The sequence below is a fragment of the Benincasa hispida genome, chromosome 4 (genome assembly GCF_027475165.1).
Source record: "Benincasa hispida cultivar pf3 chromosome 4, pf3_genome.v1.1, whole genome shotgun sequence".
NCBI classification, from domain to species: domain Eukaryota; kingdom Viridiplantae; phylum Streptophyta; class Magnoliopsida; order Cucurbitales; family Cucurbitaceae; genus Benincasa; species Benincasa hispida.
In genome coordinates this window covers 60,024,634-60,096,722 of record NC_143481.1, presented here as the reverse complement: position 1 = coordinate 60,096,722, position 72,089 = coordinate 60,024,634, and the positions used below count along the sequence as shown (strand labels likewise).

General features: G+C 32.7%; 2 protein-coding genes across 4 annotated transcripts; both read left to right on the top strand.

Annotated features, from left to right (window-relative positions):
- Positions 1-35,129: 35,129 nt before the first annotated feature.
- On the top strand, positions 35,130-41,324 carry RDM4 (RNA-directed DNA methylation 4). Of its 3 annotated transcripts, XM_039029633.2 has the most exons (12): positions 35,130-35,445; positions 35,518-35,563; positions 37,790-38,189; positions 38,544-38,624; positions 39,093-39,181; positions 39,255-39,329; positions 39,418-39,462; positions 39,633-39,787; positions 39,877-39,998; positions 40,476-40,563; positions 40,648-40,718; positions 40,797-41,324. In XM_039029633.2, the coding sequence occupies exons 3-12, from the start codon at positions 38,081-38,083 to the stop codon at positions 41,069-41,071; spliced, it is 1,110 nt and encodes a 369-aa protein (XP_038885561.1). In that variant the 5' UTR covers positions 35,130-35,445; positions 35,518-35,563; positions 37,790-38,080; the 3' UTR covers positions 41,072-41,324. The 3 variants fall into 3 exon arrangements, with proteins under 3 accessions (XP_038885561.1, XP_090169508.1, XP_038885562.1); XM_090313382.1 differs by having other exon boundaries at positions 35,178-35,563; XM_039029634.2 differs by lacking the exons at positions 35,130-35,445; positions 35,518-35,563 and adding an exon at positions 35,662-35,726.
- Positions 41,325-42,664: 1,340 nt separating this feature from the next.
- Positions 42,665-45,188, top strand: LOC120075285 (LURP-one-like protein (DUF567)). The gene is made up of 3 exons (XM_039028510.2): positions 42,665-43,216; positions 43,976-44,185; positions 44,943-45,188. The coding sequence occupies exons 1-3, from the start codon at positions 43,001-43,003 to the stop codon at positions 45,072-45,074; spliced, it is 558 nt and encodes a 185-aa protein (XP_038884438.1). The 5' UTR covers positions 42,665-43,000; the 3' UTR covers positions 45,075-45,188.
- Positions 45,189-72,089: the final 26,901 nt, after the last annotated feature.

Below are 72,089 nucleotides of genomic sequence, written 5' to 3'. Positions count from 1 at the left end.
ATATATTATTTAAACTTAATAATTTTCAACTAATATATTTATCATTTATATTTTATATTATCTTAACTATTTAACATAAAATTTTATTATTAATTATTAATATTTTAATTAATCAATATTTATTTAATTATTTTTATTAGTTAAATAGAATAATTTAAATGATGTTTATTTAAAAAATTCAATTAATGATTTTTTAAGTGATTAAATAATTAATCAATATAACAATACATTAGATAATTAAATTTAATTATGACTACATTAGTTATTATCTTACATTTGATTAAATAATTATTTAGTTTTAGTTTCTTTATACAAAATTCGTAAATCAAATACATTCATTTAACTTTCAAACATTAATTATGTAAAAATAAAAAGAAAAGTAGAGATGAGAAGTCAATTAGTGAGTTTATCATTGGCGAAGAAAGTCCTATTACAAGCCCACTCGAAAAAACAGGTTAAGATTGGTGGTAGATTTCAACCGAAATCGCCTCCGACTTGGTGGTTGACAGCGACGACAACGAGAACATGTTGGAGAATCCCAAAGAAGAAGATGGAAGTTAATTTTACTCATTTTTTTAATGATTTGATTTTAGAATTGAGAAGATCAAAGGATAAAAGGTGGTGATTTTAGAGAGGAAATTAAGGGGAGAAATGGTAAAGGAGAAAGAGTTGCCAATTTTGAATAATGAATTGGGTTATTTTGAAACCATAAAACAAAGCAAAGAATAGATTCCACACTGCCAAGTTGTAAACAAAACATGTGGCTGCTTCTGAATGCATGTAAAGAAATGGAATTTAATATAGAGTGGTTATATATACATATATTTCTTTAGCCACCTTAGTTTAACCCATAGTCAATTGTTTAAGGAAAATTATTTTAAATGAGAAAACTATTGAAAATATTTTTAAATGTAGCAAAACATTATAGTCTATTAGTGATAAACATAGATAAACATTTATCAATATTTATCAGTGATAGATGATAGTAGTCTATCAGTGTCTATCATGATATACAGTAACATTTTGCTATATATATATAAATATTTTGGTTTAGTTTATATATTTGAAAATAACTCTTATTTCAATGCATTATTGGAAATAGCAATATATGAAGCTAGTTTTTTTTTTTTTTTTTTCCATTGACATCTTATGCACCCACTTATGAGGTTGACTATTTTATTGTTATTCTTTGTAATTTCTCCGAGATTTTATACGCTTCATTATTATCTATACTGGATAAAAGTAGAAATGGTAATCCATAATCACATAGAAAAATGGGAGAAAAAGTATGAAGAGATCTCTTCTCCTTGACTAAACGAAGACAGGGATGGAGATTATATTTCCGACCTTAGTCCTATCTTGATTCCCAACCTTAATCTCGCATCTTATTTCGATCTCCAATTCTTGTGAAATTCCTCCATTTTCTCTCCACCTGTGAATATCTCTCGACAAAAAATTTTGCATTTGAACAATATAGAGCAATATCCTTGTGTTTGGGCACTCTTGCAATAACTTATATTGAACCACTTTCCAATCTCGTAGAGATCCTTTCTCTACTTGTGAAATGATGTGATTTCACCTCGAACTTAGCAAAATCTTCATGGAAAAAATATTTTGTAAAAAATTTCTCCACCAACATTTTTTGAAAATTTCTTTAAGTACAACAAATCTAGAAGATTTAAGCTACAGAACTTGTAATCACTAACATATTTATTATGTCAGTTGAGTTACGCTTACTTTGGTATATCCTTTCAATGCATTCAACCATTCAAGTACTCAAATTCACAAAAACTTGTAAACCAATTTCTCTCCATCAATGGCGATAAAAACTTTGTGCAAAATTTCATTTCACAATCGTAGGTATTAATTGCCATGAAATTAGTTAATGCATAAAATTCGTTGAAATCGAGTCCAACAATAATTAATTTTAAGGCGATTTAATTTAATGGCCTAGATCTTAATAAATTAACGAAATCACACTAGACAATGAAAAGAAAATTGAAAAGAAAAAATGCTTAAAATATTTTTAATTATAGCACAATGTCACAGTGTATCAATGATAAATATTGGTAAATTACTATCATCAATCATTGGTTAACACTAATAGACTATCACTATCATCTATCACTACTAGATACTGATAGATGTTTATCAATGTCTACCACTGATGATGTTATTATATTTGTAAATATTTTAATTCATTTTTTTTATTTAAAAACCGCCCAAAATTAAATCTTAACCGTCTATAAATTAGGGACTAAAATTTGGCAACAATGAAGACAAGAAATAAATGGATTAATTGAAGTGTTGAAATACAAAAAATTTCACAACTAATTTAGGTCTTTAATTATAGCATTCTGCACAATAACTTATGTGATGTTGTAGCATTTCACAACAATATAATATCCGGCAGTACGGTAAGAAAAAACATCCAACAAAAATGTCCAACTACTCCTCCTAATTCTCGAATTTTAGTTCTTTAACTCAAGATTAAACTGTTTGGATTGATTTGAAAAAATATATATATATTTTTTTTTAAAAAAACTTTTTTTTATTTAAATATTTTTTATAAAAATTAATTAAAATACGCTTGAAAAACGATTATCAAAAATTCTAATTTTTTTTTTAAAATGACTTATTTTTTAAATTAAACATTTGAAAATGTATTTCAAATACATCCTAATTCACTCAACATTGATTTCATGCTTTAGTTGGAGGGTGTTCGGTCCATCTATCAAGTCAAGTAATTCACTATCGAAAATTTGTGTGTCCTCATGTCGTGCTTCTTCTTTTTCCAAATCGTTCCTAATGTTATTCAATCAAAATTTTATTGGATATTTATAATGAATATTGAAACATACGAATTGTATTTAATTATGTAGATTAAATTTATGGTTAGAAACTTTAAATTGGATTGAAACATCAAATTAGATGATTTTTCATGTACAAATTTAACATATATGAAAGTTAAGGCCCGTTTGGTAACCATTTCATTTTTTGTTTTTGGTTTTTGAAAATTATACCTATTTTCTTTCATTTTCTTACTATGATTTATATCAGTCTTAAGTTGAAGAGTTGCATTCTTAGCCAAATTTCAAAAATAAAAACATGTTTTTAAAAACTATTTTTTTAATTTTTAATTGGACTTATTTTTTAAAACATAGATAAAAAGTAGATATCAAAGCAAGAGAGTTAGTGGTAGACGAAGTATTTATAGGCTTAATTTTTAAAAACCAAAAACAAAAAAACGAAATGGTTACCAAACAAGGTCTAAATTTGTAGTTTCTTTTATTTGAATGACTTAGGTTAGATTTTGGTTAAGTAACAAATGAATTGAGTTAAATTTGACAAATATTTTGATTTTGTATTTATTTGTTTTTTTTTCCAACAAATATTTGGTATTTATTTGATTTTATTTTGTATTTTGGAGAGACACTAAGTTGCTAGTCTATAGATCACAACTTGTTTCTTCATTTGTAGTATCTCATTCCAAATTGAAGACCTCTCATGTCTTTTTTTATTTTGACCTTGAGTTGAGTTAAGATCAAGTATCCAAGAGTTCTGCAAAGTTCAAGTAATTCAAGGTTATAAATCTACCAAAATTAGTCATTGTATCATGCTAAGACGATCGATATAGTCTGCTTGCAATTTGTGCAAAGCAAATAGTTATCTTCAGAATAACACTTATCATCAGCGTGTCTCGACTACCTTTTGAATCTCCAAACGCTTTTGAGGTTTTTATAAGTTTTTGGTTATTTCAATCTCGAGGCCTTGTAATAATATTTGACTTATTTTTTGGTTTGAACATTATTATTATATACAGATGCAATTTCCCGCCCAATCATCATGCAAGTACACATCCAATTAGCACATAATGAACTGAAAAAAAAAAATATTTCTCACATAAAAAAAAAAAAAAAAAAACATGCAACTAACTCAAGTTTCTCAAGTTTACAAGCAAAAAGCATATGTTTATACTTTGAATTTACCCCTCCTTGCCTTATGTTATTTCATCTAATTTTAACCTTTCCATAATTATAGAATAAGCTTGTATTGCTTATGTTATTGCCTACAAATTATTAGTTACTTCATAGCTTTGTAACTCCTTGAAGGAGATTTTAGTAAAAGCACTTGGACGTTTTCTTCCTAATCCATCATATTTTTTTTTTATAGTTTTTCACCGTTACAAACTATGATTTTTAAGACGTCTAGAGAAATAAATACTCTATGAAAACAACATAGGGGACGTTTGGGGTAAGCAATTGATTATTATAGTCCTAGATTATTATAGTTGGGTTATATAATAGTTTGTGTTTGACGTGTAGATTATTTTAGTTTGAGTTATAATAGTTTGTGTTTGAGTTGTAAACTATTTTAGTTTGAGAAGAAAATAGTAAACATAGTAGCAAAGAATAAAAAAAAAAATGATAAATGTAAAATAGTAAAAACTATAGTAAATAGTAAATACTGTAGCAAATGAAGTTTTTTAAATAGTGTTGACGGTAGTTAATTGGGGATTAGAAAATAGCTTTTACTATAGCCAGCGGTGATTATTATAGTCTTAGGATAGTCTTTAAATGAATTTTTATTTAAAGGTGTGTTTAGTTTAATTTTTCAAATGTTTAATTTTGAAAAAGAGACATTTTAGAGCAAATTGGAGTGTTCGGCAACTACTCAAAATAGTTTTTGTGAAAATGAGTAAATAGGTTGGTTTTAGAGGAACACTGGAAATCAACTTTTAGACAATGTTATTTGGCTGTTTAATGGTCAATCTCTCCCTAATTTGTATATACATCAAAATACTAAAATACTCTCACTACTCATCTACCTCACTTCTACCATGGTTGCCATCCGCTACCATCGTTCTCTATCGGCGACCACAACCACCAACTTCGATAACCACCTCTAATGACCAGCTGCGGCAACCACCACCACCAACTCTAGCAGCCAACTCCAACAACCATCTTTGGCGATAGCGACCACCTGTTGGAAATATCCTAAAACTCGCAGTTCGTAATCATGGAAACATATTCTATTTATTAATAAAAGTATTATTGAAGGATTTATTCAATAAAAGTGTTATTGAGTTTGAAATTGCATTATGGTATAAAATCCAATAAACGAATCTTTGGCTATAGTATGAATATTGTAACTTTATGTAGAGACATAAAAGAGGATCAAGTTATAGTATATAGCCAAAAAGGTTTTAGAAGTATATGGATGAGATTGGATACCTCGTCCTGGGGACACTATGAATGCGGCTTACTTTGCACATTGATACAAACGATGTGATCCCGAAATCGTTCATGTGGAGACATGCGAGTGGGGGAAACCTATGCAAAAGAGTTTTGTATAAGACCCAACCATGAAATAGTCATTTTTTCTTTATAACGATTGTTTACTATTAAAACTGACCATTTCAATTCGATGACCTAAGATAACTCGATCTTGATCCTGAGCTAACTATGAACTCCTGTTTATTCAGGATTATCCTTTGATATGCATAAGACTAGATAGATAGCTGGGAACATAGTCTTGCAAAATGGAATTCGCTCTACTCGTTTTAGAGTGAACAGATAGGTTGTTCCCTTAAGTACTAATTTTTGGTCTTGAATAAAGAGGCTCCCCCTCTCATGACCAAGAGGGACATGTTTTATTAGTTGGGCTATAAACCAATTGTTCAATAGAGAATCAATGGGAGCTTAAAGAGCACGATATATTTACAAGGGTAAAACGATAATTTTGACCTAGCTGTAAATACGAACGACTTGTGAAAAATTGTCTTATTGATCATGGTTAAATCAAGTGAACAGAAATATATCTACAATGAGGAAAGTGCAACTATCGAGCTATAATGGTGTGTCTTGGTGGTTAACGAATATTGATTAATTCGGTTTAAAGATTTTAGTCAATTAATCTCAAATCGTTGGAGCTCATGATCTGTAGGTTCATAAAGTCCCTCTACTAGCTCGTAAAACATTACACCTTGATATTAAATTAGGGGTTGAATTTGAAAGGTTCAAAATTCAATTTAGGTTTTGGATAATTATATTCGATACAATTAAACGTTTAAATTTATCAAAATTAAACGTAATTGGAGAGTTTAAAATATTTAAGTATTGATTTAAATATTGGCCACATGAATAGGATTCATGTTTAAATGAGATGTTTTATTAAATTAATATTTGATATTAAATTATTAATTAATTATTTAAATTAAATCAAAATTCAAATTTAGAAAATTCATTTTTTAGAAAAATAAATTTTAGTTTAATTTAATTAAGTTAAATTAAATTAAATTTGAAATGGTTGGTGGGAAAATCCAAGTTTTAAAATGGCTTAAGTGGATTGATCCAAGATGGTACACATATCCACTCAGTGTCAATCAGTTGAAGTAAGTTGTGCTTGCATGTATTTACATGATAAAAGATTAAATTTTAAGATATTGAACACGAAAATTCTAAAACTCCCTTAAACCCTCTTCTTCTCTATTTCAATTAAGCTCAATTTAGAGTTTCCGCTACTCAATCCAAGGTTGAGAATAGTAGAGAAGTTCCTCTTGTCAAAATTTGTTTGGAGTTCAACAAGGATCAAAGGGGAATCCACAAAGGTATACATTTTAGAAACCCTCTTTTGTGAAAATTTGTTTTTAGCATGCTTTGAACTCAAATTAAGTGTAATTAGAGTACTTAATGATTTTGTTAGCTTCCACATTTTGCTTCTTTACTCTATCACTATCAACTTCGGCTACCACCCCTGACTATAGTGACCACTATCGATGACCAACTTTGGTGGCCACCTTTGACGACCACCTCCAGCAATCACCCCATCAACTTTGGTGTCGACTGTTGGTTTTTTGGCCATTAACCTCAAATTAATTAATTTTGATTAATTAATTAATTAATATTTTGATAATAACAAACCAACTTTTATTTATTAAAAATTTGAGTGTTTTGAAGTATCTATTGTGTAGAGCTCGAAACAACGATTCCAGCGCAATTTGAATCGCTCAAATCGGAGTTCGAACGAAGAAGATACCACCGAAATAAGTCTAATGAAAAAATCTCGAGCTGATGACGTGGCAGAAGTTTTCTCATCAAAGTGGACCAATTGAAAGGTGCCACTTGGAGCAATGGAGAAGTGACACATAGTGGGCGGTTGATTTTTGGATTGATTTTAAAAAGAAGATGAATTTTAAAAAGAAAATGAATTTAAAAGGAAAATGAATTTAATATTATTTTATGTTTGTATCTAACGACCAGCTTTTGACATATGATATGTCTTTTATTTTTGGATTGATTTTAAAAAGAAAATGGATTTAAAAGGAAAATGAATTTAATATTATTTTATGTTTGTGTCTAACAACTAGTTTTTGATACATGGTATGTTTTTTATTTTTGATTGATTTTAAAAAGAAAAAGAATTTCAAAAGAAAAAGAATTTATATTATATTTTGTTTGTGTCTAACGGCTAGTTTCTCCACCATTGATTTTTTTCCCCAAAATCTAATGGTCCAAATTAAATGTGATTTCTAAAAATTTTTTCTCTCTACTTAACCACCTTCTTCTCCAAATTTCTACAACAACTTTTCACATTTTACAATCCTCAAAATTAGCAAAAAAAAAAAAAAAAAAAAAAAAAGCCACAATCGTTACTCTCTGTTTGAGCTTTCAATTTCTTTTTTTTCATCTTATTCTTGAGAGAAATTGCTATTGTATTGTGAGGATCAAAGTATGTGGGCTCAATCTTGTATACCCACTATTTTTAGAGAGTTTCATTAGGTGATTTAAGGTTTCAAAACATTGTAACGATTGGATTCTAACCCGTGGAAATGATCGGGTTTGCTCTTAAACCCATAAAAGGAGCAAGGTGCAGTTCGACTCTCATCCGTGAAAAGAGTCAAAAGAAGATTTTTTTAATCAAAGTCCCAAGAGGCGCATAGGAAAGTGGATGTAGGTCGTATTTGATCGAACCACGGTGTCTTCTTCTCTATCTCTTTCCTAGTTATTCTTGCATTTAAGTTTAATTGCTTAATTTTTGTTGGTTGTGATTGATTGAGTATATTGTTACATAATTTTTATCAATCTTGTTATTTAGCATAAATTAGAGTTTTTATCAATTTAATTTTAAAATATCTAATTAGATCAAATTGAGCATACTTTAAGAAAAAAAATTAATTAAACTCTATTCACCCCTCTAAGGTTGTCATGCTGGTCCAACACCGACCACTGTTAATGACCACCACTAGCAGCCAACTCTAGTGAGCGACCACCTTTGGCAAACAACCTAGGCAACCAAGTCTAATGTCCCCTCCGATAACTAACTTCAACAATGACCATATCTAACGACTAGCTTCGGGACCAACTCCATCGACCAATTTCATCCATTATCTCCTACGACCAACTCTTAACGAATAAGTCTAATGACCAATTAGATTTATCATATGCTGGAAAACAAAATGAAAGAAAAATACTTGGGCATTGAAAGTGTTTATAAAATATTAGTTCATAGAGTTTAATAATCATCATTTATATATAATGATTTGACATTAATAAAAAATTATTTTTAGTATATAACAAACCAAACAAACTTGTATATAAAAATATATTGGGAGTGTAACTAAACACATGAGTGTTTTTATTTTACACATTTTTTTAAAATTAAAAGTGTTTAAATGAAACGACTTTTTGAAAAATTGTTTTTTTTTTTCTAGTCAATTCAAACAATCCCTAAATATTGGTTAAAAAATACTTTTGGTATGTACACTTTTATACTAGTAAATTTAATCCTTGAACTTTAGTTAGAAACAATTTAATCTAGATACTTTCAAATTTGTAACAATTTAGTCCATATATTTTCAAATTTGTAACAATTTGATCTATATATATACTTTTAAATTTGTAACAGTTTAGTCTCTATTATAAAAAAATTCCATCAAAATTAAGTTTCAAATTTTATCATGTAACAACTTAGTCTTAATAATTTATAGATAAATTTGATTTCTAATCAATTTATCGATCTACATGTATAAAAAATTTCATTAGATCTTAATAATATTTTCATAAGAAGAACTAAATTGTTACCGATTGTAAAGTACAAGAATTTATAAATTGTTGCTTATTAAAGTTAAGTAACTAAATTATTACAAATTTAAAAGTATATGGTCTAGCTAAATTGTTATCAACTAAAGTTCAGGAATTACATATAGCTACTTTCATGAAAATTGAGAGACGACTAGAAATGTTTATTAACTAACTAGTTTTTGTTATTTTAAGAATACTATAAATACCCTTTTTTCCTTATTCATATATATTTAGGTTTCGTTTGATAACCATTTAGGCCCTATTTAGTAACCATTTAGTTATTTGATTTTTTGCTTTTGTTTTTGAAAATTAAGCATGTTTCATCCACATTTTTTACGACAGTATGCATTTTTCTTAAGTACAATAGTTGAATTCTTAGTCAAATTCCAAAAACAAAAATAACTTTTTGCAAGCTAATTTTTTTAGTTCTCAATTTTGGCTTGATTTTTTAAACTATTGGTGAAAAATAGATAATAAAGGAAGAAATTTGGAGGTGAAAATAGTGTCCATATGATTAATTTAAAAAAAAAATAAAATGATTACCAAACAAAACTTTAGTTTTTGAAAACTAAGTTTACAAACACCAATTCTAATATTGGTTTATATGTTTTGTTGTTTATATTTTATAAGTGTTCTCAAAATCAAAGCCAAAATTTGAAAATTGACAAAAAAAAAAGTATATTTCAAAAAACTTATTTTTAATTTTTAAAAATTGGTCAAATATTCAAATATTTAATTAGGACACATGAAAACCAAGAATAAGAAAATCAAACACAATTTTCAAAACAATAAAAATAAAAATCTAAATAATTACGGAAGGATATATAATATTTCAAGATATGACAATTTTCACCCGCAACTTTAATATATGCATTTTTTGCTAAGCATGACGTTCACCAAGTCTTTAAAATTAGCTTTTCTATTTGTTGTTTTTTTTCTTTTTTTAAAGACTTTTGTATTATTTAATGCTGAAGTTTTCATTTTTTTTTAAAGAAAAATATTTGTAGATTAGAAAAAATATTACAATTATTTTAAATGGCAAAATTTTTTAAAATATTTTTACATATAATAAAATACCATCGTCTATCAATATCTGGACACTGTTTATCAATGTCACTGATAGACATCTATCAATATTTTAATACTATTTATCAGTAAAATATCGCATTTTTTTTAATATTTATTAATAAATTGGTTCTTTCCTATATTTGATTATATTTATAAATAAAGAAAAAACTATATGCATCTCTCCCTATTATTTTAATTAGACCTTATCTGCATCAGAAGTTCTTTTTCAGAAAATAGTTATTAAATTAATTAGTTGTTGGTCGAGGTTAAAAAAGGTTGGTGAATAATAATATATAAATGAATTAATTAATCACATGTTAAAAGTTGTACAACCCAATTTAATTGGCAATTTCAAATTGGAGTTTGCAGCTGTTGTTTTTGATGGCATTCTAAATAATTTATATTCAAATTTGTATGTCTATCCATTTTTCATCCAAATGAACTTCTTTAAAACCATTATTTTTATGTTCTTCTTATCTTATAATTCCAAAACACAAAAATGAGTAGAACAATGGCTTCCCTTACATGTCTCTTCCTTTTCGGAACTTTCTTCCACGTTGTTGTTGCTATCGACCACGAGGTTGGAGGTGATTTTGGTTGGAACTTACCTCCAACTCTTACCTTCTTCTCTAAATGGGCTCGTAATAACACTTTCTTCGTTGGTGATAGGCTAAGTAATCAAACTCTTAATACCTACTTTTATTTTGTAATAATAATTATTATTAACTATTTTTAAGGGTTTGTTTGGTAATGTTCCTTTCTCGTTTCTCGTGTGGCAATGCAATTAGTTTTTTTTTTTAATTAAAAAAAAAAAGACATATGGATTATCATTTCTTGTATCATGTTCATCTGAAATTTTAAATAAAAAATGTTATGAACCTATTTTAGAATGTAGTTTTTAGAATTATATATACAAATTTTTTATCATCTTTATTTGATCGAAATACTATTTTGGTTCTTACACTTGGGAGCTTTTCTAGTTTAGTCACCCTCAAATATCTAATTTTAGTTTATGTAATTTCAATAAATCTTAATTTTAGTCTATCAAAATTAATTTTGATCAAAGTTGGTTAAATAGTAATTTATAAATTTTATGCAATAAAATACAATATGTGATTATGTTTCTAAACTTATATTGAAAATGTAAATATATAATAAAAAAATTTTGAAAAAATTAACAATAAACAAACATTAGGGACTAAATTTAAGATTTATAGTAAATACATGGATTAAAATTGAACCATTCTTAAACTACAAGGGCCAAAATTTTATTCTAACCTATTTATTTTTTTTGTTATTCATTAGTGCATATTTTCTAAACATTATTAGAAACATTTCTTAAAACTTAGGTCTCATTTGGTAATCATTTGGGTTTTTATTTTTTTATTTTATTTTTAAATTAAGCCTATACACACTATTTCCGCTTCTAAAATTCTTCTTTTTACTAATGATTTAAAAAACAGGTCAAATTTTTAAAAACTAAAAAAGTAGTTTTTAAAAATCTGTTTTTGCTTTTAGAATTTGGTTAAGAATTCAATAATTGTACTTAATAAAGATGAAAATCAGGCTTAATTTTTTAAAAACAAAATAATTACTAAACGGGATCTTAATTTACTAGATATATCTGTATTTCAAAAGCTGAATCAAGAACACAATAACGAGAAACAAAAACGTTATGAAACAACCGATAAATGGTTCGATGGAACATAATTGTTGTTTATTGTTTTTTTTTTTCTTTTTTGAATGTAGGATTCACACCCAGAGCCAACGAGACTCACACTTATGCTGAAGCAAAATCCGAGAAGGAATTTGATGAATGTGTAGAACAGGGAATAGTTTTCGATCCTTCAATAATTTTAACCCTACAAAATAATCGTCTTGGCCGTCGTTATTTTATCTGCACCGATGGGAACCATTGCAACATGGGCATGAAATTTACCATTGATGTTTTACCTATATCAGTAACAACGCCAAATACCGCAGTCAAAATTGATGCCTTGCTGCCTATACTTCTCTTCATCATTTTTATGGCTAATCTCTTCTTCTTTGTTTGAGATAGAAAGCAACATTGTTCCACTTCAATTTATATTCCTATTTGTAATTAATAAGCTATATTATTCAATTGTTTCATTAAATTTTAAATTTAAACTATATAAAGTATGTTCGGATAGTTTACTATTATAATCCAACGCTTTGAAATATTTCATTTCTACCTTTGGATTCTGATTGTAGGGTATTTTATAATTCTTAAACGAGAGTACGTTGGGGTAATTTACAAATTACACTAACTAATTTCTAAACTAAATTACAAATGTCTAAGGCTATTTTGGAGGCCGTGATGAAATGAGTTTGGATTGTAGTACAATTCAAAATTCATGTTTGGATTGAACATTTTAGGCTCGATTTGTAATATTGAAGAAAATTGTGATATATAGCTGCATTTGAAGATTCATTTAGGATTTTGACAAAATCGATCGAGATTTTGAAATATAGCAAAGGGCCATTTTTTTCACATTTTCAAACTTTTTCAAAATCCTAAAATACCCTCAATTATGCTTACGATACAATCTAATTAGATTAGATTATTTAACTATAAAATCTGATTCTCCCCCAAAAAAATCGACTATTTAATTAGAATTTCAAATTTTGATGGGTAACTAAATTTGATTATCAATAAATCATATTAGATCCACCAAAATTAACCTTTTTTAAAAAAAAAAAAAATTAAATAGGGTCAAAACTAAAATTGCCTTTGAGAATATCTTCACTTACGGTATAATTAAATCTCCCCTTCCTATATTTCACTATATATCAATAAATCATATTAGATCCACCAAAAAAAATCACCCCTATTTTTTGAATTTTGAATTACGGTAAATTCTTTGATTACTTTACTTCATTTTTTAGTTTTTTTTTTCAAGCTAATAAATGTATAAAACCTCAATTCAAATGGGATACATATCAATCGACTATTGGTGTGCGAAGGTTCAATCATTTTTCTATTTTATTTGTTTTTTGATTTTTAATGTTTTCTTATTTTCAACTTTTTAGTTTGGTTTGTTTAATTAATGTTTTCTACATTAAAGATTTAGTCGGTTAAGCTAATTTAGAAACGAAAGAATCTTTACATTTCTAATGGAACCTATTTGGATTATAAAAAAAAATATTTAAAAATATTTACACTTATATTAAAAAGTTTCAAAAGTACATAACACCTCTGAAATTTTTTGCTATATAGTGTGAATATTTTTTTAGATTTTTCTACTTATAAGATTTTTCCTTTGCTATATTTCAAAATTTGATTTCAGTTTGTCATATTTATAAACGAGACCTTATAATTTGTCATTTATCTTGTTATCCCTAATATTAAACTCATTCCGATGTATTTGTATGAATTTGTTATTTTGGCTATATTTTAGGACTAGAAATAAATTATGATGTTTGCTTTAGGCTCAATTCAAGGTTCTTGTAGGCAAGGACTTAGCCATGAAGAATCTGTAGCATCTTCTTTAATGATTTGCTTGTTTGAATGTTTGATGATGAGATTGATTTTGAAGTCTTGGAAGGAGTTGAGTTGTTGCCCAATAGGTTTGAGACCGATCTTGGGAAGGTTTTAGTAAGTTTAGAGGTTAGTATTAATAGTTCTTTGTTACCCATTGAAGTATTGGTCTAATAATTTAGTTATTTTCAATTTTTTATGTTCAATACAAAGATTTCAAGGGATTGGAGCCACAGTCCAGCAAAGTTAATGATGTTTGGACATTTTGATAAGTATTAAGACCTTGAAACTCTTTTGGAATTGTTACATAGTTACTGGAATTTGGGTTTGTAACCATTATTATTGAACTTTTCGTAGGTTGGATTACTTAGTTGTAGTTTTGAAGTGGCATTCGAATCAAACTTTGGGTAATCTATTTGAAGTTAATTGGTTATTTTGGTGAATAAAATTTTGAAGAAATTTTTTTATTGCTTGTAGATAAGATTGGGCTTCCAATATTCTCTTCTACTCATTAATTCCTGTATTAGTTTTCTATAAAGATGCACTTTGATTGCTTTTATAGAGGGATTACAACTGTGTCAAGTCGTTTTCGCTTGAAAGTTGTGAAAGTTGAAGGAAAGCATTCTTCTATTTAAAATTTTAGCATATGCTTGATTTGTTGATAATCTTCTTTTTCTTTATTATATTTTCTCAAATCTCTCCCATCTTCCTTCTTTTTGCAGCGAAAGGTAATTGTTCATCCTGAGGCTAGATATGGTCAAAAGAGAATGAATGAAATCCTGGTAAGTCCCTAACTTTAAGTTGTAGATATTTTTTAAGTTTCGAGTATGATATTTTTCCATTACATAAAGTAAGCCAATCATGTACATTTTTCTTTGTGCGTGACTTTTTATCATTGTTATATCCTAACACTTATTTCTATATTTTGAAATTTGAGGTTATCCCCATTTATTCCATTTTGTAGGTTGACTTGCTTAAAACATGGCTTGCCTGACCCTTAGTTCTCGATCTTTAGACCTTTCAATATATAGATCAAATAATGTACTTTGTTGAAAGGTTACTTATTAAACAATTTGTCACTTTTGTGTTTGTTGAAATTTGAGTTTTGTATACAGAAGCAATAGTTGAGATTTTATTTTGTGCTTGTACATGTGAAAGAGAAATATTGTTGTAATTTGTGAGGAGTGTTCATATGCAAGGTCATAGTTTAATATATGGAATTTTTAGTGAATATATTGAGTTGATAGATCTTAAATGTATAATGTTTATTTAGTTGATGTAATTGTATTGTTGAAATACATGGCAAAAAATGAGAATAACAATTGGGGTATTTAATTTGGAAAAAAAAAACATATACTTGACAAATAAAAAATGTCAAGAGTTATCATATATGATACGTAATCAATGTTAGAATCAATAAACTTGACATACCACCAATGTCAAGTGTATTATCTTTTTTGACACGAAAATTGTATCAAGAAACATATGTCTTGATATTTTTTCGGAGTCAAGTTATCATTATACTTGACAGTCGAATACTCGATGCTTTTATGAGCGTCAGGTATACCCTTTACTTGACATTGGAAAAACGTCACGTAATCCAATTTCTGTATTAGTGGAGGGACTACATACTCGTGTATGGTTCTAAGGATCTGATTCTTATAGGATAATGGACTTTGATTTTCAGACTGATAAGGATTCTAGAAAATTTACATCAGGATCAGTGTTCACTCTTAATGGAGGGGAGGGGCAGTAGTCTGGAGGAGCACTAAACAGGGGTGTATTGTTGACTCTACTATGGAGATTGAGTATGTAGCAGCTTGTGAAGCTGCTAAGGAAGCTGTGTGGCCTAGGAAATTTCTGACTGATCTGGAAGTGGTTTCAAAATGTCTAAGTCCATCACCTTTTATTGTGATAATAGTAGTGTTGTGGCTAATTCTCGAGAGCCTAGGAATCACAAGTGCGGAAAGCATATAAAACGGAAGTATCATCTCATTCGAGAGATTATGCATTGAAAGAGACGTGATCGTCATGTAGATAGCTTCGGAACACAATGTTGCTGATCTATTTATAAAGGCCCTCACAGCTAAGGTGTTTGAGGGTCACCTACAGAGTATGAGTCTATGGGACAAGCCACATCTAGTTTAAGGCAAGTGGGAGATTTTGTACTGGGTGCATATTATGCCCTAGTTTATTATTTTCTGTGTATTTTGATATTAGTGTGACTTTTATATTGTACATCCCACTAGCTTTAGGACAAGTGGAGATTGTTGAGGTTAATGCCCTAAGTCTCGTGGGTCCTGTAGTTTGTAATTGTAATATACAAATATTTTATTTATTTAATAAAATATGAGATGTTTTATTCGACACTTAGTAGCATTAACCCACAAACCAATAAACTAAAATCCAAGGTTATCTTATGTAGCTTAAACATGTACGTAGAGACATACAGGTGGATCATGTTTAAGTGATAACCTAAATGGTCTATAGTAAATGGATAAGGCTGGGTACCTTATCCTGGTGACACTACGAATACGACCCGCTTTATAGATGTTACAATTGTTGTAAAGTGCTACAAATGATATGATCTTGATTATTCATGTAGAGACATGTGAGCGGGGGTATTCTATACAAAGGAATTTGTATAAGACTGGACCATGAAATGATTAGTCTCATTATATAACACCGTTAATAATAGAAACTTACATTTTATCAGGATGACCATAGGTGACATGACTTAAATCTTGAATGAGTTGTGAACTCCTGCCTATGAAGGTGGTCCTCTGATTTCTACGAGTGAGAGTGGCCAGATCGCCGACTCAATAAGCCTACTATTTTAGGGATTTGTCTGATTGGAGAGCTGAAAACACAGCTACACTAGACAGAACTCACTCATTCCTTAACGTTTGGATAAGTAGATAAAATGTTCTCTTAAGAATTGATTCCAAGGCATGAACAATGTGACGTTACACCCTCTCTTAGCTTGAGAGAGGTTTGGTCATAGTTGGACTATGACTTATTACTCATTAGAAGGATCAGTGGTACTTAAGAAGTTAGATGTAACTGAAGGAACTCTTAACAAAGAGACTCGTGAGCGGAAGCGAGATCGTTCTAAACCCCATTGTGACAGAACATACATATTTACAATCTAACAGTAATAGTTATGCAAAACTCTAAATTACAACATGCTTTCAAAAGGGAAATACTAAGGTTCAAGCGAACTTACCTTTGAAGAACTATTCTTCTCGTTCCCTCGAACTCACTGCACAATCGTTCACCAACACGAACGAATCTACACTCGAATAGTAATCTCCTCGAACAAGAACAAATCTCCACCCGTCCCTGGAACAGCAAGAAGACACCACTAGAAGGCTACCTCGGTATTCTTGGTGTGAGAATCCAGGAGTTGTGGGCTCTGTAGGATTTGGTAGAGGAAAGGAAGAATTTGGCAGATCGTATAAATGATCGAGTAAGTGAGAGATGGTTTTAGTTTATCGTATAGACAGTGTACTCGATGGTTTAGTAGATAAGTTACTATCATATAGAAAACTCTTACACGATCGTGTATGCTCTCAAACTATCGTATATTTTATGCTTTTGATCGTTCGATTCTCAAAATCTTAATATCGCATAGTGTAAAAATGAAAACGATTTTCATTTTAACCATCAGTTACCATAACTGATCACAACTTCCCACTAAGTTGGTTATGGGAGAAAAAAACCACCAATTATCCTATAATTGATTTATTATAAATATAATTAATATATTCATAACCAATAGTTTTAATATCACGTCTTGTGCAATATATAAACCATAGTTCTTTTTCACCTTTATAGCATTTAATAATAATTCCTCTAATTAATGTATCTAATACATTAAGTCAATTATATATCATATAGTTGATACAATTTAATTATATCATATATAATCAAATTTCCTCTCGTTAATTTGAACATTTCAAACTAACCCAAAAACTGATTCTCAACATGAATCCATTGAGCTACCAGGGGACCTTATGTGTTGGGATGATGTCCTAATTTTCTCAAAGTTTTGTAGTTTGTAAACTGTACACATTGTTATGAATAAATAAGAGTTATTTTATTTGGCATTTACTCAAATCCAATAAACAAAGCTCCATGGTTATTGTATGTAAACTTAAGCATGTCTATGAGATATATAAGTGGATCATGCCTTAAGTGATAACCTAAAAATTTCTGTAGTATAAGGATTAAGGAGGGATACTTGATCCTGGTGACTATGGATACGACCCGCTTTATAGAGGTTTGCAAGTGTTGTGAACTACTATAGATGGTAGATCTTGACCATTCATGTGGAGACATGTGAGCGGGAGTATCATATACAAAGAGTTTGTATAAGACCGGACCACGAGATGACTAGTCTTTTTATATAATGTCATTGATACTTAAGATTTACATCTCACCTAAACGACTGTAGGTGACATAACCTCAATTTTGAGTGTTTTGGGAACTTCTGCCTTTGAGGGCGGTCCTTTGATTAATATGGGTGAGAGTGGCCAGATTGCCAACTCAACATGCCTACCTTTTTGGGGATTTTTCTGGTTTGGGAGTTGGGAACTCAGTTACACGAGATGGAATTCACTCCTTCCTCGAAGCAGGGGTAAGTAGATAGGTTGCTCTCTTAAGGGCTGATTCTAGGTCTTGAACATAGTGACCACAATTTCTCTTTGGAAGAGATGACTCGGTCATAGTAGGACTATGACTTATGTTCATTAGAAGAATCAGTGGTACTTAAGAAGTTAGATGTAACTACAGGGGCATAATGGTTATTGAATCAGTTGTACTTAGAGTGGTCTGTGAAGGGTTATCGCACAGTTATTGGTTGATATGGACACATAATATATCTATAGTAAAGAGAGTGCAGTTATCGGTCTTTAGTGGAGTGTCTAGCAGTTAACGGATGGTGGATCCCGTGACTAAAGAGTTTAATCAGTTATTCACGTAATGTCAGAGCTTCAAGCTACAGGTCTATAAGGTCCCCTTGGTAGCTTAATGAATTCAAATTGAGAATTAGTACTTGGTGTTGATTTGAAATGTTCAAATTGACAAGAGGAAATTCGATTATATATGATATGATCGGTGTGATGTATGAGATACATCAAGTGAAGGATTGATGTAAATGAGATTTACATTAAGTACCATGAAATAAAAAAAAAAACTATGGTTTATATGTTTCATGAGATGAAATATTAAAACTATGAGTTATAAATATAATATAGTAAGTTGGTTATCATATATATTTATAATAATATTAATTATTGGATAATTATATCTTTTTCTCTAATAACCAATTGAGTAGGAGGTTATTGGTGGTTTCATGGTAACCGTGAGATAAAAGAAAAAATATTTTCCTAATTTTAGAAGATTAGAGATTTACAATAGTTGCTATTCACGGCAAGTACTCACGGAAAGACTATCAAGTGAATAGGATTCACTAAACAGTTGAAGAGAGACTAAACGATCGAGTGACACTACACGATAGTTCACTCAACTAGCCATTGGCGAAACGATAGTGGAGCATTTGCTATACGATCACGGAGCTTTTTCTAAACGATTAGGCATTGTTTATATGATAGACTTCTGTCATATCACACTTGTTCAATCGTTTACATGATTATTATTCCTCTGGTCTCTTCCTTTAACCAAGTCCACACAGAGCCCACACTTCTAGATTCTTACACCAAGAATACGAAGGTAGCCATTATGGTGGTGTCTTACTCAACTCGACCGAGTCGAGGTTTTAGAGGTTGTTCGTTGAGTTCGTGGTGTTCGTGTGGTGGTTGCTGATTGATCGTGTTGTGTTGCCGTCGTTGTGTTTGAACGTTCATGTGTTGCAATCTTGGAGATTGAACGAGCGTTCGTGGTCGAGGGAGTTTGAAGATGAGTCTTCAAAGGTATGATAATCTTTCCCTTGATCTTATTAAAAGTATGCTGTAATTTCGTATTGTGCATGACTGGTTAGTTTTCGTTTCTTGATTGTAATTGTGTATGTTCAAATATGAATGGAATTTGGAACGATCATTCCGCTACTCATGGAAATCCTCATGTATGATTTTCTTCATTATGGACCTGTAGCTTGAAGCTCCAATGGTACGTGAATAACTGACTAAACTATTTAATCACGATATCCACCATCCGTTAACTACCGGACATTCCACTAAAGACCGACAACTGCACTCTTCGCGCTATAGATATATTTTTGTGTCCATTGGATATAACCAATCAACAGTATGATGATCCTTTACAAATCGCTCGTAAGTACAGTCGGACCAATTTACCGTTTTACCCCTGTAATTACATCTAACTCCTTAAGTACCATTGATTCCTTTAATAAACAATACATCATAGTTCTACTATGAGTAAATCCTTCTTGGGCCAAGAGAAGGTGTGGTACCACATTGTTCAAGTCCCAGAATTAACCCTTAAGGGAGAAATTTATCTACTTACCCCTAAATCGGGGAAGGAGTGAATTCCGTCTGATGTAGCTGAGTTCCCAGCTCCCCAATCAGACGAACCCCCAAAGTGGTAGGTTTGAGTCGACGATTTGGCCATTCGCACCCATACAAATGAAATGACCACCCTCATAGGCAGGAGTTCCCAACTCACTAAGGATTAAGGTCATGTTACCTATGGTTATCCTAGTGAAAGGAAAGTCTCTGTCATGAACGACGTTATATAACCAGACTAAATATTTCGCGGTCCAGTGTTATACAAACACTTTTGTATAGAGCATCCCCGCTCGCATGTCTAATACATGAATGGTCAGGATCAGACCAATTGTAGTACTTTACAACACTTGTAACATCTACAAAGCGAGCCACACTCGTAGTGTCAACAGGATAAGGTTTCCCTCTTTTATCCATATACTACAGACCATTTAGGTTATCATTTAAAGCATGATCCAATTGCATGTCATTGCATACATGCTTAAGTTACAACGATAACCAAGGATCTTAGTTTATTGGTTTGTGGTTAATGCAACAAAATATCTCGACTGTAGTGAAGAAAAAGTCTCATATTATTACTGAAGGAACTCTTATAAAAAAGGACCTATGAGCGGAAGCAAGATCGTTCCAAATTCATTGTGACAGAAATATCGCATTCACAATCATACAACAAGTTATGCATCTATTAACAAATTACAACATGCTTTTAATCATAAATAACAAAGGAACGAGAGACATACCTCTTGAAGAACTCTTCTTCTCTTTATCTCTCGCTCTTGTCAATATCAACAACTTTCGTTGTCGCTGTGCACGCCAAGCCAATCGTCCACCAAAACTCGTTGTCGCTCACCACCGAACGATCTTCTACACAAACACGCAGCAAGCAGGGCACCACCACTCGATAACCTCGGTATTCTCGGAATGAGAATCCAGGAGGTGTAGGCTTTGTTGGATTTGGTGGGGGGGGGGGGGGGGGAGGAAACTACGATCGTTTGCAATGACCAAGCAAGTGGGAGAGATTTGGAGTCTATCATATAGATGGGTGCTTGATCGTTTAGAAACAGGTGCACGATCATTCAGTAAATCGGTTCTGATCGTTTAGACGATCGTTTAGGTAAAATCACTCTAGCTCGCGATCGCTTAGTAAAAGCTACACAATCATTTAGGTCGACTGCGCGTGTACACGATCGTTTAGGAAGACTTAAGCTATTGTGTAGGCTCTTGTTAACTATACGATGGGTAGTGTACTAATATGTGAAGCGATTAACCGATTTTCTTGCAAAATGAAAACTATTTTCATTTTATCCTTCAATTATGAAAACTGAATGCAACCTCTCACTTTCACGCACGAATATGGAGAAAAACCACCAACAATGATCTTATAATTGTTTAATTATAAATAAACATAATAACTAACTTATCATATTATATTTATAACCTATAGTTTTAATATCACATCATATGCAACATATAAACCATAGTTCTTTTCTCTTCCACTAGATATAAACTATATTTATATCATTTTCCTCTAATTAATGTATCTCATACATCATGTCAACTATATCATATACAATTGACCAGTTTAATCATATCATATATAATCAAACTCTCTCTTGTCAATTTGAACACTTCAAACTGACCAAAAAATCGATTCCCAATTTGAATCCATTGAACTACTAAGGGGACCTTATGGACCTGTGCTTGAAGCTTCAATGGTATGTGAATACCTGACTAAACTCTTTAGCCACGAGATCCACCATCTGTTAACTACCAGGCACTCCACTAAAGACCGACAGCTGCACTATTCTCACCACAGATATATTTCTATGTCCATCAGATATAACAAATCAATAGTACGATAGCCCTTCACAGATGCTCGTAAGTACAGCTGGACCAATTTACTATTTTGCCCCTGTAGTTACATTTAACTCTTTAAGTACCACTGATCCCTCTAATGAACAATACTACATAGTTCTACTATGTGTGGACACCTCTCGGGCCATGAGAAGGTGTATGGCGCCACATCGTTCAAGCCCCAGAATCAGCCCTTAAGGGAACAATCTATCTACTTACCCCTGCTTCGGGGAAGGAGTGAATTCCATCTTGTGTAGCTGAGTTCCCAGCTCCCAAATTAGACGAATCCCCAAAATAGTAGGTTTGAGTCGACTATCTGGCCACTCGCACCCATGCAAATCAAAGGACCGCCCTCAAAGGTAGGAGTGCTGGGATTGATGTCCTAATTCTCCCGAAGTCTCGTTGTTTTGTAAAGATACACATTGTTCAATGAATAAAATAAGTGTTATTTAATTATGACATTTACTCATATTCAATAAACAAAGCTCCTTGATTATCTTATGTGAACTTAAGCATGTATATATGATATACAAGTGGATCATTCCTTAAGTGATAACCTAAATCGGTCTGTAGTATAAGGATTAAGGTGGGATACCTGATCCTGGTGACACTATGGATACGGCCTGCTTTGTAGAGGTTTACAAGTGTTGTAAACTACTATAGATGGTTGATTCGGACCATTCATGTGGAGACGTGGAGCGGGGGTGTCCTATACAAAGAGTTTGTATAAGACCTGGACCACAAGATGACTAGACTCTGTATATAACGCCGTTGATATTAGAGACTTGCATCTCACCTAAACGACCATAGGTGACACGATCTCAATCCTGAGTGTTTGTGAACTTCTGCCTTTGAAGGCGGTCCTTTGATTAGTATGGGTGAGAGTGGCCAGATTGTCAACTCAACATGCCTACCTTTTTGGGGACTTGTCTGATCTAGGAGCTGGGAACTCAATCCACAAGATGGAATTCACTCCTTTCCCGAAGCAGGGATAAGTAGAGAGATTGCTCCCTTAAGGGCTGATTCCGGGGCTTGAACATAATGGCCACAACTTCTCTTTGGAAGAGAAGACTCAATCATAGTAGGACTATGATTTATGTTCATTAGAGGGATCAGTGGTACTTAAGGAGATAGATGTAATTACAGGGGCATAACGATTATTGGCCCAGCTGTACTTACGAACGATTTGTGAAGGGTTGTCGCACTGCTGATTGGTTAAGATGGACACATAATATATCTGTAGTGAGGAGAGTTCAGCTGTCGGTCTTTAGTGGAGTGTCTGACAGTTAACGGATGGTGGATCTCATGACTAAAGAGTTTAGTCAGTTATTCACGTACCGTTGGAGCTTCGGATTTATAGGTCCATGAGGTCCCCTTGATAGCTTGGATTCTGTTGAGGATTAGTTCTTGGTATTGATTTGAAATGCTCAAATTGACAAGAGGTATTTTGATTATATATATGATATAATCGGTTTAATGTATAAGATACATCTAGTGGAGGATTGATGTAAATGAGATTTACATTAAGTACCATGGAATAGAAAAAGAACTATGGTTTATATGTTTTATGAGATGAAATATTAAAACTATAGGTTATAAATATAATATGATAAGTTGGTTATCATTTATATTTATAATTAATTATTAGATAATTAATACTTTTTCTTTTAAATAACCAAAGTAGTGGGTGGTTATTGGACCATGGTAACCGTGAGTTTAAAAGGAAAGTGGTTTCCTATTTTGAAAAGAAGTTTTACAAAAGTTTGAAAAAGTTTTTTGAGTTTTCTCTCCGGCGAAAAGAAACTCAAGGAAGTAGTCAAGTAAATATAGATTTACTAAACGACGGCTGCGCGAGCTAAATGATCGTGCAGGTGGGAGCTAAACAATCGTGCAGTGTTTACTAAACAATCGCATAGCTTTGCTAGACGATCGCTGGCCCAAGGTAAATGATCATGTAAAGTCTATAAGCGATAGACCGAGCTAAACGATAGAGCTAAATGATCGCATAGCTTTTGTAGACGATCGCATAGCTTTATCTAAACGATTGGGCATCGACCTATACGATAGGTCTCAGCCATCTCCCACCTGCCTAGTCGTGTACGCGATCGTTGTTTCCTCCATTCATCTGCCTCACACCAAGTCTGAACAGAGCCCACCCTCTGGATTCTCACACCGAGAATATCAAGGTCGCCTTGTTGGTGGTGTCAGACTCAACTCGACACCGTCGAGTTTTTCTGGAGGCCGTTCGTGGTGCTGCAAAGGAGTTTGTGTTGCGGAGGTATTCGTGACCGAGGAGATCGTTGAGGACGAGCGTGAAGTGTTTGTGCTGTGTTCGTGCGGTGTTGCGGTTGTGTAGATCGAGCGCTCGTTGTTGCAGTTGTTCGATCAGAGTTGCGCATCGGAACGTAGAGACGTTTCTGCATATGTGCGTAGAGTTCTCTTTATGCATTTGTTGTTCATGCTGTAATTTCTGGAATTATTCGCATAACTATTTGTTTTGAAGACGACTGTAAATGTATTGTTGATTCATGATTGTAATTTGGAATAGTCTTGTTCCGCTGCTCATGGAAATCTCGCTTCCGATTTCCTTCAAAGAGTTCCCAACTCACTCAGGATTGAGGTCATGTTACCAATAGTCATCCTAATGAACTCCTTTGTATAGGACGCCCCCGCTCGCATGTCTCCACATGAATAATCAGGATCAGACCATCTATAGCAAGTCACTATACTTATAACTTTTCTACAAAATAGGCCACATCCGTAGTGTCACCAAGATAAGGTTTCCCTCCTATATCCATATACTATAGACCATTTTGGTTATAACTTAAGACATGATCCACTTGTATGTCTCCACATACATGCTTAAGTTACAACGATAACCAGAGATCTTAGCTTATTAGTTTGTGGTAAAGAAAATAAAACATCCCATGTTTCATAAACAACAGTGAAGAAAATATCATATATTATTACATCACAAACGTTTGTTCAATACAATATTTACAAACTACAGGACCCAACGAGAGTTTAAGGCATTAACCCTAACAATTATCACATAATGTTTGTTCATATACATGTTTACAAACTACTGGACCCTGCGAGATTTAGAGCATCAACCCCAACAGTAACTATAGGGAAAAAACGATAATTTTGGCCCAACTCTACTTACGAGTAATTTGTGAAGGGTCATCGAACTGTTAACTGGTTATATCCAATGGACACGAAAATATATCTATAGTGCTAAGAGTACAGTTGTTGGTCTTTAATGGAGTGATCGGTAGTTAATGGATGTTGGATAATTGAATTAATTATTTAAATACCATTGGAGCTTGAATCTACAAGTCCATAAGGTCCTCTCTGTAGCTCAAGAGATAGAATCAATTTTGGATTAATTTGAATTGTTCAAATTAATTGAGGAAATTAATTATATGTGATATAATTAATTTAACTAGTTATATATGATATAATTAATATAATGTATTTGATACATTATGATATAAAGGTTTTTTTTAGAGGAAATAAATATTTGAATATGATTCAAATATTAATTATGTGAATTCGATTCATATAATTAAATTTAATATAAATATGATTTATATTAAATACCATGCATTAATGAGAAAATTAAAACTATAGGTTATATTGTATTTGAATATTAAACTATAGGTTATGTGTTATATATGATATTATATATATATATATATAATATTTATTAAAATTAAAATTAATTAATTTTAATTTTAATTTTAAAATTAAAGGGAGAGAAATAACTTCTCTTTCCTTAATTCTCTCTTAATCTCACATAGTGAGTGAGACAATTGGATTGGTGATAATCTTCTTCACAAAAGACTTGTGATAGAAGATTCTTTGGTTTTGAGATCTCAATAAAATCCTAGACACTCTCTCTTATCCTCTCAATCTATCTCCCTATTCTAAAATCATAGAGCCCACACCTCTTGTGATTCTTAGATCCTATGGAGAATACATAGGTAATTCTCATGGTGGTGCCCCTTGGTTTTGGTACGCGATCGTCTAGACGTTCGTCGGCTACGACAGCACGATCGTTTACACGAACGGCAGTAACATGAACAAGCACGAACAAGTAAGAAGCGGGGATGACACCACCAGTTGGAGCCCTTGGTATTCTGGAGTGAGAATCCAAAGTGTGGTCTTTGGTGAATTTGGTAGAGGTAGGAGGAAAGGCTGTTCGTGTAGACGATAAGCAAGTGGGAGAGAAAGCTATCGTATAGCGGAGTGCTTATCGTTTAGACAAAGCTACACAATCATGTAGGTTTTACTAAGCGATTGTATAGTAATAGGTAAACGATTGTTTAGAAAACACGGCACGCTAGGCGATCGTTTAGGAAATCTAAGCGATCGTGTAGAGAAAGACGTGCGATCGTTTAGACGCGAGTGTGCGATCGTTTAGACGATGAGACTCTATCATATAGGCTCTCGGGTAAGTGAACGATACTTTTTCACACCGATTGCGATTTTTTCGAACTTTTTGCCAAATGAAACAAATTTTCATTTTATTCTTCGGTTACCATAACCGAACACGGCTTCTCCCACTAATGCATGATTGAGGAGAATATTTCGGCCAAATATCTCATAATTAACCAATTTAATAATAAATGAACATATTCATATTATATTCTTACCTTATAGTTTGATATCACATATCTAATATAGTAATTTCTCCTCCACTATAAATCATATTTATATCTAATTTCCTCCAAAAAAAAAATATATCTCATACATTTAGCCAATTATATCATATATAATTAACCAGTTCAATTATATCATATATAATCGAACTCCCTCTTGTCAATTTGAACATTTCAAACTGACCCAAACACTGATTCTCGACTTTACCTAAGCTACCTAGGGGACCTTATGGACATGTGGCTCGAAGCTCCAACGGTACGTTAATAGCTAACTAAACTCTTTAGCCACGAGATCCATCATCTGTTAACTGTTAGGTATTCCACTAAAGACCAACAGCTGAACTCTTCTTACCATAGATATATTTTTGTGTCCATCAGATATAACCAATCATGAGTACGATGACTCTTCACAGATAGCCGGCCAATTTACCGTTTTGCCTCTGTAACTACATCTCACTCCTTAAATACCACTGATTCCTCTAATAAACAATACAACATAATCCAACTATGTGTGAACACCTCTCGGGCCAAGAGAAGGTGTGTGGCGCTACATCGTTCAAGCTCTGGAATCAGCTCTTAAGGGAGCTATCTATCTACTTGCCCCTGCTTCGGGGAAGGATTGAATACCATCTTGTATAGCTGAGTTCCCAACTCCCAAATCAGATGAATCCCCAAAATGGTAGGTTTGAATCGACGACCTGGCCACTCGCACCCATACAAATCAAAGGACCGCCCTCAATGGTAGGAGTTCCCAACTCACTCAGGATTGAGGTCATGTTACCTATGGTCATCCTAGTGAAGTGAAGTCTCTGTCATGAACGGTGTTATATAACGAGAAGTTAACATTTCGTGGTCAGGTCTTATACAAACTCTTTGTATAGGACGCCCCTGCTCGCATGTCCCCTACACGAATGATCAGGATCAGACCATCTGTGACAAGTCATAACACTTGTGACCACTACTACAAAAATTGGATTACTTGACGTTTTTCCAGTGTCAAGTAAAGGATATACTTGACACTTATAAAAGCGTCAACTATTGGAGTTTCAAGTATAGTGTGATAACTTGACTTTGAAAAAACGTCAAGTAATATGTTTCTTGATACAATTTTCGTGTCAAGTAAGATAATACACTTGAATTGGTGGTATGTCAAGTTTATTCGAGTGTCAAGTATAGTGTGATACTCTTTGACGTTTTTTATGTGTCAAGTATATGTCTTTTTGTTTTCAAATTAAATGCCCCAACCGATATTCTCATTTTCTACCTTGCATTCCAACAATACAATTACATCAAACAAATAAACATTATACATTTAAGATCTATCAACTCAATATATTCACTAAAAATCCATATGTTCAACTATGAACACTCCTCACAAATTACAACAATATTTATCTTTCACATGTCCATGCACAAAATAAAATTTCAACTATTGCTTTTGTATACAAAACTCAACTTTCAACAAACACAAAAGTGACAAATTGTTTAATAAATGACCTCTCAACAAAGTACATTATTTAATCTATACATTGAGCTTTGAAGTCTAAAGATCGAGAACTAAGGGTTAGGCAAGCCATGTTTAAGCAAGTCAACCTACAAAATAGAATAAAGGGCAATAACATCAAATTTCAAAATATATAAATAAGTGTTAAAATACAACAACGTAATCCAACCTACGAAAAGTTCAATAATAATAGTTACAAAACGCAAATTCTAGCAACTATGTAATAATTCCAAAAGAGTTTCAAGGCCTTAATACCTATCAAAACATCCAAACATCGTTAACTTTGTTGGATAGTGGCTCCAATCCCTTGAAATCTTTGAACTGAACATCAAAATTGAAAATAACTCAATTCTAGACCAATACTTCAATGGGTAACAAAGAACTATTAATACTAACCTCCAAACTTACCAAAACCTTGCCAAGATCGGTCTCAAACCTATTGGATAGCAACTTAACTCCTTCCAACACTTCAATCTAACACCAAAAAAGTGATAAGTATTATTAAGTTAATGTCAAAACTTATTGAGTGTTAAAAAATTTTCAAGTAAAACCACCAACACCAACTAAAATATTGTGGGCAGCAATGGAACAAACCCAATATCAAACAACAAATAAAATATACCTCATATACTTACTGAAAATCTTATCGAAATCAATATCAACCTGTTGGACATCACATTAATGTTCTCCGAATCTTGAATCTAAAGCCAAATCACAAACAATACATTAATGGACCAACTTGACTGAAGCGACGGAAGCGGTTGGGGGCGTTCGACAGATTTGTGCGGAGCTGAAGCGACGGAAGCGACAAAGCGTTCGGCTACAGATCTGGACACGACTGAAGTGACGGAATCGGTTGGGGGCGTTTGGCTACAAATCTGGGCGGGGCTAAAGACTCGCGAACGACATGCATAACTGACCGGCTGGAGCGCCTGAGCAGATGGCGAGGGAGCTGAGTAGACGACAAGGAAGAGGGCCGGCACAACTGAGCAGACAACGAAATGAAAAACTCGATAACAGCGGTGCGAACGAAGGCGAGGGGAGAATGAAGGTTGACGACGGCTAAGGCTCTCGGGCGCACGAAAGAAGAAAAAAAATTGGGTGGAAAGGGAAGGTCGTGAGTGAGATGGTGAAGGAGGAGATAAAGAGTTTTTAATTTGAGAGAGGAAAATGAAAATAGGAGAGGGAAATGTTATTTTATTTGATAATTTTGGTAGGAGGGAAACCAAATTTTAGAGGGAAATGAAAATTAATGTCTCTACATGATCACTGAGTAAAAAATAAAGTCTCTACCCGATCGCTTAGCTCTGCTACACGATCGTTGAGTAACACTAGATGATCGTCTACCAAATGCTACACGATCGCTGAGCTTGACTACATGATCGCTAAGCTCGGCTACACGATCTCTGAACTCGGCTACACGATCGCTGAGCTCAGCTACACGATCGCTGAGTAACAAAATGCTATACAATCGCCTACCCAATGCTATACGATCGTCTACCAAATGCTACACGATCGTGTAGTAACAAAATGTTATACGATCACCTACCCAATACTATATGATCGCCTACTAAATGCTACACGATCGCTGAGTAACAAAATGTTATACGATCGCCTACCCAATGCTATACAATCGCCTACCAAATGCTATATGATCGCCTACCAAATTGGAGGCCTATCAAATATCTAAAATATTTCGTCAATCTCTGTTTTTTAACCCTTTTACTTGACACGAAAAAAATTTCAAGTAAGAGCTTCTTATACTTGACACGTGAAACGTGTCAAGTAAGACCTTATATTACTTGACACGAAAATCATGTCAAGTAAAGGTTCGCGTGAAAATATCCGAAATATTCTGTCAATCTTCGCTTTTTAACCCTTTTACTTGACACGAAAAAAATGTCAAGTAAGAGCTTCTTATACTTGACACGTGAAATGGGTCAAGTAAGACCTAGGTTCGCATGAAAATATCTAAAATATTCCGTTAATCTCCATTTTTTAAATCCTTTTACTTGACATTTTTTTGTCCAAAATCATATTATTTGACGTTCTTCCCACAAAAATGTCAAGTAATTAAAAACTACAAGTGTTAAGTAATGTAGATTTTGTAGTAGTGCCAATTCCATAGGCCGCATCCATAGCGTTACCAGGATAAGGTTTCCCTCCTATTTCTATATACTACAGGCCATTTTGGTTATCACTCAAGACATGATCCACTTGTATGTCACTACATACATGCTTAAGTTACATACAGATAACCAGGGATTTTATGGTTATTGGTTTGTGGTAAAGCAAATAAAACATACAACTGAGCAAAATCAAGATGTGAACTAAATATCATATATTATACAACACAAGCATTCCAAACTGATACAAACTATAGGACACGAGACTTTATGGCATCAATCCCAACAAGTTGAACTATGACTGTTGGATTTTATGTCCTAAAACTCGTACTTTGTAAATTAATAAACATATTCTGTTTTGTTTTTCGATAAAGTTGTTATTGAAATTGTAATCTTGAATCCAATAAACTAAGGTCCTGAGGCTATTTAATGTAGTTTGAACTTTATGTAGTGACATAAATGTGGATCAAGTTCAAATATATAGCCAAAATGGTCTATAGTATGTGAATAAGATTGGACACCTTATTCTGGGGACACTATGGATGTGGCCCACTTTGTAGTTAGTACAAACGATGTGATCCTGAATCGTTCATATAGAGATATGTGAGTGGGGGCATCCTATGCAATGAGTTTGCATAATACTGAACCATGAAATAATCACTTTTTACGTTCTAAATGTCGTTTTATGTATAAAACTGACTATTTCGTTAATTGATGACCTAGGTAAGTTAATCTTAATCCTGAGCTAACTACGAACTCTTGTTCACTCGGAATTATCCTTAGATCTACATAGGTGAGGGCAGCTCATCATCGCTAGCCCAATAAGCCTCCCATTTCAGGGGTAAGATTGGGTGGATAACTGGGAACATAGGGTGCAAGACGAAATTCACTCCTACCCGTTATAGGGATAGTAGATAGGTTGTTCCCTTTGGTACTGAATCTAGGTCTTGAACAAGGGGTCCCACCCTCTCCTTGGCCCGAGAGGGATTCGGTTTATAGGTTGTACCTTAAACCAATTATTCATTAGAGGATCAGTGGAACTTAAGGAACAAGATGTAGTCTTGGGGGTAAAAAGGTTTTTATGACCTAGCTGAGATTACGAACAACCTGTGAAGGATTAGCTTACTAATCATGGTTATATCAAATGGACACAAATATATCTATAGTGAGGGGAGTACAACTATGAGACTATAGTGGAATGACCCGTTAGTTAACGAATGTTGATTAGCTCCGTCTAAAGGGTTTAGCTAGTTAATCTCGGATCGTTAAAGCCCATGATCTATAGGTTCATTAGGTTCCCCTGCTAGCTCATATGGAATAAACTTAGAACAGTATGATAGAATAATTCGAATTATTCGAATTAGGTGAAGAGAGAGAAACTGACAAGTATATGTGATATAATGGTCGGATTTTTCAGTTTAGAGATACAGCTTTAATATTTAAATATCAAGAATATGAATACGTTTATATTCGGAAGCTCGAAAATAATGGAAATGGTCAAAGATGTAAAAAGCAAAGAGTTGACTTTTGACTTTGAAAAGTCAAACTTTGACCGACCTTATATTCAAATGTGATTTGAATTTCGAGAAAATGAATGTGGATTCATGCTCGGGAGGTCAAAATTAGTCAACACGAAAAAAATCATAAAAAGTCAAAATGTTGACTTTTTGGTCAAAGTTTGACTTTGACCAAATGACTATTTTGCCCTTTGACTAAAGTTAGTGGAAAAATCCAAACTTTTGTTGGATAATTCTACTAACAAAATAGTGGGCTAGGTGTTGGCTTATAGTGGAGACATTAAGCCCACTAAGATAGTGGATTATAGGTGTTGGGTTTTTATGGATTTGGTTCATGTAATTGTTGCATGGTTTTTTCTATAAAATGAACTTTTGAATTTAAATAAAAGAGTTTTGACAATTTGTCAATTTTTATTTTCAAAATTGGGCTGAAAAAACAAACCCAAACCCTACCCAAATTCTCCTTCATTTTCCATCTCCTTTCTCTCTCTTGGTTTTCTTCATCCACCGGGTCCCACAACCAGGTTCTGAGTCCAGAGGATAGTAGGTCAACTCTAGTGGTGGTCCGTTCATGTTCGGGTCGAGATTCAACGAGGAAAAACGGATTTCGGGATCTTCAAGGTAATTATATTTATTGTTTTTTTTTTCCTTCAATTGCATGCTAGTTTACTTTGAATTAAAAGCAATTAGAGTGTAATTAGATCCTAATTTCGCTGCGTATGTCTCGTGTTCCATCAATGACTTATTACTCATTAGAGAGATCAGTGGTACTTAAGGAGTTAGATGTAACCATAAGGGCAAAATAATAATTTTGGCCCAACTGTACTTACGAACAATTTGTGAAGGGTCATTGCACTGTTGACTGGTTATATCCAATGGACACGAAAAATATATCTATACTGCGAAGAGTGCAGTTGTTGGTCTTTTGTGGAGTGATTGGTAGTTAATGGATGTTGGATAATTTAATTAAACTATTTAATTAAAGAAGTTTAATTAATTATTCAAGTACTATTGGAGCTTGAATCTACATGTCCATAAGGTCCCCTCTGTACTCAATAGAGATTTATGAGAATCAATTTTGGATTAATTTGAATTGTTCAAATTAATTGAGGAAATTAATTATATGTGATATAATTAATTTCACTTAATTATATATGATATAATTAATATAATATATTTGATACATTATAATATAACGTTTTTTAGAAGAAATAAATATTTGAATATGATTCAAATATTAATTATGTGAATTCGATTAATATAGTTAAATTTAGTATAAATATTATTTATATTAAATACCATGCATTAATGAGAGAATTAAAATTATAGGTTATATTGTATTTGAATAATAAACTATAGGTTATGTGTTATATATGATATAACATATATTTATATATATATATATAAATTAACATTAATTAATTTTAATTTTAATTTTAAAATTAAAGGGAGAGAAATAACTTCTCTCCCCTTAATTCTCTCTTAATGTCACATAGTGAGTGAGACAATTGGACTGGTGATAATCTTCTTCATAAAAGATTTTTGATAGAAGATTATTTGGTCTTGAGATCTCAAGAAAATCCTAGACACTCTCTTCTCATCTCAATCTATCTCCCTATTCCAAAATCACGGAACCCACACCTCCTGTGATTCTTAGATCCTATGGAAAATACATAGGTAATTCTTGTGGTGGTGCCCCTTGGTTTTACCATTTGTGGTTGTAATTGTTCGTGGCTGATCGTTATTGGAGATGAGATTTCGTGAAGGCTGTGAGTTCTTCAAGGTTAAGTGATTTCTAAACCCTAACTCCTTTTCCCTTCTCTCAGCATGCTGTAAATTAGTTGAAATAATGCATATTTTGGTTTTGTAAATTTCTGTTTGTGTAAAATTAAAAGTTGGGATCAATCCCCGCTTTCGCTGCAGAACTTCACTGTTTTTTCGATCTATTAGTGTCTATCACTAATAAACAGTGATATTTTATTATATTTAAAAATATTTTTAACAATTTTGCTTTTTAAAACAATTACCCAAAAAAAAAAAAAAATATAGGATGTAGGAAAAAATAAATGCAATTAAAATTTGTAAGGGAAAAATAAAAATATTTTAATGTATATACTATCTAAATGGGTAATAAAGAGAAAAACTTTCGATTTTCCCTCTTACTCTGTTTTAATTTTTCTTCATTCTTTATTCAAATTATTCACTTATATATTGAAATTGAAAGATCGGGTTATGTCAGTTGAAATCTAAATAAGAATAATTCAGATATGAGAAATTGCTTATATGATAGCACTCAAAATGTGTTATTTTTGCTCTTTCATTCTGTTTTAATTTTCCTTCATTCTTTAGCTAGTTTTTGAAAGAATTTTGGTACTTTTACATGTTTATTGTTGAAATTTGTGTCCTAAAACTTTGTAATTAATGCCTTATTTAATCAAACTATAAATTTGGTTCCTATGGTTTAGAGAAAGTTAGAATTGAGTCCCCATAATTTTGAAAGTGAGAATTTCATCCGTATAGTTTGATAAAATCCTCATGGATAGTCCCTATTTCACCCTAAGTTTCAATCATAAAGTCTTTTGTAGTTCATGCCACTAGGTGCCCTTTTGGGAAGTAAAATTCTCCCTAGCTTATTCTTTTCATATGGATAGTTACTTTCACACATTCACTCTAGGAGTCATTACCATGTCATTTTACTCACAAGTGATCATAATGTTAGGATTGGTGCTATAAAGTCTTGTAATTAATGAGTTATAAAATTATTTTAGTTGCAATAATAAATTATCAATTACAGTAAAACTCAAAGTTATTATGTGTAATTTCGAACAATATATGATCAACGTACGGTGGATTACGTTAAAACAAACATAAGGACTATCACTTTTTCAAGCATGTAAAAAAAAAATTGATGCACTATTTTTTAGTACATATATATAAAATTTCGTCAATTTATAAATTCTCTATTTTTTTTCTCATTTGTCCAATTCTACGCGTCAATTTTCTCAACAACCAAAATAGATCAAAAAGTTTGAAGTTTTTGTACGGATGATCCAATCCTAGAGGCTTAATTGACCGAATCTTAAAAAATAAATCAAAACGTACTTTTTGTTGATATCACAAAGCACTATTATGTTAGTAATGTCTCTCTTACCGTAAAATAATCAAAACCCTAACGCGATATTCATTCGAATCACGTATTTTTTAGTCCAACGTTTTTCAAATCAATAGTCAAATGAAAAATTATGTTAGAGCCAACCATTTTGCAATGAGTCCCGATAATGAGGTGGTGGAGTGGTTTATGAGCTTAAGCTAAATTTTCATTAATTTTTAAGATGGAGGCATTCATCATTAAATCCCCAAAATCCCATAAATGCCCTAAAATTAAACTCTCTACTCAAGACTTACGAACTCGCTTGCCTCCTAACACCCACGACGACGCTCTCTGTGACGTTTGATGTGTGTGAGCGGTGTAGCAGATATCGACGGCGGCTTAAGCCTCCTTCTCCGGCAATTCGCGAGCAAACCTACACAAATCGGACTAGGAATCAATGACGTTCATACCCTGTGACGACCAGTTACGCTAACCACGACTTGCAGTAGCTATTTTTCAGCGTTGTAGCAGCAAATTTTCCTCATTCCGGCAAGGTTCGGCAGTGACCGCTCTCTATCTGCCGTTGATTTACGTCACGTATTTCCTAATGGTTTTCAAAACTTCAGGTTTAAGCTTTCGAACAATTTCCAGCAAGGAACCAAGTCCTTTTCGGTAAGATTCAGTAGATAAGTGCTCTAAATTTCTTTCGAACTCGAATAAGGTGTTTAAAAATTGTCTCCAACACTTGGAAACTTTTATTTGTAGATTTGGAATAGTTTCAGACTCCTTCAAACACGTATCAGAAGAGACCCATATGGTTTTTAGTAAGATTTTGGTAGGCAATTGACTAGCTTCAGTGCAGTTTAGAATTAGAACATTTTTGTACGTAGAATTCTTTTTGTTGGGTCTGTTTGCTGTTTGCTAATCATGCTGGAATCTGGATGATTTATTTGTTTATGTTATGTGATGTACGCTTATTTGAACTATATTATTTGGATAAATCTTGAGAATGTTGAGCATGCTGAGATGTTCATTTTCTTATTTTATTTTGATTTGGTCGGTTGCATGCATTTGCAATTTCCTTTAATGTGTTATTAGACTCTATCATGAGTGTGCGGGGGTGATTTGATGGAAAAGAAACCATAGGGGAAGGCGAAATCGAGCTGTGAGCAGGAATGTCGAATTTCTTGAGATAATATTTATAATTTGTTAAGAAACACTTTCATCGAATTCCTTGTCATGTTAAATGTATCCTTTTAGAATTTTTGTGTAAGTGGCAATTGCATCTTCATTTCAGAGGAATGGTACAGAGTTAGAGTGGGTGGCAGAGATAAAACCTGATTTTGGAAGGGCAAATGGTTGGTTGACTCATCTCTTTGTTTGGAATTTCCTAAGCTTTTCAGACTTGTGATTGCCAAGGTTTCGTTGGGTTGTTAGTGCTGGTTTGATTCTCTTTATGTGAGGGATTTAAGATTAAAAAGAAATTTCACTAATGCTGAGTTTGATGATTGGGTTGCTCTTTTGAACAAACTTCAACTTTTTAGACCAAATAACAAGGATGACGTGTTCGTGTAGTTGCTGAAAAATGATGGCTCCTTTTCGGTTAAGTCTCCCAAGCTTATTGTGAAACAAATATATTTGGAAAGGCAAAAATTTGATATTATTTGGAAGGCCTTTTGTCTTAAGAAAGTGAAGGTTTTCTTGTGGTTCTTCTCTTTTGAAAGGATAACACCTGCTGTAGAATATAGAGGATCCTTTGAAATTGTGCTCTCTTTAATTGGTGTGTTCCTTGTAAAAACAGTGAAGAGTCTTTGATGCATATTTTTTTTTCTTTTGTCCCTTTGTTGCTGATTGTTGGGGGAGACTGTATAGTTTGTTCATAATGCAGTAGTGTTGGCCCAAGAAAACTTCGGAAGCTCTTCTATAGTTAGTGGAAGGTCCTCAGTTAAATGCTCATGCGTAGATCCTTTGGTCCAATGGGATCTTTGCCCTCCTTTGGAGTCTGTCGTTTGAAAGAAACTCTAGAATTTTTCGTAATCAAGAAACTAGTCGTGGTGTTTTTCTAGAGTTCGGTTACTTTTTTTGTTTCTACTTGGTCCTCTACTTCTAAATTCTTTTGTAATTATAGCCTAACTCAAATTTATACTAGTTGTTTTCTTCTTTTGTAAGTTGTTATGTGGGGACACCTTGTCTCCCCCTCATTATTATCTCTCTCTTTGATAATAAAAGTTAATGTTTCTTATAAAAAATGAATTTCTTGTGATAGTATCTTCTAAAGTCCCAAATTACCCATACCTATGGTAGGAGGGGCAGAAAGGGAAAGAAGTTTGACATTGGTATTGGAGGTGGGAGCATGATGTTTATTTTGTACATACAGGGGAGTATGATTTTGGGATTTGGGTGTTGTCTTTTGGTGAATAGTTTGGCCAAGGTTGGATAGGAGGGTTTCCCAAGCTCTTTGAAAATAGCTGGTGGAGTGTGTGGTGTTTGGCTATCTTTCATTGCTACCTTTTTGCTTGAAATCGTTTATCTCCTACTTTAACATCATTGGAACAGTATCTCCCCTAATGTATACCTTCCTGTTAATTTTTCTTTTTAGGTTGAACTATGCCTTTAGATTATACTTTTATTGTTACGATCTTACTTGAACATATCCGTTCTATAGGTTGGACACAAGACGATAAAAAATTATCGTTGGTTGCATTTGTTTTGATGCCACTGTTTGCACTTTTATATCTCCAAATGGAAGTCTTCAGTTTTGTTAAAAGGGAAAAGAGAGAAAAGAGAGAAAAAAAGATCTCGTATATTTGACAAAAATCTAAAATGTTGTCATGAAGATTATAAATATGTATTGTACTACTCATGCTGTTTGTTGCTGTCTTCTGTCTTTGAATGCAGGTTCTCTCTTCATTATTGCTTGCTCTAGCCACATTAATTGATGCCTTAGTGAGGGTTCAGTCTGAAAGATCAGGGACTGGAAAAGGCAGTGGTGAAACAAAGCATACTTCCAAGTCTAGGGAGACTGCTATTTCATTTGCTGAAAAACTGTACACCGAGCATTAATACTTCATAGACCTGTTGAAGTCCAAAAGTACCATTGTCCAATCTGACCTATTCAGTCTTAAGGAGCCTTGTCAAAAATATTCCTCATGCTTTTAAGGAATAGAACATAAAACTATTTCCTGTCATATGGCCAGCATCGGTGAGAGCTCTTCTTCTGTTCCCAAACTTGTGGATGAAAAGCCGGTTTTAGTTAGGGTTAAGCGCAAAGCTTCCCAATCTCGACTTGATGCATTATGTGAGTTCTGTTCAGACACTATTTCATTCCCTTCCTCAAAGCATTTCTTTTGCTAATTTAAGTTTAATAACTTGCATAGTTCAGCTAACTCTTGGAGATCACATTCTTCTATTGTTTTCTTATGAGCCGTCTCTTTCGATGTAATTATTTATGAACCATCAAATGAAGTCTGAATTTTCCATGTCCCCGTCGACCTTTGTGATAATTTTCAGCGTATAGTATAGCTTTGTGGTGGGCACATAGTTATGGCCAATTTCTTTTGTAATTATCCGATTGTGTTGATTTAATTATTTTATTTTATTTCGATGTTAATATTATTTTCTCCTCATATTAAAAGAAAATTGTATGCCTTAGGGCTGGAAATCAATGAGAGGCCATCGAAGCGACCGCTCTTGGATTTTGAGAATTTATCAATTTCAGAAACTTTCCACAAAGGTCTGATAATTTCTAAACTTGTACTTACATTCTTTTCATTTCTTTACACCAAGCACTCGGTAATCTGCATAGATGAGAAGTGGAAATGGCAATTAACAACTATGTATGCTTTTTCATGAATATTCAATAACGGATGCAGATTATACTTAGTACTTGAGGGGGTGGGGGGATTTAAATTCGTCATTACATGGATTCTTTGTAGAAAAGTCGTGTCAACCTTTATAAGAAAAGTAATGGGACGAATTTTATTGTTGTTGTTATTGTTTCTTCTTTTTCTGTGAGGGAGGGGAGATGTGGATTTATTTGCTTTCGGTTCTTTCCAATTGATTTAATGTCTCTATTTGGTTGGGGTATCAACCTCGATAATGATTCTACTGGATCTCACAGTTACATGGTCACTGAAGTATGATTTAAATATGAATCTATTTAACTTCCTGTCTCTAATTAGATATCTTTCTCTTGCATTAGAGGAACTAAAGACTAAGAAGATATTTGTACAGCATGTGGAGACATTAAGAAGCTCTGAGGCCACTGTTGACATTGTTCAGTCCTTTGGGGTCAGTACTGTGGTCAGTTATTAATCTTCAAGATTTTAACTAGCCTCTACATCAGTAACCGTTTTCCCTTTAGGCACCTGATGCTGCTTCCACCATTGAAAATAACCTAAAGAATGAGGAGCGCAGAAGAAAATTTAAGAAAGAGATTGTATGCTTTCCTATCTATTTGTTTGTTTGGTCCTTAGTTTGTGCGGTAATTATTTGGTAATTTGCTCACCTTATCTAGTGTTATGCAGTCAAGACAAGATCAGTTGTTGGTTAAAGCTAGACAAGAACAAGAGGTTTGGTATATGATGACATTCCTTTAATGGTTTTAAAAAATTGAATACAAACATTGTTTTACCAGAAGAATTCTGGTCAGATTAGATTATGAACTTGTTTTCATATGTTGAACTGTTAATTTATTTTGGTAACATGGTTTCTTTGTGCTACTGCTTTCTCTTTTTATCAGGTTCTGGCAAAAAATGCTAGATTTGAGCAGATATGGAGAAGTAGGAAAGGAGTTAAAGATTCAAAAGATGACCAGTTACATGATATATATCATATCTATGATATTGTTCGTCTTGATGCAAATGAAATATCAATTGAAGCACCAAAACAGGAGGAGTGAGTTTTATTATATTGATATTATTCGGTTTCGATATTTTACAAAATTCTCATTTATGCGGGCAAATTTGCTTTTGTTGTTAGTGCAGACAAATGTCTCTGGACGATCAGAGTATGTTATCAAGTTACCTGCCTTTACTAAGGGAGTTTATTCCAAGTGCTGCTGCGGAGATTGAATCAGATATAGATGCAAACATGATGAAACAAGATTGTAAATTCCAATTATTCTAGCAGTCACTTAAATTATTTAGCTTACAACTTCAGTGATAAATAATGCAACTAGGGTCTTATGCAATTCAACAATACAAAGTTGGATGAGGAGGATAATTATCATCCATCCTTTATATGTTTTTCCAGCTATCATCTCCAGTTCTTGCTTTGCCTAAGTTTTTTTCCTTACCTTACTCAAAATTTAGTTATATATATAGGCTGTTTTCAAATATAGTATAATGAACCAAAATATTTATAAATATAAAAATGTCACTGCTATCAGTGATAGACACTGATAGACTATTATCATTAGTGTCTATCACTGATAGATTGACATTTTACTATATTTGAAAATATTTTCTGCAGTTTTGCTTTTTTAAAACAATTTTCCAATATAATATTATTAGTATGTTTGTAGAGCTGTTGTTTGTGGTTAATGTAATTTCTTACTGTTATGTCCATGTCTTCACTTCTATAGTGCCCATAGATGATTATGTATATGACTACTATACTGTGAAGGATAATGTGGAGATTGCTGATGACGATGCCTCTAATCCGTTTCCTTTGTGCGTCTTTCTTTCTTTCTCTGGTTTCCCTTTCTGCTTTGGTTTGTACTTCTTTTTAATAATAATTTCGTATATTTTTTTCAGGATACAAGTTGATGACTTGGATCTATATGATGGGCCTGATGACTCAGATTATGAAAGCGATGATTCAAATGGTAAAAACCTTTTCCTTCTACTTTACAAACCTAAATTATATCTGATATCTTTTTTGCTATTGTCTTTTTTGTTTTCAGCTGAAAACAATCCTTGCTTTGATTACCCGGATGAGGTTTCCGATGAAGAAGAATTGGAGAGTGGATCTTTGAATGATGAATTGGAAGATAATGACGATGACAAGCAGTCCTCGGAAAGTAATGAATTAGAAGATGTGTTCTCAGAGGAGGACAAAATTCAATTATATGAGGATGAAATATATGGTGATTTTGATGAAGATGATGCCGATAGCTTTGATTATGATACTAATGGTGGTCATGATGAAGGTGAAGATTGGAGATGGTCCTATCGCTGAATTTTCAGTAGTAGGACAAGTTTTTCATCCTTGGGAGTGATGACGTTTTTTCCTTCGCTTTTCCTATTAGGTATTTCTTTTTAATTTTTTTATTATGGTTTAGAGTTTAGGATTTAGGGTTTTAAGCAAGTTGTTTGATAACGAAGGTTTGCAATGCTTAGGGATGTAGCATTGGAGATTTAGAGTTCGAACCACATTTTTTGCTACTTGAGATTCTATGAAATGGAATGACCTAATGTCACATTTTAGTTAACAGGTTTATCAACTAGGTTTCTTTGTAATTAAGTCGTTTGCCGTTTATTTTCTGATATAAAATAATATTGTTAGATGAAAATTCATTTCAAATGTAATGGTAAAGTTGAGTTTGGAATGATTTATCTATTTATTTCTCTGAATGTTTTTAAGTTTAAGGACTTATTTTGAAAGCAGTTTTGAGTTTTGAATGTTTTTAAGTTTAAAAATGTTATGGAATATATGACTAAATATTTGGAAATTTTGTAGAAGTATTTTCAAAAGTTTAAAAATATGTTATCCTTCTCAGTTATTCCAATCTCACTTTTTAAAGTTTGAAGTAAAAAATAATAATATTCGATTTTATATCAAAGAACATTTTTAAATTTAACTTAATAAAGAATATGTTCTAAAACAAAGTTTGAAAGGGATCTAGCGGCTTTAATGCCATATTAAATGTTTGATCTATGGCCATTTGAGAATCTTAAGCTTTACAGGATAATGCATCATTGCATTGGATGTTCGAGTTCCAAACATTTCAATTTCTCCTTTTCTATAAGGTGCCAAATACAAATATAAAAAATAAAAAGTATAATCTTATCAAACAATTCACAATTATTTATTCCAACTTTCGACTTTTAATTGAAATACCCGAATCAGTTGATTTTTTTAGCTTTACATAATTCAACAAGACAGTATTCTGTATTTTCCTTCTCTAAACCATGCTTATTGCTTAAGAAATGAAAAAGTTCCGAACAAGTTTAATCCAATTATAAATTTGATAAAGTTAAAATTTACTTCTTGTTTGATAAAAAAACCAAATAAAAAATTAAAAACTAAAAAAATAGCTTTAAAAAAAAATCATGGTTAAAAATTAAAAAAAAAAGAGAAAATAGGCTTAATTTTTAAAACCAAAAACAAAAAACGAAATGCTTATCAAATGGAACTTAGTATCTATAATTTGATCAAATTTCATCAACGATTTTATAGTTTGATAAAACATAAATTATAGATAGTCTATTTCGTAAAGACTATGGAATTTTATCAAACCACATGGATTAAATGCTTATTATAAACTAAAGGATGATATTTTAACTTTAAAAAAAAAAAATTTCCTCAAACCACAAGGACCAATTTTGTAATATAATAAAAAATTGAACTATATTTCAAAATTTAATAATCTTTACCTTCCATTTTTTTCGTAAAATTTAATCTGTATGATTTATAATTAGGATTTAGTTTCTACGATTTAATAAAACTTTCATTAAAGGTCCTTACGATAAGGATTATTTACGAAAATTTTATCAACCTATAATGACTATTTATAAGGTTTTATGAATTAAATTCTAAGGTGGTTCTAAAAAATAAAGAAAAATGAGTAATTTATTTACAAATATAGCAAAATATCACTATTACGGAGTGAGAGAATTATATCATAGTCTATCGCTTAGTGATAGAAGTGTATCGCGATCTATAAGGAATAGACAATGATATTTTGTTATAATTCAAAATATTTTGAGTTGGTGTACCATTTAAAACAATTACCATAAATGCTAACTTTTATTTATTTATTTATTGACAAAATTCTAACTTTTAAAAACGTTAAATTCTAAGTTTTGGACTAAAATTGTAATTAATTTTTTGGTTCTTTATTTCCGTGATGTAAGTTAGATCATTGTGTTGCAAACCTGATTGTTTATGGCTAATTCTTCCGATCCCGCCATTTGCTCTGCAGCTCTCCCGATCGCCGTTGATCTTTTCCTATCCAAAGAACATCCCGATTACCTGACTAATTCCTCCGGTGATATCATCTACAGAATCAATCGTCCTTCTTTGAAATCATCGTCTGTTGACAAGATTGTACTGCTTGACGCCGCCGCCGCCGATCCTCTCATTTCCATTTTTCGCGTTAACGTGAGTATCTATGTTTGTTTCAATTTCCACTTCCTGTGCTATAGCTTTGTTTAGTATTCTGCTTACAAGTTCCTAAATCATGTGAGGAACAAGTTGTCGCCTCCATTTCTTAAACCTGAGTGTTATTCCAGTAATTTTGCTTTGATCATATGAAGTAATTGAGGATTTCCAGTTCGTATAACCTAATAATTATGGTGTTTCCTATTCGTTTTAGTTTTAGGGCATTCATTTTGTTTATTGACTTCTTTCACAGCAGCTTTTGTCCCTTGTGTGCTTTCTAGTTTGTGATTTTAGAATTGTTACTGTTGGGACTTGTTAAGCGTTATGACAGAAACGAAATCGACGAGCAAAAAGCGTGAACATTAAAGGACAGTATAAAGATTTACGTGGATCACTAACCGTGCGTCATAGGTTGAGGGAGAGGGTAGTTTTATTATTAGAGAGGAAACTAGGATAGTACAGATACAGTGGCCTGATTGGCTAGCGAGACCCTATGCTTGGTTATTCAGAGCACGACTCAAGGTGATTACGTTGCATTTGGTCAGTAGCATTACGAATAAACTGGCTCTCTAGAACAAACAAATGTGTAAATGTTACTCCTGCAATAGTTGCAAATTAGTTTTCGGATAGAATTGTTTAGAAGCAGGGTAGCTTGTAAATTATGAGATGTACTTCTCAGAAATCTCAAGTGATTCTTGTGTTAGACTTCCTTTTTGCTGTTTTTCTGAAATAATGTGAACAAATTTGTATTGGTCTTAGAAAGAATCTTGGCAAGGATTCAAAGGGGATGTTGGTGAGGAGGATTTGCTCTTCAAAGTGCAAAGAACGCTTAACAAACTTAAAAGAACCGAGTTCAAAGTCTTCCTTGTCGGTGAAAGTTTAGACGACTCAAATGCGAGCTTGGAGATGAAAGGCTGGCCTTTCCAGAGATCCTGTACTATATATAAAGGCAATACTATAGTGGCCCAGGTACAGTATAACAATAACATATGGATGAATGTTTTCATGAGGCTCTTCATTTCAACTCTTAAGCATGCTGTTTGTTGAGTGGAAATATAAACATGACAATACAAACTCTAATGCCTGCTATAGTCTAGTTACTTTTAACAACCAAAGAGCTATAATTGTGCAGAGGAGAGGGGCTAGCTTATAACTGATGGATCACTTTAATTTTGATTTGATATTCAACTTAGTGCTTACTTATTCACCATGCCCATCAAATTAGCTCGAGCAATTCAACAAGGAGACCAAAAATAATGTGCAACTTATGCAAAATGAAAGCCTTATGTATGAGGAAATCTGTATACAAACCATCAATATCCTTCCACTAAGTCTATGTTAGAGTCTTTGCATTTTCATTTGTACAAAGCATCATTTAGCACATAACGGAAGCTATTGTTCATTGGCAAAAGGGGAAACAAATTTTCTGAAACAAATTGAATGTTTGAAAAGACATCACATTTGATATAGTAGGATAAGAGTAAATTAGGGTATTATGGTCAAACCCTTAATTGATTAGGATTGGGATTAGTTTCCATGACTGATTACAATTATGGTTAGTTTCTTTGATTAATTAGGATTAGGATTAGTTTGCTTTCCAATTCTTTATAAATAAAGAGATTGTCTTCTTATATTATAGTCAATATCATTTCTTGTGCATAAACTACAAAGAGCTATTTGCATTGGTAAGTAAAGAATTGTGACGATTATTGCTTTTTTGATGCAGACAAGCCTGATGCATAAGCTTCATCAAATTTGGGTTAGAAGGGGAAGATTTCGACTAACCATTTTTCCTAGTCCTGTTGATCCAGCATTGATTGTAGCTTTGGTTGTAATATTCTTTGATGGACGAATGTAACAAAACTGAGCAGAATATTACAAAATTGTTAATCTGCAGTTTGTTTGATGGATCTGATCGAACAAAATAACGAAAAGGGAGAATGAATGCAAGAAGAAATGGTAATTAGAATCACCATCTACACTTTTCTTTTGGTAGTTGATAGTTGATAAAGAATGGCTTTCAATAAAAAAAAATGTGATCTCTATTAGCATTTTGTTGTGTGATTTTTATCTTACGGTGTCAAATTTTAATATAGTGAATTGAATTTGAGTATCGTCTTCATGATTGAGTTTTTAGACTGATACTTCATTTTATCGAGAGAATCTAGCAAATATATTTGTTTTAATTTAACTACTCACACTTCTAACTAAATGAAGACAACAATTAGAGATGTCTTAGGAAACAATTTTGTGCATTAGACAATAAACTCAATCAACAAAAGTCAAGAACATACTACTTTTATTAACTCCCTCGAGCTTAGCTAAATCTCTTTTTAGTTTGTAAAATCAACCTCCTAGTCTGTTTTCTACAAACAAGCACGACATGAACGAATCTTCTATTAACTACTAAAAATATCCTTAATCTTCTTCGTCTATCACTAACGAGTAAACTGTTTCTGTCTGAATTGAGTCTTTTTAGTTAAGTAATTAAAAACTACTAGAAAATCTCCACTCTCATGGAGGATTTAACTAACAATCATACATTTATTGTTTTAGTCTAAATTTTAAACTCTCGAGCTAATTCAAGTAAACAATTAATATTAATCAACATACTAAAATCATGAAGCATACAAAGTAATGAATTGTTGCAATATAGAAGTCTCTTAATTAAATCAAAGACAAGAAAAACATTGAAGAGGTGTTTGAGGCATAGAGTTGGTTATCATAGTCAATGGTTATTATAATAGTTTGTAGGTTATAATAGTCTATGTTTGGGGTGTATACTATTTTGATTTGGGGTAAGTAATAGTAAACATGGTAGCAAAAAGGAAAGGAGAGGATAAGTAGGAAATAGTAAACACTATAGCAAAAAGGAAAGGAGAGGACAAATAGGAAATAGTAAATACTGTAACAAATAGGGAAAAGAGAGGATGAGTAGGAAATAATAAACATTGTAGAAAGGAGAAAAGAGAGCATGAGTAGGAAATAGTAAACACTGTATCAAGGAGAAAAAAGAAAGGATGAGTAGAAAATAGAAAACACTTTAGGAAAGAGGAAAAGAGAGGATGAGAGCGATGAAAAATACTAATATTGTAGTTAATTATAGGCTATAATAGTTAGAAGCACCAACTATTATAATTGGAGCCCTAAACATGAAAGTGGGCTATAATAGCTCACTCCACCCACTTGAAATTGAGGTACAAACACCCCTTGAAATTCTAAGAACTATATTTGGGGTTCAAAAAACCTGTCTTTCTCTGGATGAAGGGTACAAAGAGAATAGCAAGCTAAGGTGCTTTTGAGGTAGGGGCTTATGTAAGAACTAAGAAGAAATAAAAGAAAATAGTAACTCAGAACTCTTGAAAAACTTCTATGTTTTCTCTTTCTAACGCTTATCTCTATTTTTCAAGAGCTTAAGGGTGTGTTTGAAATACATTTCCAAGTTTAATTTAAAAAATAAATCATGTTAGAAAAAAATGGAGTGTTTGAATGCTGAGCCAAGGACGCTCCACCTTATTTATAGAAGCAATCAACTGAGTTTTGAACGAATCAGCTCCTTGGTAATGGCTCAATCTATAGATAGAAAGCCCTATGATGGGAAATTACCACGTTAGGTTTGGAGAGAGATGGAACCGACAAGACCCATCCATATGCAAGCTTTTCCTTTTAATAGTCGGTCAAATGACTACAGGATCATCATCGGCAACCACTCAAAATAGCTTTTCAAGTATATTTTTATCATTTTTTTTATTAAAATTATTTAAATAAAAATTGATTTTTTTTGAAAAACACTTTTTTCTCAAGTCAATCCAAATGTGTCGTAAGTCACTTTTTACGGTCTTCAAGGCCTAGGGTTTCTACCAAGATTAGTGTGAAAAAATATCACCCAAAAAATCCCTTTATTTGAGAAGATTTGATGGGGAGAACCTTGATTTCTATACTTATTTAAGTGACGTAACTCTCATGTTATTGAAGGGAACATTGCATCTCACACAACCAAAACCTGTTGGGAGTGACTGACATAACAAAAAAGAAGAAAACGAAAAAAATGTTTTATTAATGTTTAAAATAAATTCTAAGGATTAATTGTTTTTGATTAATTTCAAGAATTATATTAATTAATTCTAAAATAGTTTTACAATTAATTTCAAAACGATTTTTTTTTTTTTAAATGGATCTTATCTTTCTTTCAAAAGGCTCTCAATTATTGGAAAAAATATGAGAAAATCGATTCCCTCTCTTTTCTGTTTCTCTTTGTGGTCTAAGCATAATTTCCAAGGATTCCATTCCTTTCTTTGGCGAGTGCATGCTTGAGCTTGGAAGTTGTGGTAGCCTTGGAGGAGCAACCGGCATACCCGATTTAGCATCGAGGTTGCTGACAGGCACGTAAGCGTACATATCGTAGTAATAAATCCCAAATGAGTATCTTCCTCAGGGATTGAATCTAAAGAATTTTTGGGTAGCTATTATTATTCACGAGCTAATTTTATTTGGACAATCAATAATTAAGGTTCCTTGTTGTAATTTAATTAAATCAGAAAGCAAAACCAACAATTCAATGAGATAATGGATCTATGGTGTTGTTCTACTATGAAATTCTTATCAACTATTAAACGAATGAATCAATTATTTAGATCAAATGAGCCTAGAAGTCTATAATCGGGATATCATTTTTCAAGCTCAACTCGTTTTAGCATACCAAATTGATTCTCTTCCTCATTGTTAAATCATGCTACATTATGTTCCTCCATTTTCAGCCTCTATTATTCTCTAATCATTCTCATGCATTATTGAATAATATATTAACTACTCAGTTCCAACCAAACTTCTCTTTCCTAAGCAGAAAATTTAACCTAACATACATTCATTTAAGGGTCAATCAAACAAATTGTTTCACATGGAGGAATTAAAATTTAATCACCATACAACTGATTCAAACATTAATAGTCTAATCAAGAAAATTTATAACAATCATAACACCCTAGAATTGAGAGGTTTTAACTATTCATGTTTCTTGAAAGAAAAGATTTAAAACAGAAAATCATCATGGAGAATATGAAAGTTAGAGAAATAGATGATATAATCTCCTTTCACTGTCATTGTGACACGATCTTGATCTCTCGAACTTTCATTGTTGAGTTCCAGATCACTTGATCCTCTAGATGGCTCTTTCTCAATTAGGTCAAAATCTCACACAATTGTGACGTTCTTTTTCTTTCCCTCTTTCAGCGGTAGCAGACCTATTTTTAAACACAGTGCCCACAACATAATTACGTTGTATAACAGCGTTGCTATGCTGCGTAATAAGATGAACGCACCCATCAATCCGAAGCGTTGCTATGCTCCAAGGTAGCGTAGCTACGCTGTAAACCCCTGAACTTGCTTTACTAGTTAATTAAGTTTAAGTCTTCTCAATTATGAGTTAAGTTGTGTATTAATGTCAATGGAAAAAGATAGTTAAGTATGTATAATGAATGATGTGCCTGAAATGGTTGACGCGTAAGTGTTATGACTATATGCATTCAGGTTGTTATATGGTTGACGCGTAGAGAGTTGGAGAAACCTATTAATGGTAAGTCGGAAAAGGGCAAGAAAATATGTTAAGTATGGAATGTTGGGTTCTCAGGTGAAGTGGGAACAAGTTAACACCTAGAGAGGAGAGGGTTCCATGCGTTGGAACTATGAGGCATCATGCAACCAAGCTAGTTGAATGATGCGACCAGAGGTCCAAGAAGGGGGACGTTATGGCTAAGTATAAAAAATGGTATGAAGGATTTATATGACCAACTTTGTATGCCATTGATGAGGGTTTAGCTGACAAGTGATGCGACAGACAATCATGCATTGAAGGGAGAAGTCTTGGATGGATGCAAGGCTATGTGATCAAGTTTAACCTGAGGAATTCAACTTAATTAACGAATGAGTAAGTCAGGTGGTAGCCTTGAAGACGTCAATAAAGGGATAAGCTTGACAGGTGGCAATTAATTAAGCTAACTCTTCATGCAAGCCCAAGTATAAATAGGCTTAACCAAGAAGGAGATTGTTTCGCCAAATTTTTCTTAACACCTAAATAAGGGAGAGTTGTTGCCATCTGAAGAATTTGAAAGTTGAATAATTTTTGTCTAGCCAAAGGAAAATTTGAGGATTTTTTGATTGGTTTTGAAATAAATGATGCTCAAATTCAAAGGTAAACAAAAGTGTAAATGCTTATGAGCATTTCTTTGAAGGAAGTTAGTTAAACGAATGTTGGAATTAAAGTTACGAAATCTGGAATTTTGATTTTGAGATGATGTGTGGATGAATAAGCAGACAACTACATACGAAGAATAAGCAAGTAGCTGACTCAATAAGGTTATGCGTTAACGCATTCAACATAGCAAAACCATAACGAAGGAAATCTGAGTACATCACATAATGGATGTATGTTACATAGGCTGAGAAGTGTTTCAATGCTTATCCGAACATCTTGAGAAGGGATTCCCAATTGTTATTTAAGTTATAAGGTAAGATGGCCAAGGAATAGTCGATGCGTTAAGGATGGTTTTTGATGCATCGAACTTAGCTATGATGTGATAAACATTAGTATGCGATAAAGTTAAGCTATGCATTAAGCACAAAAGGGAGCTAAGTATACTGACCAAGGGACCTTTCCTTTTCAGGGCAAACGCATATAGGAGAGGCGTACAACCCCTTGTATAAGTAGCTTAAGATAGTGAGTGACAAGTTTTAATAAATATTTTCTAACGCAAGTTTTATGAATGATTCCTAACATTATATCATGATTTCTCCAATGCATGCCTTAAAATGAATGTTATCGCATGATCCATTTTTTTTTTAAATGAAGTTATTTAAGAGTTTAGCATGTGATTTTCAGTAAGACCATGCCATGTTTTATTGCATGATGAAATTAATCAAGCATATTCCATGTTTTATAAGGCACTATGTGTTGATTTGACATCATGAGGTATTATTATTTCAAATATACATATTCTGTATATGTTCTTAAATGTTTAAATGTTTGTGCCTTGTACAAACCCTACTCTAATGTTGGTACCGGAGGTATAGTAAGGTATTTAGATTACAATGATGTTAGGGATCCTTGACACTGAAGGTATTAGTAAATGGTCAGGACCCAACCCAGCTCTACGTGCACGTATGACTATGTTATTGATGTTGAGATCGAGCAAAATGGCTCTCTCAACTAAGGTTATTAGGGATTGAGCAAAAGGGCTCTCCGACATGTTTAGGAAGTAGAGTAGTGGAATTTTCAGAAAGATGCTAAAAATTTATTTTAGGGTTTTTATATGATGTATTCTTATGATTTAAGTTCCATTTCAAAACCTTGATTATGATTTTATAAATGTTTCCTTTGATAAGCATGTTTATGTTAATTATAATTTAAAATATGTTTTACTTAAGATAGTCACTCACTAGGCTTTCCAGCTCACTAAAAATATTTTCCTCCCCAGGTAGTGGTCGACGTCCTGAGGCCTAGTGGTTCTGCCAATCAATCACTCCTTACACCCTCAGAAAGATTGCAGTTTAGGTGGCTCATAACGTTCTGTTTAAGTTTTATATCAATGTTTGGGGGAGAATAGAGTGAAGTTTGTGTTGTATATAAGTTGGCTTCTAAATTTGTTATGTATGTTTATGTTGATTTTCTGATTAGCAATAAACTATATGTTTAAAGTGGTTACTAGAATTATGTGTTGAGTTCTAGAGAATTATAAATTACTAATCAGGTTTAACAGGTGCTAAGGATATATGTTTTCATGAGTATGTAGGCAGTAATTGTCATAAGAGAGTTGGCAATTGCTGTCTTCACATCTCTCTTCAGATTAAAAGGGTAATCTAGGGAAGGTGTGGCATATGCTCCTTTATTTTATGATTCTTCCTATTAGCGTAATGCTATGCTTTTGATAGGGTAATTACACTCGGTTTAGGGGCAGAATGGTCATTTTACCTTGAAACTACTTGTTCTAGTCCAATTGCTCTATTTTCTACAATTAAACATAAAAAAACATCAATGATCTAAATTTAAGCATTGAACTAACTAAATTCTAAGCCCAAAAAACACACTTTTGGAATGTGTTTTAGTGACGCCTAATTTTTCTTTCAAGGTAGTGGATTTTCCACGACACAATTGTTGGGGTTGATGCCCTAAATCTCGTGGGTTCTGTAGTTTGTAACTATAATGTACAGACATTTTATTTATTTAATAAAATATGAGATATTTTATTTGATATCTAATAGCATTAACCCACAAACCAATAAACTAACATCCAAGGTTATCTTCTGTAGCTTAAACATGTATATAGAGGCATACAAGTGAATCATGTTTAAGTGTTAACCTAAATGGTCTGTAGTAGATGGATAAGCTGAGTACTTTATCCTGGTTGAAGGATCTCTTACCAAAGAGTTCCATGAGCACGTTCGGATCGCTCCGATCTCACAGTGACCGAAATACAATAATATACATTCAAACGCACAGTTATGCAAACAAATCTTAATTAATGGCATGCTATAAACAAGATATAATAAGGGAGAGAGTGCCATACTAGTTGAAGACAATCTTCAATCTTCAGAACTCAACGCAGCGGAACCCTCCACCTGATCAACCAACGCTCAGCAGTAGCGTTGACTATAGCAGCACGAACAACTGCACGAACACGAATGTCGTTGGGATGACACCACTAGAAAAGAGCCCCGGGTATTCTCGGAGTGAGAACCCAAAGCGTGGTCTTTCGTGAATTTGGTAGAGGAAGGAGGAAGCACGAATCGTATAGGCAATAAGAAAGTGGGAGGGAAAAAGGCGCTATCGCATAGCATGATGCTTATCGTTTAAGAGACACTACACGATCATGTAGGTTTTACTGAATGATCGTTTAGGAAATGGTATACGATCGTTTAGCAAACTCAGCACACACTATGATCGTTTGGAGAAACTATGCGATCGTGTAGGAACTAGTGTGCGATCGTTTAGGCGCGAGGTGGACGATCGTTTAAGCAGAGAATGACTATTGTATAGGCTCTCGAAATTCTTAAGCGATCGATTAGCTTTCACCAGCGCTCTCTCTCTAATTTCTCTCCGGACAGACGATCATAATGAAAACTATTTTCATTTTAATTCATCAGTTACAATAACTGACGCTGCCCCACTAACCCATGTCCAAATGTGATTTTTGGGTTAATTATCATATAATTAACCAACTAAAATATTAATAAATATAATCATATTATATTTTTACCCTATAGTTTGATATCACATATCTACTATAGTATTTCTCCTCTACTTGATATAAATCATATTTATATCTAATTTCCTCCAAAATAATGTATCTCATACATTTAGCCAATTATATCATATATAATTAACCAGTCCAATTATATCATATATAATCGAACTTCCTCTTGTAAATTTGAACATTTCAAATTAACCCAAACACTGGTTCTCGACTTTATCCAAGTTACCCAGGGGACCTAATGGACCTGTGGCTTGAAGCTCCAACTGTCCGTGAATAGCTGACTAAACTCTTTAGCCATGAGATCCACCATCCGTTAACTGTCAGGTATTCCACTAAAGATCAACAGCTGAACTCTTCTTACCACATATATATTTCTATGTCCATCGGATATAACCAATCATGAGTACGATGACCTTTCACAGATGCTCGTAAGTACAGCTTGGCCAAATTACCGTTTTGCCCCTATAGTTACATCTCACTCCTTAAGTACCACTGATTCCTCTAATGAACAATACAACATAGTCTAACTATGTGTGAACACCTCTTGAGCTAAGAGAAGATGTGTGGTGCCATATCGTTCAAGCCTTGGAATCAGCCCTTAAGGGAGCTATCTATCTACTTACCCCTGCCTCGGGGAAGGAGTGAATTCCATCTTGTGTAGCTGACTTCACAGCTCCCAAATCAGACGAATCCCTAAAATAGTAGGTTTGAATTGATGATCTGGCCACTCGTACCCATACAAATCAAAGAACTGCCCTCAATGGCAGGAGTTCCCAACTTACTCAGGATTGAGGTCATGTTACCTATGGTCATTCTAGTGAAGTGAAGTCTCTGTCATGAACGGTGTTATATTACGAGACGTTAACACTTTGTGGTCAGGTCTTATACAAACTCTTTGTATAGGACGCCCCCACTCGCATGTCCCCAACATGAATGATCAGGATCAGACCATCTGTGACAAGTCACAACACTTGTGACCATTTCACAAAGCGGACCACGTCCGTAGCGTTACCAGGATAAGGTTTCTCTCCTATATCCATATACTATAGACCATTTTGGTTTATCACTCAAGACATGATCCACTTGTATGTCACCACATATATGCTTGAGTCACATATAGATAACAAGGAATTTTATATTTATTGGTTTGTAGTAAAGCAAATAAAACAAGCAACTGAGCAAAATACAAGATGTGAAGTAAATATCATATATTATATAACACAAACGTTCGTACAAACTGTTTACAAACTACAGGACACGAAACTTTAGGGCATCAACCTCAACACTGGTGACACTATGAATATGACCCGGTTTGTAGATGTTACAATTGTTGTAAAGTGCTAGAAATGATATGATCTTGATCATTTATGTGGTGATATGTGAGTGGTGATATTCTATACAAAGGATTTTGTATAAGACTGAAACACAAAATGACTAGTCGCATTATATAACACCGTTAATAATTTTGGAACTTGAGTTTTAAATTAATTGAAGTGGAGATATGTGGATTCTTTGAGTATGAGCTTTAAATTAATTGGAAGGGATAATTGAATTATTTGTATAAGAAATTTTAAGCTTTTGTGACATTTGAAAGGAAAAAGAGAAAATTGTGGTTTTAAGATTTTACCCTCTTTAATTTTGGAACTTGGATCCAAAATTTAAGTAAAGAGTTAGGAAAAGATAATTGGTTTATTTGGAAGTAATTAAATCAAGTACTTAAAAAGATTTGTAAATTTGGATTCAAGTTAATTTGAAAAGTTAGAATTTAAATTTGAGATTTAGAATTTTTGAAAAGAAGTGATTTAAAGTTGGTGAATTTATTTTTAGGTTTATTTAATTAATTGGAGAAGAGGTGAAAGATTTGAATTTGATATGACATATTTATTAAGGAAAGAAAGAATATATATATATATTATCTATGTATTTGTGTGGTGAAGAATTATAAAGAAAAGAAATATGAAAATTTTAAACCCCTACTTTCTCACTTTCTCTCTGGTTTAGACGAACTTCGGCTGCCGCACCGCTGACGTCCACATCCTTTCCTCCGTCAAGTTGTAACCGCCCCACTCCGACCTTCATGTCGCCGGATCTGCTCGCCGTTGGTCCTCATCTCTTTCAGTCGTTATCCTCTGTTGAACGCCGTCGTAAGGTTCGTAGTTTTGGGATAAGACCTAAATGATTTTCATGGTTTTGTTGAAGATCTTGAATACCCAATAAATAATGTGTTTAATTATCATTTGAATCATGATTTTGGAGGTTGAATTTGAAACTTTGAAGAAGTTTAAAAGGTCATTAGCATGCTGTCAAGCAGAGTTAAGATGATTTCGGTAAGAATTTTGATAAGATTTGGGGCTTTATGACTTGTTCAGTTCGAATGTAATTTATACGAATTAAGTTATTAAGTTTTGTTGCTGATTTTGGCGTGATTAAACGCTTAGGTGTGAACCTAAAGGTTAAATTTTATTTTGGTTTATGCACTAGGATTTAATTCAAAAATTGTGGAGATTAGAAGGGGTTAGTTGCTCAAATATTTGGCTCGATTAAGGATTCAAGAATTTCACAAAGATTCAATTGCTTTTTGGTTCAACTTAATATCAAGGTAAGTAATCTTACTACTTTGCCCACGGGCCAGATACTAGATATATGCCAACATGATAGATGAATATTATGACAGAGCGATAACATGATAGATAGATAGTATAGTATGACCAATATATGTTCTTGTATGAGAATCTGAAAGATTTATTTGTGCACGTAGAGACTTGCATGCTAGTAAGAGGTGATACTTGATTCACTGAGGGTGTATGTGATATGAGGATATAGAGGCATATATGCATGTTGTATAGCCATGATGTTGAGGTGTATATGTATGTTATAAAACCATATTGTAATAATTGTGATATTGAGACTGTGATAGTGTCTTTACTGATTAGTTAGATGCCCACTAAGCATTTTGTTTCCTTTAGGATTCACCAGATTTTGTTTCCTTCGGGATTCACCTGATATTGTGTTTCCTTTGAGATTCACCAGATTGTGTTTCTTTCGGGATGCACCAGATTGTGTTTTCTTCGGGATCCACCAGAGATTGTGTTTCCTTCAGGATCCACCAGATATTGTGTTTCCTTTGGGATCCACCAGATGTTGTGTTTCCTTCAGGATTCACCAGAGGTAGTGGGCATACTTAACTACAGTAGGATAGAAACCAGTTTTGCATGTATGTATGTGTCCCATGAGGACTAGAGCAATTTTTATGTTCCACCAGAGGTAGGCATCTAGAGGACATAGATGCCTAGCCCGACCCCAGTAATGGGGTTATTTACTGAGTATTTTATACTTACCCTTTCTCATGTTTATGTTTCAGGTAAGGGCAAGGACACATTGGTGAAAGACAAGAGGAATCCTTGAACGAGCCACTAGGGACCAGTTTTATGCTTCCGCTCATGATATTTAGATTTCTTTCCATGTTTTCAACTTTCAATTTGATGTTTGAAACTTACTATTAAGATTTGTTTTCAGACCTATTTATTTTCATTTATGATTTATGGGTACCTTATCGCCTATTTTTAATATCTAAATTTAATGAAGGTCTTTTAAGTTCAACTTATTTATTTAGCATTTATTTCACTATGAAAGGATGTTGTTTTAAGTTCCATGCATGCATGTGTTTAGTAACGGCCTAACTTGAGTCCTAGGGGGTCAGGTCATTAAATTAGGTCAGCCATAAGGAATCTCCAAAGGATTCAAGGTGAAATCTGAAGAAATCCTCAAGAAGTTCAGGCTCTCGGATGAATTTGGGCCAGTGGTGAAGATTGAAGACTTCCAGCCAAACCAAGAAGAATTTAGAGCTCAAAATTTAAGGTAAGCAATTAAGATGTTTTTAAACAAGTTTGTAGAAGAAGATTTTCCAAGAAAAGGCCTGGAAAATTAGTTATTCGAGCTTAAAGTGTAATTTGGAATTTTGGTCAAACAAATAGGAAGATGCAATCATTGAGCAAGCAAACAGCTTAACCCAGGCAGGTTGTAGGCGCGCGCGCAAAGGGTAGGTTGAGTGCAAGGCATGCATTGAGCTGGGCGCGAGGATGCGCTGGTAAGCGTTAGACCGTGCGGTCGTGTGCTGAAGCTGTGAGCACAAGAGGGGAGGGGGCCCTATGTGGGCAATAGGTTGTGCGGTAGGTTGTGAGCGAGGCTGTGCAAGCAGGTGCGTGAGGCGTTGAGTGCAAGGTTGCGCTGGGTGTGCGTTGGCTTGCAGCTGAGTGAATGCATAGGGCATGCATTGACACATGGATGGTGCTGGATGGCCGCATGGTTTAGCCCAAGCAACCAAGAATTTTTCTAAGTGTTGAACGCATAGGAAGGTATGTGTTGAGGTAGAAAGAGATGTTTTAAGTTAAATATTAAGCTTCTTTAGGAGAGTTAGTTTCACAAGGAGACCAATGGCATGAGCTAAGATGTTTATGATCTTCAAAGGGTTAACGCAAATAGGAGAAGCCTATTATCCCTATGAGGAATGCTCAAGGCTGTGAGTGACAAATTGAATATTTTCTTAATATTTTAGTAACCCATGTTTTATGTAAAGTTCAGACTCATGCTAGTTTATTCTAAAGAATGTTTTCCAAGCAAACCCAAACAAACCAAGTTTTGAAAGCTATTAATGTATATTAGTCTAAAAAGATGTTCACAAGGCATGTTTAAATATTTATGTGCTTTATTTACAAAAAGCATGCATTAGAGGCTTATGTTTATATGTTAAATATGTTAAAGCTCATGTTCATGTTACTATGCTTTCAAGTATAAATGCTTCAATGAATGAGTTTTATGATGAATATGTTAAAATTGATACTAAAAAACTAGAAGAAGGTATCTGGATTTAGTACCTAAGGTATGACGGTACTTAGTTATTACCATGTGTACGTAGGTAGAATCAACGTTGGTTGTGTTGAGAATACTCCACACCAACTAAGGTATGACGTTGAGAGATTTAGCAGAAGGGTTCTCTCTCTGAAGGATTAAGTTAAGCAATGTTTTCAGCTATGTATTTATGTTTTAAGAAAGTTTTAAGTATAAGTTTGCTTGGCGGTTTTCAATTCAAAGCATGATGTTTATGATTTATTAGTCACTCATTGGGCTAGTAGCTCACTCGTTTTAAATGAATGGTCAATTTCCCAAAGGTTAACTGCACTGCTGCTTTGCCACTCAAAGTCTCCGGTTTAAAGATAAGTTTTAGGTGTTTACTTGTAAATGTTTGTACATAAGTATTGTTCATGTTAGGGACAAGAGCTAAGTGTTGGGACCCACTAAACTCTGTATCTGTTAATGATGTAATTATGTCGTGTGCTTATCCTTGGTTGTGCTATCTGAGATTAAGTATCTTTAACTGTTATTTATGTATTCCAGGGATTTCTAAGCAGTTTAAGGGTGTAGGTTAGACAGTAAGTGCCATAAAAGCGTTGGTAACTACTGTCATCACATTCTTTTATAGATTAAGAGGGTAATCTGGGAGGGGGTGTGACATTTGTAGTGCGAAGAGTGCAACTATCGGTTTTTAGTAGAGTGGTCAACAGTTAATGGATGTTGGATAATTTAATTAAAGGAGTTCAATTAATTATTCAAGTATCATTGGAGCTTCAATCTACATGTCCATAAAGTCATTTCTGTAGCTCAATAGAGACTATTGAGAGTTAATTTTAGATTAATTTGAATTATTCAAATTAATTGAGAGAATTAATTATATGTGATATAATTAATTAAACTTAATTATATATGATATAATTAATATAATGTATTTGATACATTATAATATAAAGTTTATTTTGAGAGGAAGTAAATATTTGAATATGATTCAAATACTAATTATATGAATGAGTCCACATAATTGAATTTAGTATAAATATGATTTATATTAAATACCATGTATTATTGAGAGAAATAAAACTATAGGTTATATTGTATTTGATACAATATTAAAATTATAGGTTATGTGTTATATTTGATATAATATATAGTTTAATATATATTATATGATAAGATGGTAATCATATATCTATCTATCTATCTATATATATATATATAAATTTATTAAATTATTTTTAAAAATTAATTCAACTCCCTCCTTTCTTTTCTCTCTGAGTAATATGTGGGTGTGTGGGGTGGTAGTAATACGTGGGTGTGTGGGGTGATTTTTTCAAGGAGATCTATCGTCTTCTTCAGAGAAGATTTACAGAAGTGAGGAATCTCTTAGAATTCCCTCCATTCATTAGTTTAAAATAGAGCATTTGGATTTAATTTCTAATGATTTTCTTCCCTTGTGAAGCGAAAAGAGAAGTATTGCCATGAGCGGATTAGTATCATCTCCACATGATACATTAAGGATTGAAGCAGGGGAGAGGCCTCTGATTATCCTCTACCCTTCAAGATGATGAACACTCTTATTGTTATTGTTGCAAATAAGTCAGTGGTTGGAGAGGTACGAAAGAAGGTAATTTCTTTTAGGAACCATATAAACGTAATTGGGTTGTCGGCTTGCTTTGTTCTTGATGAATGAATGTTTTATTGGAAACCGATTTTGAGAGATTTGATATTATATTGTGGTTATGTTGTGATTATCAGATTATTAAGGTTATGGTTCCAAAATAGGAAAGATTCTCAATGCAAATTGGGAAGGAAAATTAAGAAAATATTTTTCAGTAAGATACAATTTTTTTTTTTCTCTTTATGATCATGTAGGTTATTTATGGAATTGTATTACTTTATGGAACTTCCTAAAACTTTACAAGTTCTTTATCACCCTGTTCCTGTTATATCTTGCTCTGCTTTATTATGGGTTTAAATGCAATATGAATTCATCACAAGGAATATAAATCAAGAAAATATTTAGATATTGAGCTTGGGCATAAAAAAATAAGGAAGTAATTGCAAAAATATACTTTACACTTATTTTCTAAATGATTTGTAGACTAAATCATCTAACTGAGGGAATGATTTGAGGGATTTGGAGAAACAACATAGCATATTGAAATTTCAGTGTTGATTGTCATAATGCTTGTGATAGCGAATCACTTTAATGCCAATCTGGATGAAGATGACAGTAAAATTTTCCTGAAAGTTCAATTTTCAAATATGTTGAAAACTGTCTTTTTAATGAACTCTAATATAGGTTGACTTTTCCTATATTTCTAAGTTCTAATAACCATTTCAAATTCTGAGAATTTAGTAATTTTATTTTGTTGAGCATGGGATTTTATATATATTTGATAAGTATATATTATAATATTTCATGAGTAGTAAATGACATGTGCAATAAGAAAATAATCTTAACATTATTATTGTTTTGCTTTTCATTCCTAAATGAGATGTTATTGTGATCTACTTGAGCATGCATTAGCATGTTAGCATGAATGTAAATAATATTCCATGTGTGTTATACTTAACAAAATTTATACATGATTAAATTGTCATGTTTGGTCATTAATTTTCATGAAGTTGAAATGTATTACCATTACTTTTAAATTGACATTATTTTGACTACCACACAGCTTGTTTGTAGTATGAAAATAGGTAAATTCTATCATTTTTATGTAGAATCTTATAGAATTGATGGTAATTTGAGATATTGTCTGAACTATAAAATATATAGATATTTTATAAGGATCTTTCATAGGTATATAAGTTAGAACAACTACCTTCATTGGTATGAGGCTTTTTGGGTCAAACCCAAAAGCAAAGTGTCCAAAATAGTTTTTTTTATGTCAATCACACACTGAAAACTGTTAAAGAGATTTAATAGTTCTAATGGCGCTCTTGTAAGAACACCTTATGATACTATTATGACTCTTAAGAAAAATAAGGAAGATAGTGTTTCTCGATTTGAATACGCAAGGATTATAGGAAGTATTATGCTTCCATGAACTATACTAGACCTATTATTGCATATGTTGTGAGAAGATTATTGCTCTTCGTTGTTTATTAAGGTATCTTAATGGTACAATAGACTATTTTTTTCATTTTAATATTTCTTGCCATATTAGAAGGTAGTGTATGCAAACTACGCTACATAGAATGATGAAGTAAGTTTTACTAGTGGATATGTGTTCTTATTTGGTAGAGGAGCTATTTCATGGAAGCCTATAGAACAGACTTGCACAAAAAGGTCCACCATGGAGTCTAAATTTATTGCTTTAGAATTAGCAGGGCATAAGTATAAGTGTCTTAGAAGCCTATGAGAGATGTACTATTACAGGGGTATCAATACCAGTCTTTTTGTACTGTGTATAATCGCAAAATGCCTCATACATGGAGTTGTGAAATAGTTGTTGAAAGGAGAAATTATCTTCTTGGAGTTTGTGAGGTTTAGAGGAACTTGGTGGATCCTCTAACCAAATACCTAATAAAGAGAATAGTTTTAAGAATCCTCGGTGTGCATTGGACTCAAACCCATAAATACTCCATAGCCTTTTCTTTGGATGGTCATAGTATGGACTTGATGAATAGAACTAGAACCTTTAATTTCTATAACCCTTTCTTTGGGTGATCTTGATATGGACTTGATGGATAGTTGTAAAATCTTCATAGCTCAGTTTTTGAGTGGTTTTTCTTTGACAAACTTGATGAAGTTGATCCTGGTATGGACTAGATGTGAAGTCTTCATAGCTCAGTTTTTGAGTGGTCTATTGCGATAGACTTGATGAAGCAATAAACATGAATGTGAAGATGTGGTTGTCTTCTATAAAAAGTTTAAGGATTTTTTTCTAGAGCTTTCAAGTTGACTGAGGTTCTATGTGCATAGCCTTAAATAGCACGCTTTTATCGCGAAATCAGTGAAAAATTAAGGAGTAAATCGTATTGTGGAGGTCTCAATCATAGTTATTGAAAGTTCAAGAGATAAATCACTCTCTCTAACAAAGTTGTTGACCCATTTTACTATGCATCAATTTAAATTGTCTAGATTTTGATGTTTAAGTTTGATCTTCTAACTTTGCACAAAAAATAGGTTTTATAAAATGTAATTTTGTTTTGTTTGCTATAACAGTCATTCAGTGGGGATAGTTGGAAATGACTAACATATCAAAAGAAAAGAAAATGGAAAAAATGTTTTATTACCATTTGAAATTAATTCCAAGAATTAATTGTTTGTGATTAATTCCAATAATTAATATTATTAATTCTAAAACAGTTTTAAAATTAATTTCAAAATGGTTTTCTTTTTTATTAAAAACAAATCTTATATTTTCTTTAAAAGGCTCTCAGTTATTGGAACGATATATGAGAAAATCGATGACCTTTCTTCTCTATTTCTCTCTTTGGTCTGAGCATAAATTCCAACGATTTCATTCTTTCCTCCAGTGAGTGCACACTTGAGCTTGAAAGTGGCGTTAACCTTGGGGAGCAACTGATATACGTGATTTAGCACCGATGTCACGTCAAATTTGTTGGGATGTATGCCTTAAAGCCTTGTAGTTATATGTTATTTGAAATAATGGTTGATTGTTTTATGTATATGTAATAATCCATTACAGAAAGATCTAAGATTATTTTATATAACTTAAACATATATGTGGTTGACATATAGGTGGATTATGTTTAAGTAATAACCTCAATGGTCTGTAGTTTATGGATAAAGTTGGGTGCCTTAGTCTAGTAACACTATGGATACGACCCACTTTATAAATGTTACAAGAGTTATAAAGTGTTACAAATGATCTGATCCTAATCGTTCACGTAGAGAAATGCGAGTGAAAGTATCCTATACAAAGAGTTTGTATAAGACCGGACTGCGAAATGATTAAGCTCTCTTTATAACACCATTGATTGAAGAGATTAACATTTCATAGGATGACCATAGGTGACTCGACCTTAATCCTGAATGAGTTATGAATTCCTGTCTATGAGGGAAGTCCTTTGATTTATATGAGTGGGAGTGGCAATATTCATCGACTCAATAATCCTACCATTTTAGGGATTTGTTCGAGTAGGGAGCTAGGAACATAGCTACACAAAATGAAATTCACTCCTTCTCGTCTTTAGGGTAAGTAGATGAATTGCTCCCTTAAGTGGTGACTTCGAGTTTTGAACAATAGGGTTCCTCCCTCTCACTAGCCCGAGAGAGTTTTGTTTATGGTAGGACTATAAATAGGTTTTTCATTAGAGGATTAATGGGACTTGAGGAGTTAGATATAATTACAGGGGGTAAAACAGTAATTTGACCTAGTTGTAATTACGAGCGATTCGTAAAGGGTCGACTTACTATCGATTGGTTAACTCCATGGATATAGAAAATATCTACAATGCGAGAGGTGCAGTTGTAGGTCTTTAGTGGAGTGACCTGCAGTTAATGAATGTTGATTAATTAGTTAAAGAGTTTAATTAATTAATCTTATATAATTGGAGCTTTTAATCTATAGATCCATAATATCCTCTTATTAGCTCCCTAAGGGTAAAACAAGAGTCAATTTATTTTGGATTAATTTGAATTGTTCAAATTAAATAAGAAAATTAATTGTATAAGATGCAATTATTTAATGTATATAAATACATTATAATATAAAATTAATTTTAAATAAGATTAAAAGTTATACTTTATTGAATGAGAGAAATAAATATTTGAATAAGATTCAAATATTAATTATATGAATGAGATTCATATAAAACTAGATATGAATATTTGAATATAAGATTCAAATATTAATTAATATGAATGAGATTCATATCAACACTATAGGTTAATGTGGATGAGATTCATATTAACTATAGGTTATATGAGAAATATGAAGGAAATCAGACATGAGGATTTCCATAAGCAACGGATGATTGTTCCAATTCCATTCGTATTTGAACATAACAATTACAGTAAAGAAACGAAAACTTACCGGTCATGCACAATACGAAATTACAGCATGCTTAACAAAAATCAAAGGAAAGATTATACATACCTTTGAAGACTCATCTTCAAACTCCCTCGATCACGAACACTTGTTTAATCTCTAAGACTGCAACACAAGAACGCTCGAACACAGCGACCGCGGCACAGCACGATCACAGTGACAACCATACAAAAACCGCAAACTCAACGAACGACCTCCAAAACCTTGACTAAATCGAGTTGAGTAAGACACCACCACAATGGCTACCTTGATATTCTTGGTGTGAGAATCTAGAAGTATGGGCTCTGTGTGGACTTGGTTAGAGGAAGAGACCGAAGGAAGAACAATCGTGTAAACGATTGAGTAAGTGGGAGATGACAAAGGTCTATCGTATAGACGAATGCCTAATCGTTTAAAAGACGATAAGCTATCTTATAGCAAAAGTCCCGTGATCATTTAGAAGATGACCAGCTGAGTGAACTATCGTGTAGTGTCACTCAACGATCTTTTAGTCTCTCTTCAACTATCATTTAGTGAATCCTATTCACTTGACAACAAACCGTGAGTGAGTTTATGAGAATAATAACTCTCACAACCACCTCTAAAATTAGGAAAACATTTTTCCTTTTTTCTCACAGTCACCATGAAACCACCAATAACCTCCCACTCAATTGGTTATAAGAGAAAAAGATATAATTATCTAATAATTAATATTATTATAAATATATATGATAACCAACTTACTATATTATATTTATAACCTATAGTTTTAATATTTCATCTCATGAAACATATAAACCATAGTTTTTTTTTTCTATTTCATGGTACTTAATGTAAATCTCATTTACATTAATCCTCCACTTGATGTATCTTCTACATCACACCGATATGTCATATATAATCAAATTTTCTCTTGTCAATTTGAACATTTCAAATCAACACCAAGAACTGATTCTCAACTTGAATCCATTGAGCTACCAAGGGGACCTTATGGACCTATAGCTTGAAGCTTCAATGGTATGTGAATAACTGACTAAACTCTTTAGTCACGGGATCCACCATCCATTAACTGCCAGACATTCCAGTAAAGATCGACAGCAACACTCTCCTTACTATAGATATATTATGTGTCCATATCAATCAATTAAAAGTGCGATAACTCTTCACAGATTGCTCGTAAGTACAGTTGGGACAATAACCCTTATGCCCCTATAGTTACATCTAACTCTTTAAGTACCACTGATCCCTCTAATGAACATAAGTCATAGTCCTACTATAACTGAGTTTTCTCTTCCAAAGAGAAGTTGTGACCACTATGTTCAAGACCCAGAATCAGCCCTTAAAGGAGCAATCTTTCTACTTACCCCTGCTTCGGGAAAGAAGTGAAATTCATCTTGTGTAACTGAGTTCCCAGCTCCTAAATCAGACAAATCCCCAAAAAGGTAGGCATGTTGAGTTGGCAATTTGGCCACTCTCACCCATACTAATCAAAGAACTGCCCTCAAAGGCAGGAGTTCTCAAAACACTCAGGATTGAGGTCATGTCACCTATGGTCATTTAGGTGAGATGTAAGTCTCAAGTATTAACGACGTTATATACAGAGACTATTCATCTCGTGGTCCAGTTTTATACAAACTCTTTGTAATTGGACAGCCCTGCTTGGATGTCTCCACATGAATGGTCAGGTTCTACCATATGTAGTAATTCACAACACTTGCAAACCTCTACAAAGCGGGCCGTATCCGTAGTGTCACTAGGATCAGATATCCTTCCTTAATCCTTATACTACAGATCTTTTTAGGTTATCACTTAAGGCATGATCTACTTGTATATCTTATATACATGCTTAAGTTTACATACAATAACCATGGAGCTTTGTTTATTGGATATGAGTAAATGTCAAATAAAATAACTCTTATTTTATTCATAACAATGTGTACAATTTACAAATTACGAGACTCCGGGAGAATTAGGACACCAATCCCAACAAAATATGTATTTGAATAAGATTCAAATATTGATTATATGAATAAGATTCATATAGAAACTATAGGTTAAATATATATATGTGAGATTAATATTTAAACTATAGGTTATGCGAGAAGGTTATAATTGAATATGAGGGCCTTTTCAAATATAAAAAATATTTAAAAATATTTACACTTTATAAAAAAAAGTCTTTCCAAAAATTCCAAGAATACAAAGTACTTTGTGCTATAAAGTGTAAACATTTTTAGGATTTTTCTACTTATAAGAATTTCCCTTGAATATGATTTAATATTTAATTTATTGATTAATTAGTTAAGTGTTAATTAATTATTAATTCATTTAAGTTATATATTAAATGAGATTTGATATATATATATATATATATAAGTTAAATAAATTTAAAATTGTAAAAATCCGACCTTTTGAGTACTTCGACAAGAGTCTTACGACATAAAACACATTCTCATTTTGACATTTTGATCGTCATAATGTAAATACAGTGAAAACATGAATAACCATTTTAAACTGAATTTAATAATAAATCCAATAACCAAAACATTTAGTTGGAATATCAAATAAAACATTTATAAAGAAAATGACCCAAAGCAAATCAATGAAAAATATGTCATCTGATAACGTGCTTAAATGAAAGGAAAAAAAGCATAAAAAAAAAGAAAAAAAAACAGAACATGTGCGGAAACGTTTTCTAATGTCCTCGTATGGCTCTATCACTAGTTCTGTCTGTCTCTCACCAACCATTCTTGTCATTACCTGAAAGAAAACATAGAAGAGGAAAGGATGAGTATAATAATACCAGTAAGTGACTCGCTACTAGACCCTCTAGGTTATCAGTTTAGGCATCGATGTACACCAATTTCATATCAGATGTAGTGATCCCGAAGGGTCACCTATTAGCCATAAATGTGATCCTGAAGGAACACACATCAATCATAATGTATAACCCGAAGGTACACAAATCAGTTGTAAACATAAACCTGAAGGAACATGCATCAATCATAGTGCGTAACTCGAGGGTACACGAACCAGTCGTAGATATGATCCCAAAGAAACATGCGTCAGTCATAGTGTGTAACTCAAAGGTCCACAAATTAGTCGTAAACATGAACCTGAGGTACATGCATCAGTCATAATGTGCACATATACAATCAAAAGTGTACACCTGCCCATACAAGAAAAGCTAATTAGAATCCTATAACTTAGTATGCATTAGTTTTCACATAAGTCATATGTTATGTTTTACAGTCGTTTATCTTAAAGGTAAAATTTTCAGTATATCCGTAGTCAATAAAACCAACCAAATTCTAAGCCTAAGAAAACACTTTTTGAGTGCTTTTCAAAAATAACAAACAACATTAGAATGAGAAATTTTTCTAGATGTGGAAGTACGTAAATGGATGATTTTCATGTTTCAAGTTGCGTAAACTCCCAACATAACTTGGTAAATTCACTTGTAGAATTAAATTGATTTGAAAGAAATGTGGGCGATTCTCCTTGCCATTCTCTCTGTTGTCGGTTTTTTCTATAAGAGTGTGTGTTTATACAACTAGCATTAATGATCAAATAAGTGAAAAGTAGAATTCAAAGAAAAATATGGAGTGTGTAGAGAGAGTAGTGAGGGATGAGAGAGTACTAAAAACAAGTAGTGAGAGAAGCGAGAGTAGTAGAGCAAGATCCCGACCTACATGCACAATATTCCGTTTTGATAAGTTCATGCTGATGATATAATATAAGCAGAAGATAAAAAAACCATACTTTTTAACAACTATGTCATATTAGATTTCATTTGGGACTTCCAGAAAACCAACATATAGGTGGTGGATCATGACAATTCTAATTAAAATATGATTTTATTTTATTTCACTTTGTGGAGTTTGAAGAATTTTGACCTACATGCTAAAAACTAACTGAGATATGCTCAGATTTGCTTAATGCATCGTATTTCTTTTTCCAATCAATTTAAAATCTCTTTAGATTGATTTGAGAAAAAATTGTTTTTCAAAATACTCATTTTTATTTAAACATTTTTTTTATAAAAACAAAATAAAATACACTCGAAAAGCTATTTTGAGTGGTTGTCAAACACTTTAATTTCTTCCCAAATGATTCATTTTTTAAATTAAACACTTGAAAATATATTCCAAACACATTATTAATATTTCAATATTTAAATGGTTTCTATCGTTAACACATTTTTGGCAAGAAATCTTTCATAATTCACATTAATCAAAAGGCGCTTGAAAATGTGAGAAAAAAAATTTCAATCTCCAATCTAAACTTTCGTATCAATTTTTTTTAGAAATTATTTAGATGCTCTAGTAAAAAATTGTCACGTGATAGTTTTTATTTTTTTTTGAAAAATGGTTTTTATTTTTCATATTTATTTATTTTTTTTTGTTAAAGAAAAATATGAGATTAGGCCTAATCATTACCCAAATTTTTATAGGTAGATAGATAGCTCTCAACTCACTCCAACTTATTGTTTATTCAACCCCTTATTTCCATGAACTATTTTTATAAAATATATTAGAAAAAACATATTAACTTAAAATAAAGGTTAAATTACCAGAAATGCTTCTCGTGAACTTAATAAATTTTTATATAAACACTTGATATTTGAGGTTCTTTTTATTTTATTTTATTTTAAGACTTGAAAGGTTGCTTATGTTTTTAATAACTTTTCATATAAATACATGATATTTGAGATTCTTTTTATTTTATTTTATTTTATTAAAAAGACTTGAAGGTTGCTTATGTGTTACTTAAACCAAAAAAAATTCTAAGCCCGCTTGGTTATCCTTTAGTTTTTCGTTTTTGTTTTTGAAGATTAAGTTTATTCCATCCACATTTTTATAATAATTTGTATCATTCTTAATTAATGAATTCTTAGCCAAATTCCAAAAACAAAAATAATTTTTTGAAAACTACTTATCTAGTTCTCAAAATTTGACTTGATTTTTTTAACAATTAATGAAAAGTAGATAAAGAAAAAAGAAATTTGGAGATACAACTAGTATCGATAAACTTAATTTTTTTTAAAAAATTAAATAATAAAATGGAGCAATGTGGAAAAATGGGTGAAAGAAAGCCCGATCAAGTTGTATTGATGAAAAATTTTCCTAATTAAAAGATGGATCTGGCGAAGCTTAACGCACTAGATAATCGGCATTATTTTATGGGCATGAGCTACTCTCTTCTAGCCTTCCTCTAACAGATTCAATGGCATTGCTTGGCGAACAAGCATAAATGCAACTCTCATTTCATCATTTCTAGTTCAAATATCCCTTATTGCCTAGTTCAATCACGAACCATCAAAGGTAGTCGGCGAAGAATCCCGTGTTCTTAGGGCAGAGCCATTCCTGGAATCTTTCCCTACCAAACGGTGTTTATATTTTTCATATAAACATTTTTGTATTCTCCACCTCACAATTAATGGTCTGGCTCTGTAATCAGACATAATTACGGCATCTATTGGAAGACATTCTTTTCTGAATAAAAAAAATTAAAATAAAAGTATTGTTAAAAAATATAACATGTAAAACAAAGTATTAATATGTAATAAAACGTACCTTACAATTTCCAAATTTAATTGGCAATTTAAGAATTAGAGTCATTATTATTATCGCTGATGTTTTCGATTTCATCAACAATATTTAATGAATAATCACTAATGGTCATTCCATTGACAGTTTCTGACAAAATCTAAATTTGCAGAAGCATCCTTTAAATAAATATGAATTAAATTCACAAGTTTTCTCTTAAAAAGTTCAAATATAAATTCAATACGACTTATTTTTGGTGAGAATCGAGGTCGATTTATGTTTGTTCCAACTAATCTAATAATGATTTTCTACTCAATTCCACATATCAAATTTAACAAAATTCACGCGAGGTTACAAATTAGAAAACAACAGAAAAATAAAAATTTAAGTGGAAATTAGAGGTGATTAACGTGGACTACAAAGAAGAAGAGGAAAATATGTGAGGTTATTTATCTCCAATTCTTGATTCCTGGCAACAATGTAAAAAACTTGATATAACACAAGCATACGCGTTAAGTAATAATATAGTAAAATGGTTTTGAAGAACTGAGTATCCTCCTCAGAGATCAAATGTCACAGTGTTGTTTATCTATTTAGAATCGTGTCAAGTTTATCTAAGGATTGGAAACCAAATTTGATTTTTTACTTTGAAGACAATAATTAAAACTAAAGACAAGTGTGAAAATTCAAGAGATAAAGCAATCTATGGTGTTGATTTCATTACGAACTTCATTAAGTTATACTTAGATTATTCATGGAATCTTGTATAAACAATATGCTTAAGTCTAGAAATTGTAGTCCAGATTATTTTCTCTAAAAAAACAATCTTTTCTCATGCAACTTAAATAATTATTATTTTCTTGAAACCAAATTAAGAAACATGCCGTACAACTTTCATTAATAACCTCCAACTATTTTCATGAGAGATTAATAATGATTCAACGGTATAATTCTAGTTAAACATGTAATCCATCAAATTGAACATCTAAACCTAACTTTCAATGATAAGAATTAAAATATAATAATATTGAAAAGCATAATGTTCAACGATATCCATGAAAATACTAAATAATAACAAAAATTCATAAATAAATCCATCAACACCTTAAAACTAAAGAGTCTAGCCACTCATAGCTTCCAAACACATATTCTTATAGAAACTTGCAAGCATACATGCCAAAAAGAAAAAAAGAAAAAAAACAGAGAGAGAGAGAGATCTCTACTGTTGAAGTGTTTCTCTGTCGTTGAAATCCGTCAATCTCGCCTTCATCAACACTTCGAGAACTTGAATGGCCTCCAACTCTTTCTCTCACACTTTGATCACTCTTTTGCAGCACAAACTCACTTTAAGGCTTTGGAATTTCGTTATTGAGGTTGCTGAAAAACCCTAGGATTTATATAGAAAAATTTCCTAAATTGAAAAATTTTAAAAAAAGAAAGCTGTCATTGTGACACTCTAGAGTAGCGCTGTGACGTTGTCCTACGTGAGGCCCTCGGTGTTTTCTGTCTACATGTCAACGCGGCTGCGCTTTGCGAGGCCTAAAATTGATGCTCTGGGGCTTTAGCTTCGTTGCCTTGTTTCTTGGCAACTTTGATTTTTCTTCTCTTTTTCTTAGAAATTTGACTTGATTTGTTCCTTTGACTTCTAACATTTATTGTCTGGATAAAACTCTAAAAGAGACTAGCAAATACATTAAATTTAATAAAAATAATTCTAAATAAGAAGCAAAGAAAGCACTTTTCGAGTGTTTTTCACCTCTTAATGGTAAAGAAAACAAAATTAAAAATATACAAACCTTAAGACATTTCTTCAAGGTTAACAAGAAGTTGACAAATGACAAGTACAAAACAATAGCTCAAATAATTAAAAATAAAAACTTTTATAGCAAAACAAAATTTGACAACTACTCAAAGAATCCCTTAACTCTGTTTTCCCCTTTTACTTGAACAACTTTTTTAACAGAACAAGTTCGTCTTTGTCAGAATGAAAGGTACAAAGAGAATAGCAAGCTAATGTACTCTTGATGTATTAGCTTACTTAATGTTGGAACGACCACCTCCGATGGACAGAAGATACTTGCGATAGAACGATGTCGGTGTCGAAATTTAACCTACAAAATAGAAAAATGTTATATGCTGAGTCACAAATTTTGCTCTCTTTGAGACATTTCGTATCTCTGCCCCTTGTACAAACAGTTCAACAATGGTCGAGTCGTCCTAGGATAAAACAACCCAGATAATATTGTCTCGAATGGAATTGAACCAGAACGGATCAGAATTCTGACACTCTTCTAAAATGATAGAGCTCGGAAATGTAAAAGAAAGAGGAAAACATTTTTTTTTCTGTGAGTAGAGAAGAGAGGGAAAACGCACTATGATGTTATGCTAAACGGATAAAACTAGACATAGTTTATAGGCCTTGAAGGCCAACAGTAACGCAAAATGAAAAGGGAGAAGAATGCGTGGAAATGTGGAACATGCGCGAGGGCCACGCTTAAGAAGCGTGCAAGAAAGCTGAAGAAATTTTTTCTTCTTTATTTTTAAATAATAATAAAAAATAAAGAAATAAAAATAAAAATAAAAATAAAAATTTATTATTATTTTTAACTAAAAAAATTCCACGCGCGCGGACGTGGCAAGATACACGTGTGTGCGATGTCCACCATACCTATGTTTACCTATCTCCTCACCCCTCTAAAACATGGATACCCCTTAAGTTCAATCCTATAACTCAAGGTGGAATTTATAAAGGAAGTTCCACGTGTTAAATTTAGTAACGTGGGATTCTCGAAAAGTCTTAAATTTTCACATAACACTTAACAACTAAGAAGAAATAAAAGAAAATAGTAACTCAGAACTCTTGAAAAACTTCCAAGTTTTCAATTTCCAACTCTTGATCTCTCTCTAACATAAGCTTAAGCTCCTTTTATAGTCTTCAAGGCCTAGGAATATTTCTACCAAGATCAGTGTGACAAAATATGACCCAACAAAAATGCGTCCTTTAATACTTATCATTGACTCCTTTTTCATAAAACATAATCTCAACAAGCTCTTGATTTGATTTGAACTTTATTTCTTCTTTTTATCACGAACCATCACAAGAAACACTAGTTTTTCAACCAATAACTATAGTTTTTAAGGCTAAATAACTCTCACAAGGGAGAGTTATCACATTTCCTTCATGTAGGTTATTGAAAACTCCATACTTGTGGAAGTGACATGT

Excerpts from the sequence above, each read along its gene's own strand:
- RDM4 (XM_039029633.2), top strand. The coding sequence starts at position 38,081 with ATGGCCAGCATCGGTGAGAGCTCTTCTTCTGTTCCCAAACTTGTGGAT. Across the intron at positions 39,999-40,475 it reads AAACATGATGAAACAAGATT|TGCCCATAGATGATTATGTA; the intron begins GTAAATTCCAAT and ends TCACTTCTATAG. Across the intron at positions 40,564-40,647 it reads GCCTCTAATCCGTTTCCTTT|GATACAAGTTGATGACTTGG; the intron begins GTGCGTCTTTCT and ends TATTTTTTTCAG.
- LOC120075285 (XM_039028510.2), top strand. The coding sequence starts at position 43,001 with ATGGCTAATTCTTCCGATCCCGCCATTTGCTCTGCAGCTCTCCCGATC. Across the intron at positions 43,217-43,975 it reads TTTCCATTTTTCGCGTTAAC|AAAGAATCTTGGCAAGGATT; the intron begins GTGAGTATCTAT and ends TATTGGTCTTAG. Across the intron at positions 44,186-44,942 it reads GCAATACTATAGTGGCCCAG|ACAAGCCTGATGCATAAGCT; the intron begins GTACAGTATAAC and ends TTTTTGATGCAG.